This window comes from Nansenia antarctica (genome assembly GCF_963989245.1).
Source record: "Nansenia antarctica genome assembly, chromosome: 10".
NCBI lineage: Eukaryota > Metazoa > Chordata > Actinopteri > Argentiniformes > Microstomatidae > Nansenia > Nansenia antarctica.
The window spans coordinates 24,907,947-24,979,346 of NC_137680.1; the positions used below are offsets into that span (position 1 = coordinate 24,907,947).

The window sequence follows — 71,400 nt, forward strand, 5'->3', positions numbered from 1 at the left end:
TGAAAAGGTGTACCTAATGAAGTGGCCGGTGAGAGTATAATACATTATTATTAATATTTATTGCTTTTTCAAAATCTTTGGATTTGGACAAGTAACTTGAGCTCTCGGACAAGTACAAGATAAGTTCACTTGTACCTGAAAAAGCTTAATGTCAAGCCCTGTAGCTGATAGTTGATGTTGACTGCTCAAGGAGAATACATATTTGAAAGTACAGAATGCCTGAGAGCCTTATATTGCATTATATTACATTATATTTTGATTGGTCATCTGTTGCCTGAATATTATATTGTGTTTTCCTTTACATAAATAATGAAATTTCCACCATAAATTGATGCAGAAAGGGCACAAATTGGTGCATCTAAATCAGGGGTGCCCAATACGTCGATCGCGATCGACCGGTCGATCGCAAAGGTAGTATGGGTAGATCGCATGGCATTGGAAAAAAAAATAAAAAATAAAAAGTTCAATTTTTTTTATAATAGTTCGCCTATCATCCATCCTCACTATGGCTTTTGCCACTTGATTGACGTACAGGTAAGCCAGTCTGCGATCTGATCTTTTCACCTAACACACGGTTCACCACGCATGCACAGTCAACAGCGCCAACTACAAAATACAAAATACCGGCGAGACTAATTAACTAGTTAGCCTTCCCATTTCTACTATTTACTACTAAAGAAAGGGTATACAAATGAGTGGGGAAGCTGGACCAAGTAAGAAACCAATAACGTATAACTTCCATCCAGAATGGGAGGAGGACTTTTACACGATGTGATATTGGAAGTGCGTCTGTCTGATCTGCAGATCTACGATGGCTGTTAGAAGGGAAATGTGGCAAAAGAGCGAAAACGTACAGCTGTAACGATAGCTTCTTATCGCGTCAGTCACGTTCTTGTTAAACACAAGAAGTCATTCAAAGACGGCGAAATTGTGAAAAAAGCGTTTCTCGAGGCTTCAGATTGCCTTTTCGATGACAGATCCACAGTGGCTGATGACACCTTGCAGCCTGCCTACACCTTGCAACCAGCTATTACAGCCCTGACTACTAGAAACTAGCTGCCTCCTCCCAGTGCCAGGTCTCCCACTAAGGTAGAGAAATGCATTTATTTCCTCCTTTCAAACTAGGGAATTACCTGTTTTGTATCTGGTTTACTTTTCTGTTTGTTGGATCAGTAGTTGGCTATGGTACTGCAGACTGGCTGTCAGTGTGTGAGTGAGAGAAAGTGAGTGTGTGTGTGTGTGTGTGTGTGTGTGTGTGTGTCAGGGTTTCCGTTAGAAAAATTTGCCGTCGGACATCGTGTCCGGGAAGAATTCGATTTACCGGACAAACGTGATATATTCCGGTCATCATATTAAAATATAATAAAAAAAAGTTATAATAAAATAATAAGTTATAATAAGTTATAATAAAATATAATAAAAAAAAGTTTTCTTCCAAATCTAATATAGCTGTTTGTCGCGGTGATTACTGTTGTGTAGCGGCCTATATATGCCATTTAATGTCTATTTCTCATCCGATACGATTAGATGCGAGCTATATAATATATAATAATATAACATGATTTGACGCATGCGCGCTATGCCATGCGTCAAATCCAGCGCTGAACGGGTCCAGCGCTGAACGGGCGCCTCACTGGGAACTGAACAGACAGCATCGATCAATGAACGGACTCCACATTACGTTAACTGAAGTTTGTTAAATTGTTTGGGATTAATGTGAGTTTTCTATTTTCTCTTTCCAGTTTTACCCTTTTTAAAAAATCAATAAAACAACGTCATTTCTATAACCAGGTCTCGCTGGTTGGGAAGGCATTTCGTTTAGCTCGGGAGTATGACAATGGGGAGAACATAACTGTTTATTGAGAAACAATTGATAGGCAGTCTGGGATACGTATATAAAGAAATACCACAATGTCTAGATGTATAACATTTTATTGAACAGTAACAGTGCAAGCATGTAGGCTTCTGGCGTGACACGGCTAGCCTAATTTCCGTTCATATGCCTTTTATCAGATAAAATAAAATAGAATAAAACTCTTTGAAAATAAATAGGCTTTAAATTAACTTGCAATGCGTATGTATAGGCTAATTTCCGTTCGATGTTACAGCCTAGGCCTATCGCCTATGCCTTTTCTCAGATAGATAGGGGATAGCCTTAAATAAAATAGCCTAGAGTAAAAACTCTGAAAATAACAATGGCTGCTCATATAATTCAGCTACTTATTAGGCCTACGTCGCTTTTTGGCAGCATTGAAGCGTGCAGCTGCGGACTTGAAATCAAAGCTGCAAAGTGTCTCTCCGCAACTTGCAATGCGCATTAGCCGTGTGACCTTGCCCTCCCCAAGGCGACTTCGGTCCGCAGTTTTAATTCGGTTCTGCAGAGAGAATCCTCTCTCTGCAGGCACACTGGAGACGGGAATCAAGCAGGCTATCTTGGCCAGTGTGGCCCACTCTGGGTAAATTTCGCTGAAGTCTCGGATGAGGACGTCGCAGGCTGTTGAGAAACGCAAGCCCCCATAACCACGAAGCGCTGTCATGACACCGATGGCATCTCGTTGCACGTTTGTGGCATCGATGACCGGGGCTGTGGCTGGTGCTGAGTCATCATCGCTGGTCATTTCTTGGCCAAAATGACCAATGATGGTCTGGATGGCCGGTTTAGCATATTCTTCAAGCGCTGAGGGGACGGAATGAGTGATAATGAATCAGTGATGGCCTATTTTTTTTTTATGACAAAATGACATCAACAGCCAGATTAACTGAAAAGTAGGAAGGTTTAAATGTTATCCTGTTGTTTTCATCATTGTTGTTATTATAGCCTAATAATTATTATTGTTATTATGATGATGATAATTATTATTAGCCTATGATGGGCGGCGGCCATAGTCTACATTTCGCAATTTAGACAAGCATTTTAGGTTATTCAAAAAGGATAGGCCTAAGAATTATACTATGCATTTTGCAACCAACTTAATTAAACAGGCTAGCTTCTACTTACCATCCTGCGTCTGTGGGTATTGGGAGGGGTTCAGAAGGATGTCGAAGCTGTTCAGTACATCTAGGGAATCTTCGGGGAATCGCTCGTGTAGTGCATCTACTAGATGCTGGATGTAGCGTGCTCGGGCATTTTTAAACGCCTGAACGGACCGGTCACCTACATGTGTCACATTAAATAATTGCTAAGCTTACTTTGTTTTGCCATCTTTCCATTAATTTAATCGCTCGCTATGGTGCACTTTGAGCTGCAACGTTTGCGTATTACTATGGTGGACGGGTTGGCAGGGTTGCCAGATAGGCATGGGTTACCGCCGAATGGGCTACTGTGTTTAAGCGGTAATAGACTGGTTAAGCTGTAATCCCATCTGGCATCAATCCCATGTGGCACCTGTGCGCTGTTTCGCATAGGCCGGCCTACACATTAGGAGTCATCATCATGCCGGTGTCAAATCATATCATAATAAAAGAAATACATAGCCTATATATTCGTCTTTTTCAAAATAGAAGGAATCAGAATGTGAACTTTAGCGAATTGTATTCAAAGGGAATTATTTTCACCGGACACTATGTCCGACGACTTTTCAATTTGTCGGACTTCAACAACTTTTACCGGACTAAGACCGGGAATTACCGGTTAACGGAAACCCAGGTGTGTGTGTGTGTGTGTGTGTGTGTGTGTGTAAGAGAGTGAGAGAGAGAGGGGGAGAGAGAGGGAGGGTTTGTGCTATGGCTCCCTATGCAGACTGGCAAATGTGTGTGTGTGTGTGTGTGTGTGTGTGTGTGTGTGTGTGTGTGTGTGTGTGTGTGTGTGTGTGTGAGAATGTGTGTGAGCGAGAATAGCAAAGAGGGAGGGTTTGTGATGGTCTTCTCCTGTGGCTGTGTGACAGAGAGAGGGAAAGTGTATTGTGAGTTTACTATGCAGGCTGGGAACTGTGTGTGTGTGTGTGTGTGTGTGTGTGTGTGTGTGTGTGTGTGTGTGTGTGTTTGTAGTACGTGCATGTACGTTTGCGATGTTGAAACTAGACTGGTAGATCTTGGCAGACTGGCTACTTGAAAAGTAGATCTTGGTTCCAAAAAGTGTGAGCACCCCTGATCTAAATTCACCAGAATGCAAGAAATTAAGTGTTTGATGTTTAAGGACCCCCAGACAGCCCTGCTTCATGGGTCCCCCTGATGTCAAACGCCTCTGGTACCACCTCCGCCTTATTTTGAGCCAGGAAAAACCCTGTATATATTTTAAACAATTCTAACAATTCTAAAGGAATCATATGCATTAACAGTATTACCTATTTATCTATTACCATTTACATTTCCCTGGGTTCCACTATTTTTGTTCTTATTATTACGGTACTATTATTTTACTCTTTTAATACTATATTATTAAATTCATATTTAATTTGTATTAGTTTATTACTTTTATCAGTTAACTTATAATTTGACCATTAGATACTAGTTTGGAAGCAGGGCTTTTATATTGAAATCAGGACTCTTAAATAAACAAATGAACTCTGCTAGTTAGAGCAACCCAAAACATCTATTCCAATGGAATAGTACACTTAATCTAAATAACTTATCCTACTCCCTATACTTCATATCAGTCTGCCAAAATCTATTTACAATGTCAATGTCAAATCCACAGTCAATGCAGGCGAATGATGCCCCTGTCCATGTGTCTGATGCTTGTCTTTAACTTACGGTTGGTTTTAGACTGGTAGCCAGTGTAGAGATCTCAGGATTGGTGTAATGTGTTCAAACTTCTTTGTATTTGTTAGGACCCTAGAAGCGGCAATTTGTATGAGCTGCAATTTACAAACAGCCCCTTTAGATAGGCCTGTTAGTAGACCATTACAATAATGAAGTCTATACTCGAAACAAATGTATGGATGAGCTTTTCAAGGTCTTGTTTGGATTCATTGTTGTTATATTTTTCAGGTGATAGTAGGCTGATTTAGTTATTGAGTTTATGTGGCTGTTGAAGTTTAGTTTAAAGTCTAGAATTACACCAAGACTTCTGACCAGTTTTTTTGGTTTGAGAGAGAGAATCAAGTTTTGCACTGACTTTCGATCTTTTGTCAGGTGCACCAAATACAATTATCTCTCTTTTGTCTTTGTTTAGTTGGAGGAGGTTTTGTGTCATCCAGGCATTTATTTGTTCAATGTAGTTACAGAGATTGTCGATGGAACTATAGTCGTACGGTGAGAGGGCTATGTAGATTTGAGTGTCATCCGCATCATTTTTTTCTTTTTTATGATGTGTCCCAATGGAAGCATGACAAGATTGAATAGGAGGGGGCCAAGGATTGATCCTTGTGGAACCCCGCATGTCATTTTAATGTTGCCGGACACAACGTTGCCAACGGAGACATGGGGTGTATAACTAAGATTTCCATTTCAAAGCGTTTCTCCAGCCAGCGGAGTTCGCATTTCTCCAGTGTCTGTGCGTACGCATGGGTCTGAGTGTGTGTGGACCGCACACGTTTTTTTTTTATTAATCCCAAAATTGGGGTCAAAGTTGTGTAGGCACGGTTTTGGGCGAAGAGACAAAGAGAAAGAGGGAGAAAGAGAGAGAGCTAGCAGGGGCGTGACAGTGCTGTCAATACCATAGTGTGTGTTTATGTGTGTGTGTGTGTGTGTGTGTGTGTGTGCAGGGCTGGACTGGGACAAAAATTAGGCCCTGCCATGTGGCTCAGACCGGCCCAACACAATCGGTCTGACACCGCCGATCAACATGCTGGCAGTCTGTTGAATATACCATTTGTAAAAAAAAAACTATAGAGCGGAGTAAGTGACATGGACAGCAAGTATACCAATGCAAGTGTGAACCAGTGTACTCACTCACTGTTGACGTACTCCACGGTGATGAGACATGGCTGCTGTATCTGTAGTAGGCCTAGCCCCCACAGTCGATCCAGAGAACATATCTGTCAGTTTCTGACATTGTGAGGCATCCTCTGCTACAGGGGCGGATTTAGGATTGTAGGAGATCCGGGGCTTTTTTCCGGGGAAAAATTTGCCTTCAACCTTCAACTTACCACCACCTTAAAGCGGACAAAAGGCACTGGAGAACACATATACATTCACACCCTTTAATGAAGCAAACTAATTGTGGTGGTTCTGGGCACAGAGGGAGGTCAGCACATGTAGCTCCCCCTGCAGGCCAGAACACGCCATTGGATAGCAGCTGACCTGTATTACAAAATAGACAGTAAACACACACACACACACACACACACACACACACACACACACACACACACACACACACACACGTCAGTCACCATCATTTATATTTGTATAGAATTACATAATTGATGGGCTGAGGCTAGTTATGTTATAGTATGTATATCAGGGCAGACTCTGTGCTCACCACTTATATTGTATTTAGAGTCTTGTCCTGTGTTATATGACGATATATTACATGTATTGTTGGCCTGTGTATAGTACTGTGAAATCAAATTCCCCCTGGGACATTAAACAAACTTAGTTAGTTAGCGTTACATCTTAGGATAGATTTGAGTCATGTTCTGTATACATACATACTACCATAAGGGCATACTTAATGTGGTTACTCCATGTTTACTAGCTGTAACATTAACATTACATCATTCTTTTTCACTTGTTACTCAGTCAACCAGAGTGCAGATATCAAAGACTATCAGCCTGTTATTCACTTTATTTGTATAAGTATTATCCTTTGTTTGATTTCTTACCATGTACCGTAACAGTACCTTGCTATGTTTCATTTTCATTATAACATAACGTTATGTTATGATAGCCAGCTAGCATTAGCAAACCGGAAAAGTAGTGTCAGTGAGTCAGTCACCTTTCTAATAAGATTCACAAACCTGAAACATCATCTATGTCATCACTGCTGGTGATGTCATTGTTGTCAGCTGCTGATACTGCTGCTGCAACAGTTCTTGGCGCTTGTTTTGTTGAAAAAAACTTTCGGATATCCATCCTTACAATTTTGCAAGTCAGGCACTGATTGAGATCACTTCTTCTTCAGGAAAGGGCAGGCTACGCAGTACGCAGGCTAATGTCGCGCAGCTGCTGCCTCTCTGTTGGACTCCGGTACTGCACGTTACTCACGAGATTTTTTTATTTTTTTTAAAGTAAAACATTCGGGGCTTTTCAGAAAACATCCGGGGCTTGAGCCCAAGTAGCCACCCCTTAGCCCCGCCCCTGCTCTGCTAGCTTCTTACTTTTTTTCTCCCTAATTTTCTGGGCACCCCCTTTCACTATCTTATCTACGAACATGACACTGCACTTGGGTTGTCGGCCGAGGGATCAGAGTGGGGGAGGGGGCCGATGGACAGCAGGGCCTAAGCATGTGATTGGGCCAGCCCATGTGTTAGTATAAACGGGGGCCACCGCTTGATTCAGCGCTAGTTGATGCCGCGCTATTTTGGGCCTCGCTAGTTTGGGATCGGCCGCGCTATTTTTTTAATTAATTTTTTTTGGGGGGGGGGTCAGGCGGCCCGACCGGCCCAAAACTAGCGCGGCCCATCTGCCAGCGGGCAGAAAGATTGTATGGCCAGTCCAGCGGTGTGTGTGTGTGTGTTGTCGTCTTACACCTTCTTACACACACTTCACAGTTCACATTCTCTAAAAACGTTTATTCAACTGCTTCTTTTTCGGTCTCTCTAAGTACCAATCAAGCAACATCTAGTACCAGGAATCCATGATGCGCCTCATGGACATGAACCTCATGTTGTTGTTGCCCATGTGTCCATGTGCAAAAAAATGGAAAACAAGATTATTATTTTTTTTTGAGAAGGGTTTTGCTCATGAATGAATGAATGGTCTTTATTGTCATTGATATAGTACAGGTACCAAACAACGACATTTGGGAGGGGGGGCTCCCCTAGTGCTAGGAAAAAAAACTAAAAACAAGAAGGGAAAAGAGCTGGTTTACATAAATAAAGGCTATGTACACTATCCACTATACTATACTATACAAATAAAACACTGTGCTGTACTCTATGCTATGCTATACCTATTTTAACATTTCCTATCTCTGAACCTTATGTACCCGAGGGTTGTCATATTGCACATAGTGTTATTGCACATTCATTTAAAGTGTCGCAGTTTGCAGGTTTGAAATGTTCACAGTTGTGTTTCAGTATTGCACTTGATTTCAATCTAGTAGCTGCCATCAAATGTCTAGATTGTCCAGGGCCTAGAACCTAGGTCTTTGCTGTGTTCAGGGCCTGAATGGCCCTGGGGTAGAAGCTGAGCTTCAGTCTGTTTGTCCTTGCGAACATGGTCCTGAACCGCCTGTCCGAGGGCAGCCGAGCAAAGTATACGTTCCCAGGGTGGGATGGGTCTCTGGAGATCTTGGAGGCCTTCCTGAGGCAGCGTGTGTTGTACAGCTCTTCCAGAGAGGGCAGGGGGGCGCCGGTGATCTTCTGGGCCGATCTCACGACTATCTGTAGCGTGATCTTCTGGGCCGATCTCACGACTCTCTGTAGCGCATTCCTCTCTGCGGCTGTGCAGCTGGAGAACCACACGCAGATGCAGTAGGTGAGGATGCTCTCTACTGCGCAGCGGTAGAAGGTCACAAGGATCTCCTGTCCGATGTGGTTTTTCCTGAGGACTCTCAGGAAGTAGAGCCGCTGTTGTGCCTTCTTGTTGATGGCTGCTGTGTTGGTCTTCCAGGACAGGTCATCCTGTATGTGCACCCCCAGGAATCGGAGGGTTGAGACTTGAGACTCTCTCCACGCTCCCTCCATCGACGAGCAGGGGCTGGACCTGGACCTCATGTGTGCGAAATTACTGCGATACATTCCCCCTTTCACCAGCCGGCGTGACATGTGTGTGTGTGTGTGTGTCTGTTTGTTACCCCTATTATAGAGATGATTACATTTTTAAAACAGTAAATTGCTGTGACCAAACTATTTCTAGTTTGTGTGTGTGTGTGTGTGTGTCTGTGTGTGTGTATGTGTGTGTGTCTGTGTGTTGTTGTATGTGTTATCATCGTACACTTTGTAAAAAAGCAACAACACAGAACTTCAAATATATACATTTTCTAAAAACTTTATTCAACTTCTCTTAGATTACCAATCAAGCAACATCTAGTACCAGGAATCCATAATGCGCCTCATGGACATGAACCTCATGTTGTTGTTGCCGTGGCACATCTCCCTGAAGTTCCTGTACTCGCCGGGCCTCATGTACCACTGCCTGCCCATATAGTTGGCCTGGTCGTACATGAGCCAGTGGCCGTCCATCACGTTGCAGGACATGCAGTTGTTCATGCGGTAGCGGTCCTGGATGTTGTCACAGTCGTCCATCATCTCGTGCATCTGACCTCCGAAGCTCTCCCTCTCGTAGATCCTCATCTTGTAGTTGCCCCTGTGCTGTAATGGGATCAGGAAAACATGGGTTTAATGGGAGGATCAACAGATAGATAGATATTATGGATATGATATGATAGATAGATAGATAGATGGTTAGATAGATAGTCGTGTGGACCTACCATGGGGATGTTGCGACAGGACTGCATGTTCCAGTTGAACATGCTCTGGTAGTCGGAGTACTCTCCCCTCCTGAAGAACCACTGGTTGCCCATGTAGTTGTTGCGCTCATAGGCCATCCAGCAGCCGTTGTGCACCCTGCAGGACTGGCAGCGGCTCATGTAGGAGGACATGTCGGCGCAGTCGCTCATACAGTCGTAGGAGCGGCCTCCGAAGTTCCTGTCCTCGTAGAAGGTGATCTTGCCCATCATGTTCATGTTGGAGGAAGTCATGTTGTTAGCGGTGGTTAGCTGCTAATGCTAGCTGCTGTTGCTGGTCCTAGAGGTGGTGGTGAGTGACTGACTTGCTACCTATTGGGAAGCCCTCCATTTTATACCTGTGGGTCCTGGGGCCTCTGCCATTGTTTGGAGAGAGAGAAAGAGGCCCTGAGTCAGCGACATGCCATAGAACACTATAGAGGAGGGCCCCCCACCCCCCAAAGAATACGACCCACCTGGCTGCCCAAGGAAGGCTGTGTATGATCTGCCAACAGATGCACTTCTTCTTACACTGCCACAAATATGCACTTATGCTAATTATACACAATTTTACACAATTACAATTACCTAATTATACCCAACTACAAATACCTAATAATACTCAACTAAAACTACCTCATTATAGCAAACTATAACTACAACTATCTGATTATACTGAACTACAATACATATGAAACACAGACAAAGAGAACATTAAATATCTATCTGTTATTGTCCCAGCTTGCCAGCTAGATATGTGGTGGCTGGTCCCAACTTTAGGGTCAGCCAACGAAAAAACTCACCATATGGAATGTTGTTCCTGTTATCTGTAAACTGCTGTGCCTGTCATGACTTCATGTGCTATTATTTTGTACTCATCATCTTTTATGATCTGTTTAGTCACATCACATGTTTGAGTTCTCATGAGATCATGTCTTATCCTGGCAGTAAAGAGAGAGAGAGAGAGAGAGAGAGAGAGAGAGAGAGAGAGGAGTAGGAGACAAAGTAAAAGGGGGAGAAAGGAGAGAGAGAAAGAGCAAGCAGAGGAGTGACAATGCTGTCAATACCAATGTGTGTGTGTGTGTGTGTGTGTGTGTGTGTGTGTGTGTGTGTGTGTGTGTGTGTGTGTGCGTGTGTGTGTGTGTGTGCGTGTGTGTGTGTGTGTGTTGTGGGAGTTTGGAAAACGTTTGGCCATAACCAGTATCCAAATATATCAATATACAATAAATGGTAAATGGACTTATATAGCGCCTTTATCCAAAGCACTTTACAACGGCCTCTCATTCACCCATTCACACACACATTCACACACCAATGGCGGCAGGCTACCATGCAAGGCGCCGGCCCGCTCACTGGGAGCAATTTAGGGTTAAGTGTCTTGCCCAAGGACATTTCGACATGTGGCTAGCCGGGGCTCGATCTGCCGACCTTGCGATCATTAGATGGCGGCTCTACCTCCTGCGCCACAGCCACCCTACTACTATATACATCAACTTGCATATCGGACTATATGGACGTTGTATTAACGTAACCAACACAATCAGTTTGATATTAACATTGCAAATACTCAATGTATAATCACTGAGGTACAGTGTTGTCATGTGGAACTTATGGTAAACCTTTGATAAAGCCTTCATGAGAGATATGGATACTGATGGCAATTTGAATGAATGGTCTTTATTGTCATTGATATAGTACAGGTACCAAACAACGAAATTCGGGAGGGGGGGCTCCCCTGGTGCTAGGAAAGAAAACAACTAAAAAACAAGAAGGGAAAGGAGCTGGTTTACATAAATAAAGGCTATGTACACTATCCACTATACTATACTATACAAATAAAACACTGTGCTGTACTCTATGCTATGCTATACCTATTCTAATATGTCCTATTCTCTGCAACCTTATGTACCCTAGGGTTGTCATATTGCACATAGTGTTATTGCACATTCCTTTAAAGTGTCGCAGTTTGCAGGCTTGAAATGTACACATTTGTGCCTCAGCACTACATCTGATTTCAATCCAGCAGCTGCCATCAATCCGTCCAGACTGTCCAGGGCCCAGAACCTAGGTCTTTGCTGTGTTCAGGGCCTGAATGGCCCTGGGGTAGAAGCTGAGCTTCAGTCTGTTTGTCCTTGCGAACATGGTCCTGAACTGCCTGTTCGAGGGCAGCCGAGCAAAATGTTCGTACCCAGGGTGGGATGGGTCTCTGGAGATCTTGGAGGCCTTCCTGAGGCAGCGTGTTGTACAGCTCTTCCAGAGAGGGGAGGGGGGCGCCGGTGATCTTCTGGGCCGTTCTCACGACTCTCTGTAGCGCATTCCTCTCTGTGGCTGTGCAGCTGGAGAACCAGTTGCAGATGCACTAGGTGAGGATGCTCTCCACTGCGCAGCGGTAGAAGGCCACCAGCATCTCCTGTCCGATGTGGTCTTTCCTGAGGACTCTCAGGAAGAAGAGCCGCTGTTGTGCCTTCTTGATGATGGCTGCTGTGTTGTTCTTCCAGGACAGGTCATCCTGTATGTGCACCCCCAGGAATCGGAGGGTTGAGACTCTCTCCACGCTCCCTCCGTCGATGAGCAGGGGCTGGACCTCAGATTTTTTCCTCCTGAAGTCCACGATGATTTCCTGGGTCTTTGACTGGTTCAGCAGCAGGTTGTTAACCTTGCACAGCTTGCTCAGCTGCTATACCTCATCCCTGTACGCCGCCTCGTCCCCCCCCGAGATGCAGCCCACCACGGTGGTGTCGTCTGCAAACTTTACGATGGAGTTGCTGGGGTGGACGGGGGTGAAGTCGTAGGTGTAGAGTTTGTAGAGGATGGGGCTTAGCACGCAGCCCTGGGGGGACCCAGTGCTGAGTCTGAGGGCTGTGGAGGTGTGGGAGCCCACCCGCACCCTCTGGGGGCGGTCGGACAGGAAGTCATTGATCCATGCACATATAGAGTGTGATAGTCCCAGGTCTAGTAGTTTGGTCACTAGCCTGTCTGGAAGGATGGTGTTGAAGGCAGAGCTGAAGTCCACAAAGAGCAGTCTCGCGTAGCTGTGTCCCCTCTCCAGGTGGGATAGAGTGGAGTGGAGAGTCGTCGCAATGGCGTCCTCTGTGGACCTGTGGGCTCTGTAGGCGAACTGGTATGGATCCAGGTTGGGCGGGAGGCGTGTGACTATGTGGGCCCGGACTAGTTTCTCGAAGCACTTCATGATGATTGGTGTGAGTGCCACCGGGCTGTAGTCGTTTAGGCAGCTCACCGTGCTTTTCTTCGGGACTGGGATGATAGTTGAGGTTTTCAGGCAGGGTGGGATGGTGGCCTGGGACAGGGACTGGTTGAAGATGTTGGTGAAAACCCCGGCCAGCTGGTCGGCGCAGTCCCTCAGCACCCGTCCCAGGACGCCATCCGGCCCTGAGGCTTTCCTGGGGTCCACCGCCTTCAGCACGCGTCTCACTTCATGCTCTGTGAGGGTGAGGCTGCTGAGAGCTGGAGAGAGTGGTGTTTGTGTTGTGGTTACCTCCGTTCGCCCCTCGTCGAACCGGGCGTAGAAGGAGTTCAGCTTTTCCGCCAGCAGGGGGTCGTCCTCCGCGGCTGTGAGCCTGTTGGCTCTGAAGTTTGTCATGTGCTGAACCCCCTGCCACACCCGCCTGGAGTCGTTGCTCAGGAAGCATTCCTCAATCTTCTCTCTGTGGTCTGCCTTGGCCTCCCGGATGCCGCGCTTTAGGTTAGCCCTGGTGGTGCTGTACAGCAGTGTGCCCTTCCCTGCGAAGGCGTTGTCCCTCTCCTTGATCAGTTTTTGGACCTTCCCAGTCATCCATGGCTTCGTGTTGGGGTAGACCCGGACCCGTTTGTCCACGGTGGCTGAGTTGGTGCAGTTCACTATGTGGTTCAGAACCGACGACGTGAACTGTTCCAGGTCCTCATGCTCATATTCCTGCCATGAGGTGTCATTCAGGCAGATCTGCAGTGGAGCGGACCCTGCTGGCCAGGTTCTGACAGTCTTAGTGGTGATGGGAGCACTTTTCCTCATGGGAGTGTAGGCTGGGATCAGGAGGATTGACACATGGTCAGACATGCCTAGATGAGCTAGCGGTCTAGCCTTGTAAGCAAGCTTGATGTTGGTGTATACCTTATCCAGTGTTTTTTCTCCTCTTGTTGCACATTTAACATGCTGATAGAAATTCGGTAGTACTACCTTCAGGTCAGCATGATTGAAATCTCTCGCGATGATGTGTACGGCTTGAGGGTCCGCGCTCAGTCCACTACTGATGACGTCATATAGCCGCGCCAATGCTAAGCTACCAACCACGTTAGGCGGAATGTAAACACATGTAATGTACACTGCCTTGAATTCCCTCGGGAGGTATGTGGGTCGGCATTTAACAGTCAAGTATTCCAGGTCTGGGGAGCAGTGGCTACTTACAGTTTTTGTGTTTAAGCACCAGCTGTCCTTCGTAGATATAATGAGGCCTCCGCGCTTCTTCTCACTAAGCAGCGTCCTGTCCGCCCGGTGTAAAGTCCTTCCTTCCAAACCGACCGCGGAGTCCAAGATGGTGTCATTTAGCCAGGTCTCCGTGAGAATAATCACACAGCTATCTCCCACGGTGTTGTTAGTAGCGACCTGCAGTCTCAATTCGTCCATCTTGTTAGCCAGAGACCTGACGTTGGATAGGAAAATACTCGGCAAAGCAGGTTTATCCGGGCTACTCTTTAGCCTAGCTAGCAGGCCTCCCCTTCGTCCTCGGCGTTGCTTACGGTCACGATGCCGACGTTTGCGCTTGAGGGCTGGGACCGCGAACCATTGTTCTCCCGGCGACCTAGCGATTTCGAATGGGATCCTTTGTTGTTTCAAGAATTCCGTTGTTACAGTCCTCTCATTTTGCGCACCAACTTCTAGTAAGTCTAGTCTGCTGTAGGTACTATTTACACAACCGTTCCCTATAAGTACTAAAATAAAAATGTACATACAAATGTACTTAAAAACACTAAAAAGCACCAGCGTTGGAGCCACTCCGAGCCGCGCGTCTGATCGCGCCGCCATCTTGGAATTGGTACATATTATGTGACACAGTCTGGTCATATTATGTGACACAGTCTGGTCAATTGGTCTGCAAGTCGGCAGACTTTTATTTAGAAAAATGTAAATACATTTCAGCGTTGTTGAAAATCAATGACACACTCGCTAGTCAACTAACACAGCTTGTTTTGTTTGCCTGCTAACAATGTAAAGTACTGTTATAGAGTTAACTAGGTAGCAGTGGGGATTACTCGCCGAATCCATTGCATAGCAAGCTTGTGGTGTGATTTTCAAAAACGTTGAAAAGTATTTACGTGTTTCAAAATAAAATTCTGTGTCACATATATGGGAAGGTTACAAGTTCAGAAGCACAGCAGCTGACCCTTACAGAGGAGTGAGTAAGGCCTTTAGGATCTCATGAGATAAACACACTCTGACTAGCACATGCAGGCGCCCTGCGAGCCACGTGACAATGCTGTACTCAGCACAGTAACTCCACCATGAAGGGACAAGAAGTAACTCAGCATGTACGCCTATCACTGGTGGTCTCTGAGATTAATGAACTGTCTATGTGATCAAACACTCATTCCCAGACTAAAATGTCACGCTGTGCTGGGCGAACACAGGAGGATCATTCAACGTCACAAGGCCTGGTTCTGGGAGTAATCAGTTCCATATCCCCATCCCACCCACTCCTGCAGCCTCCTTCTGTTCTGCCACCACTATGGCTAAGAAACAGAACTGTTGGGTAAAGATGTTGTTTATGAATCCGCTGCCCTATATCCCATGTCCCTACACTGTTCCATGCTTTAATAAGTTTGTATACGTTTATATATTACTGTCGGGAGAAACTGAGTAGGTTCCAGGTTCAGGGTGAAAAGAACAACCTCTTTCTTTGCTGATCTCTCCTGTCGAGCCTGCTGCTGAAGAACATCGTATCCACCTCCTTTTTCTGGTTTTCTGCTCGAAATGACATGCCCACAGTGAATATAGAATATCTCCACAATCACAAGGGCCTTCATAATGATATTGTTATCAAATGAAAGCTAACACCTGTGGGGTGGCTGTAGAAGTGTCAGAATCAAAATCTATGTTACTGTGTCAGAGCAAATAGAGCTAGAACATTATAAAACATCTCAAATTCAGTCTCCGCCTAAAAAAACAACAGCTTTTACAGTGAATATCACCTTGGAAACCTGATGAATAAGCCCAAATCATCTAGGAATCAGTACTCCAGGGTCTTAATAGTACTTGTGCCAAAGTCGATGCTAGTAATGTGAGCAAATGCAACTTTGTACCTGTTTTAGTACAGGTATGTTTAGGCGGACACCTATATGTTTAGGCCATTTGGAGATATGTTGGCGCCATCTTTGACCTTTGACCTTTCTCATGTATCAGATTTCTTTATTATTTTTTGGGGGGGGGGGGGATTTTTTGGGGTTGGCCGACCAATGGTATGGAAATTCGGCGTTGAAACCGGACATGACACATTCTCCAGTTGGAGAAAACTGGATGTGACTTAGGCCGTGTTTACCGTCTCTGGAAGAAAATGGTGGCATCGTATAGCATGCAAAGTTGTGAAAAAAATGTGATATCGATGAAGAGAATTGATCGAGGTAAACTCTTTATATCACTTCGGATGCCCATGGGGGTCCGTTGGCTCCTATGAGGTTAAGAAAGGATGCGGAAAGGTTTGCGTAGAGCTGGTGTAAAAAGCTTGCGTATATGTAGACAAGCAAGAATGTTTACGCACACCAACATTCAGATTTATAACACAGTGCACACGCAAGTGCCACGCCTGTTTCCCTTTATAAATCACAATCAACTATAGATTTTGCGGCAGGTGAACAAGCGTCTTGTCCCACCTGTTTAACGCCCATAGTTGCCTATAAGCGTCAGTGAAACGGCACAAATTAATATTAATCTATACTGACTGCATGACGATTATGACGGATTTTTTTTTAAATAGATGTCACCCAGTGAAATTCTGCGCAGCAGTATGGAACTGCATCTCGAAAACAGCATCATTTCAAACATAATTTGTCCTACTGTTCTTATTATTTATGATAATACTATTCATAACATGCAAGTATTGTTTAATAATTACAGATCCAATCAAATGTGATTCCTGAGTAAACTGTACAACATATTCGAGGGGTGTTTTTGCAAAAACAGATCCTATCTCCGTTTGTATGTATTATCCTAAATCATGTTTTTATGTGTTCACTCCAGCAAACTCTTCATTAGATTAGATTCAACTTTATTGATGACAGAGTCAGAGACAACGGAAAGCAGTTCGGCATCCAACCAGATGCAAATAAGTCATAGTGCAGTATATGTGCAATGCATATTACTATAAAAAGTCAATATATGTGCATGAATGGCAATATGATATGTAGTAGATATATGTACAGTGTGATGTGTACAGGACAAGAGTGAAGATATTAACAAGGGCGATGGATATCAATACAATATGCAGAGTTAGGATATTATGTTCATATATAATATGTGAGAGGTAACATTTTGATTCATTTTACACAATGGTAGCAATTTCAAAGCGTTTCATCTGTTTCATCCTTCTGCCAGCAGAGTCGCAGTTGCCCATTTTTCCAGTTTCTGTGCGTACACATGGTTCCTAGTGTGTGTGGAGGAGCGCACATTTTCTCGCCAAGTAGTTTTTTTATAAATCCCAAAATGTGTGTTAAAGCTGCATACGCACACTTTTTTGCTTACTCAAGCTTTATAAATGAGGCCCCAGATGTGTGTCATAATGATCTAAAAACAGAAATGAAGGCATATAGAGCATCCCCCTATATATATCTGTGGTTTTTGCCATTCTCATTCAGTTGTGATTCGAATCAGCTCATTTGTTGCAATCTGTGAAGGTCAATCAATCAATCAATCAACCGGTATTTCAGCTAAACTCTGTGTTCACTTACCTGCAGCCTTGCTTATTTTAAAATAAGTCTATTGGAAAGCGTGCCTGGATTTACTCAACTTTGAGTGGGACAAGGATTTGTGTGTGTGTGTGTGTGTGTGTGTGTGTGTGTGTGTGTGTGTGTGTGTGTTACATCGTGCACCTTGTAAAAAAACACAACTTCAAAATTCAATATTAAAATGTAAAGTTTTCTTAAAACTTTATTTTATGTATTTTCTTAGTTCTCTCGAAGTACTAATCAAGCAACATCTAGTACCAGGAATCCATGATGCGCCTCATGGACATGAACCTCATACCATCCATGCCCATGTGCATATCCCTGAAGTTCCTGTACTCGCCGGGCCTCATGTACCACTGCCTGCCCCTGTACTGGGCCTGCTCGTACATGAGCCAGTTGCCCTCCATCACGTTGCAGGACATAAAGTTGTTCATGCGGTAGCGGTCCATGATGGAGTCACAGTCGTCCATCATCTCGTGCATCTGACCTCCGAAGCTCTCCCTCTCGTAGATCCTCATCCTGTAGTTGCCCCTGTGCTGTAATGGGATGAGGAAAACATGGGTTTAGTGGGAGGATGGATAGATAGATAGATAGATAGATAGATAGATAGATAGATAGACAGTCAGATAGCTAGTCGTGTGGACCTACCATGGGGATGAAGCGACAGGACATGATGTTCCAGTTGAACATGTTCTGGTAGTCGGAGTACTCTCCCCTCTTGAAGAACCACTGGTTGCCCATGTAGTTGTTGCGCTCATAGACCATCCAGCAGCCGTTGTGCACCCTGCAGGACTGGCTGCGGCTCATGTAGGAGGACATGTCGTTACAGTCGCTCATACAGTCGTAGGAGCGGCCGCCGAAGTTCCTCTCCTCGTAGAAGGTGATCTTGCCCATCATGTGCATATCGGTAGTGGAAGTCATGTTGTTAGCTGCTAATGCTAGCTGCTGTTGCTGGTCCTAGAGGTGGTGGTGATTGACTGACTTGCTATACCTGTTGGTAAGGCCTGCATTTTATACCTGTGTGATCAGGGGCCTCTGCCATTGTTTGGAGAGAGAAAGAGACCCTGAGTCAGCGACAGACCTAGCTACCCAGGGAAAGCTGTGTAACATGACAAATGAAAATAAACTGCCATATCTGCTGGGTGAAGTACAACAATGTGCACACACAGCAGCCAGATGTGTGAGCTGTTGTGAAATTAAAAGGACGTCCAATGGAACACAACCACTGTAAAGACTTTAAATAAGTATCTGCACTATTTGCGCCATGCTGATCTCTACATAATGTTTACACAGTTCTCATTTATTTGTATTCATACTTTTTAATTTTTTTAAACTGCAATGTCCACAATTTTCAATGTTTGTCTTAAGTGATGATCTTTATTTACCTGTATACTATATATATATATATATATATACATACACATATATACATAGTAATACATATATATACACGCATATATACATATATATATATATATATATACACGCACAGCTCTGTTTAATAACTTATATATTCTCGTCATATATTACACATATATTACACTTCTTTTGGTTTGTTTTTTACCTTCACACTTGCTTTGGCATGTAAACATACACTATATGGACAAAAGTATTGGGACACCTGAACATCACACCCATATGTGCTTGTTGAACTTCTCATTCCAAAACCATGAGCATTAATATGGAGTTGGTCCCACCTGTGCTGCTATAACAGTTTCCACTCTTCTGGGAAGACTTTCTACTAGATTTTAGAATATGGCTGCAGGGATTTGCTCCCATTCAGCCACAAGAGCATTAATGAGGTGGGGCACTGATGTTGGGTGAGGAGAACACCCAAAGGTGTTTGATGGGGTTGAGGTCAAAGCTCTGTGTCGAGGCCAGTCAAGACCAAACTCGGCAAACCATGTAATTATGGACCTCACTTTGTGTATGGGGGCATTGTCATGCTGAAACTGGAAAGGGACTTCTCCAAACTGTTGCCACAAAGTTGGAAGCATACAATTCGGTAGAATCTCATTGTATGCTGTAGCATTAAGATCTCCCATCACTGGAAATAAGGGGCCTAGCCCAAACCATGAAAACAGCCCCAGACCATAATTGTGTCCATATGCTTTTGTCCATAGTGTATGTTTCCCATTTCAATAAAGCCCTTTAAATTGTAAATTGTAAATTGTATGCACTTCCAAAAGATCCACTTCCTTCTACACTGTCACACATATGCAGTTATGCTAATTATACACAACTATATTACCTAATTATACAGAACTACAACTACCTAATTATACACAACTAATTATAACTATGCTATGTCCTGTGCCTATGCTGTTCCTCAGTCCAGCGCGCTTCGTCATCCCTCTTCTAAAACCCCTTTCCATCCCTTATGTCATTTTATCAATGAACATTGTATTACTGTTATTTCAACATTTAAGCCTCTTTCACACATACGCAGAGATTGTATGAGCCCCGCGTCAGTCAGCCTTTCCGTAGAAATACATCGCTCCGTTATATACAGTATATAACGTTACATGTTTTAAGGCTGATCTGTGCATGATAGTGCTGCATTATGTTGATCTATTTATATCGATCTATTCTTGCCAATTCCTTATTACCAGTGGAAAGGGGGAAGGCTAAAACACTTTGAATGGAATAGATAGGACTTTCCGTTCAATGGAGCATGATACTTGAGAATCAAGGACCCCAATTGAAATAAGCCAGTGGCTTTCTTGGGTTTTTATCCTGTTAGTTGACCTTGTATGTAATATGTACTTTCATGTACCTACTTCTGCAAATCTTCTAATAAAGTTTTCAATCAATCAATACTCGCGAGTTCATCTCGCTTTCCCCCCGTTGATGTATTAAACAATCTAAGCAATCTAATCAGAGCAGTTGTTATTATGTAATATTATTGATGGATGTGCCATTTTTGATGGAGAGCAGTGAGCGGATGACTGGATGTGAGCATGTATTTGACTAATGCCGATAGATTCGCGTCTAGACAGGATTTTACAGCGTTCCTTCAAACTATCGTAATTCATGAACTATGCCCAATTTAAAAAATTCAAACAGTTTCTGAAAGCAGAGAAGTTGCACTTTTTTTTACGAATATGTAATAAACTTGGATTTCATGCATTTCAAGTGGCATCTTTGTAATCATTACGATGTAGTCATGTCTAAGAGGCAGACCAGGCTTCCCTTTTACTCCCCGAGGCTACGACTATTACCAAGTCTATCGCTGGGTATATTTGCAAGGTGTGTTGTGTTGAACTGGGTATATTTGCAACAGTGTTGCGGAAAATTAAGATTTCTGCCGAATGCTGCTAACACTGGAACCACGTTATGAAACACCAGTAGCAATCACAAGTTCATTCTACAACATGTGCTACATTGTGCTACATCTTGATGGGTCTGACGTCTTGGAGCACCGGTTGCTAGGAAGTTGGTTGCTAGGGAAGGTACACGCGTACCTACTCTCCTCGTCCTGATTGGTCAGCTGTCAGAAAGGCGCTTGACGACACACAGCGCCTTTCTGAAAAGTTAAATAAATTCAACTGGAAAAAGGCGGCGGCAGCTGCGCTTTTCTCACGCTTAACACTAGAACAGCCGTGAGGTGTTAAACAGCACCAGTGAGTACAAAAAAAATTCTACCTTTGCACTCGATCACATTTCAGGACCCTCCTTTCATGACTTTTCCTAGATATGTGCGTTCTACCACCCAGCATTTTTACATTTTCAAAATCGAGTTAGTATAAAGCGTTTTAGCAGTATTTCTGTGTGTGTCTGTGTATTTGTGGCTGCCATCTTTTTCTCCAAGCCTGCAATTCTCTTTTATATCAGCAGAGGTAGCAAGGGGGCACACACTGTGCTCAAATTCAGGCTTCAGTGCTGAATGAGACACAGTGCATAAGACTGATATTTGTGTTTATATATAGGCTACAATAACAATCAAAATAAGATATGTATATGTGCAGACAGTTATGAAAATGATAAACTGTACAGTATGTCTCCCAATCAATGTTCGTTCAGACAATACAACCAAAGGCGTAAAAATACTGATGTTCTCATAATGTAATTATAGATATAGCTAAATTAGACTGTAGACTGCTATGGAGGTATATTGAAACCAATATATAGATTATATATATAGATTATATATACAACCTGATTGGATTAAATAAGATTCTGTTGTGATTGTGTTGACATTGTTGTGATTGCAAAATAAATCTTGGTTATGTAATGTGTAAAGAACATGATGACACGAATGCCTATTATGATGATATGCAAAAGGGACAATCTGTCTATGAATCTTGAACAATCACCGGTTGAATATGCTAATATAGGAACAGTGCCTAAAACCCCACTTCAAAAGGTTGTTATTCAAAGGCAGCATCCAAAGCCTACTAACACATTGCACAGTAAAAGAGAACATGATCAAATGTCAACAATGAATAATCAGTCAACAATGGATAATCTTATCAATCAAGACACCATGTCCAATGTAGAGCAAAAACATGACATCGCTGATATCCTTCTTACTCAGCAGAAACTTGCTTTACTTCCTGTGAGGGAAATGAATACATTTGATGGAGACCCAATGAATTTCCTACCCTTTATGCGTGCTTTTGAACATTGTATTGAGGACAAGACAAGTAGCAATCCAGACAGGCTTTATTTCCTGGAACAGTGCACCACTGGACAGTCACGAGACTTGGTGCGTAGCTGCATGCATATGCAACCAGACAGAGGTTATGCTGAAGCTAAGAAGCTAGTAGTAGTAATAGTAGGCAATTGTTTATCACAGATGAATCCTGACAATTGATGGTTGATGCATGGGGGAGGGTCATCTTATTCTCAATGATCTCTTTATGATCGTTTCCGATCACCACACAAAGGATGCCTCCAACAAGCCCTTCAAACCATCCCCCACCAGAAAAGTTGTACTTACAGGAAAGTAAGGAGAAGAAGGGAGAGAGTATATTGACAATTGATAATAAGATATTGATAATGTATTTCGCTGTCGACCAAAATCGTTTGAAATGACGTGCTTGTGCATTGAATGACACTATGTACAGCGCCGTCAATTTTTAAATAATGCAATAGGCTATATATATGAATGTTCAGTTGTGATATGAAGTAGCCAACAATTCTCATGTCGACCATGATAATAATAGGCTACAACAAGGTTGTACATAGATATACGCAGATTCATATTTGGATAGTTGATTTTGGCACCATTGTATAGTAGCCAATTGCAGAGAGTATACATTATTTTGTTTGTTTACTGCACATTATAAATGAAATGATGTGTATTAATTATTTTGTTTGTTTGAATCCTCACTGTGTTCATGTGTCTGCTGATGTTAGGGCCGGCGTGAAGTTCACGACAAATAAACAGACTTTGTGAAGCTCATAACCATGATAACACAATATTGCAATATTTATTACTATTCTTTTTTAATAATGATAATCAACTTTCATTCATTAGTAAAGCTCCCGCAGTCTCAATCAATCTCCTCTCCATATATAGCATTTAATCTGTTCCATAGTTCGTTCTCAGCTGACTCAAGCTTCATATCAGATTGCTCTAATAATTTCCCCACTTCTCTGCTTATAGGAACTTTATGCATTTTAGAGAAACATGCAGAGCATGTATTTGACAAAGAAACGTGTAGGCTAAGAACTAGTTTCTAAAGTGAGTTACAATCACTTGATGGTTGATACACGGGGGAGGGTAATCTTATTGATCGTTTCCCATTAGCAAACAATAGCTGCCAATTCATGAGCGAGCCAAGCGGGTTTCAAAGCTGCCAAGCGGGTTTCAAAGCTGCCAAGCAGGTTTCAACGCTTACAAGCTTACAGCAGTCGATTGTCTGCTGATGTTACGGGCACGGCCGGCGTGAAGTTCACGACAAATAAACAGACGTTATCACTGTGAAGCTCATAACTATGATAACACAATATTGCAATATTTATTACTATTATTTTTGTATAATAATAATCAACCATCATTCGTTAGTAATGAAAACTCCCGCAGTTCCGATCAATCTCCTCTCCACTTTACACATTACATAACCAAGATCTCTTTTGACATCACAACAATGTCAACACAATCACAACAGAATCTTATTTTATCCAACCAGGTTTTATATTTTGATTATGACATCATGTCTTTCAACATTGTCACACTTTTCATTACACACATTAGCGGCATCAAAAATGATGGGCTGGGCGTGCTTATTCTGGCAGATTGTGAAATAGTAAAACCAATAACATTCTGAATGATTTATCATTCTGTACTCTTTCTCTCCTTTCTTTCATGTATTTTCTTTTCTTTTTCTCAATTAGTAGTCTCCTAATCTCGCTACAGTTTGAGCGAGACTGTAACTGTCATTGTTTGAATGAATGAATGAATGGTCTTTATTTGTCATTGATATAGTACAGGTACCAAACAACGAAATTTGGGAGATGGGGCTCCCCTGGTGCTAGGAAACTAGGTGCTAGGAACTGGTGCTATAACTGTGTTCATGTTATAATGTTTAGTGAACGAACAATTGTTAGGTGTTTGCCACAAATCGGAATTATCTTGCCGTGAAATGTGTACATCAAATAACATGATGTCGGCGATCTACTAGAACTGCGGGACGACTGCAATGTAGGCTACCATATATATCTGCCATATCATACCGTTTTATATTGGCAATAGCACGTTGTGGGTGCAATTGTGCAAGAATAACACTATTTACAGCGCTGTCATTTATTGCTATATTTATTACTGTTATATATAAATGTGAACATTACAGATACCTGGTCAACACAGCTTGGGATTCCAAGGAAATTACTTGGAACTATGTGTGAAAGGGACAACATTGCAATATATATTACAGTTATTTTTTAATAATGATAATCAACTTTCATTCGTTAGTAATGAAAACTCCCGCAGTCTCGATCAATCTCCTAGATCAATCTCCTCTCCACTTACGTTACATACATGCATACATTATTATATATGCTCTGTCTGTCCCCACTTCTCTGGAACTGCATTTTTTTCTCTTCTTGGGTGACATCGCCATCCAGCGGTTTTTGTAGGTCAGTACACACTCCCCCATTGTGAAGAGTGGTCGTGTGATTCCACACCTCGTCGCGCTTTAGTAGGTAAAAAAACGGCGCGCCCCTAGTGTTAAGGCGGCCGTTTTTTTTTTAAAGCGGCAGTTTTTTCCCTTTTCCCATAGGGTTGTATGTAAAAAGGCGCTGAAGGCCGCGCTTTTTTCTAAAAAAAGACGTCAACTATGAACACCCCCTTATTGTATTGGTCAGTCAGAGACTCGACCCGCCTTTGGGTTTCCATGGCAACAGAGAGTAAAGTATTTTCTTGGTCTCCCCTGAATTAATCAAAGCAACGGCAAACTGTTAGAAAATACTGACCAAAACTAGATAACTCAGAGAACCAAAACGTGATTTGATTGAAGATACCATTACATATAATATAATTAGAAGATTTCCTTGGTGAGTCTTAAAAAGAAAAGTGTAAATACTAGATAACTATGTCGAAATGGATGTTCTGGCAAGTTAGCTACACATCGCGCTAGCTTTAGCCTTTATCTAGCTAGCTAGTTCTCTAGTTCTAGCTAGCTAGCTTTAGCTTTGTGACCGACCCATTTTACTCATGATATAAGTGTAATAGACTTAAGATGATGACGGCTATTGCCAGCGTTGTTATTAACACATTAGGTGACATGTGAGACATGAAAAACGAACTCCTGGTTCAATGTGTGGGGTTTTCATCCGGTTTATTTAGGCATGTGAAAAGATAAGTGTGAATTGTGAATTAGAAATGATTTCCGTAATATTATTATTGTTATTATTATTATTATTATTATTATTATTATTATTATTGTTATTATTTCCAGTATTTCCTTCTGTAACTATAGAATTTACTTATGGAGACTGAATTTATTCAATGTGTCTTATTGAATGGGAGATTGATAAGCCTTGTGGTTCTGTGTTGCAAGGCTGTTTTTTTGTGTGTTGTTGGAGTGAGTGCTGGGTCCTGGTCCTGGACTGGTCTGTTGGTCAGCTGGGTCCTGTGGAGTGCTCCAGCTGGGTCCTGGACTGGTCTGTTGGTCAGCTGGGTCCTGTGGAGTGCTCCAGCGGCGTGCAGACTGGTGAGCCGCCACCAGATCAACCTGAAGTGAAAGACAAGGATATAATTAAAGGGTGCTTTCTCCAGCGTGGTAGGACAAGAACTCTCATCTTTTCAATTCTACAAGGACTGGACTTGTTGCTTTACACGGACACTGAGTTCACACATACAGGGACAGAGTTTCCTGTCTAGAATGAGGGTAGAGTGGAGAGTTATTGCACTAAGATGTTGATATTGTTAGGCCTAATTGATGTTGGCACACTGATTGTAATGGAAGGAGTCAGGTAAGTTTCTTTTTGGTTAAGTGCACTGTTCTGTTGGAACAGCTTTTTGTTGGGTTCCACTGATATTAGGTTTCAAAATAAGAGTCCTAGTTTCAAATTAATAACTAACAGTCAAATTATAGGCTAAACAAAGTTAATTGATACAAGTAATGTACTAATACTAATTAAAAGAGAAAAATAATATTAACAATTAGAACAAGAATACTGGAACCAGGGAGATTTAAATTGCAAGACCTAAGTTAATAATACTGTTAGTACATCAGTTTCCTTTCAAATTGTTTAAATATACTATGTATAAAGTGTTGTTGTTTTCCGGTTCTATCTTAATGAGGGAGAATTTTAAAAAAAAGGACAGATAGACAAAACAGAGAAAAAGAAAAAAGTGCATAACTCTCTTACCTTCTAAATATATATCCTGTGTCGGTGTGGTGCATTCTTGCTGTGCAGACCGTCTCTCTCCCAAGTTGAATGTGGAATCTTCTGACCTGGTCCCTATTTACTTAACTACATCTAATCTAGCAAGTGCTACAATACACAACTACAACTACGTAATGATACACAACTACAACTAGGCCTAAAACTACCGAATGATACCCAACTACAACTACAACTACCCACAACTACAACTACAACTACAACTACCCACAACTACAACTAAAACTACAGAATGATGCACAACTACAACTAAAATTATCTAGCCTAATGATACACAACTACAACTACCTAATTATATACAACTATAACTAAAACTACCTAATTAGACACAACTACAACTAAAACTCTGTAATAATACACAACTACAACTACCTAATTATACACAGCTAAAACTACCTAATTATACACAACTAGAACTAAAACTACCTAATGATAGCATTAAACCAGACAACTACCGAGGCATCAGTCTGACATGTATCATTGCGAAGATACTGATATGATACTGAACTGGATACGGTGCGCCATTGACCCTCACCTGAGGGAAAACCAAAATGGTTTTCGAGAGAAGAGGACCACCGTGACCCAGATCTTGGCCTTAAGAAGAATCATCAAGGAGGTGAGAAAGAACAACCTGACTGCGATACTGTGTACAAAAAGGCATTTGACTCGATACACAGAGGCTCAATGATGAGGATACTTAAGGCCTATGTTGTCCCTCCCAATCTACTCCGGGCCATAGAGACCATGTACACGGGTACAAAAGCCAAGGTGGTGACTCCAGACGACAACAATGAGGAGTTTGACATCCTTGCTGGGGTGTTGCAAGGGGACACCCTGGCCCCCTTCCTCTTCATCATAGTCCTAGACTATGCACTCAGGAAGGCCATCAATGGATGGGAGCAAGAACTCGGCCTTACTATAACACCTGGGAGGTCAAGACGACACCTCGCGGATGACATCAGCATGCTCTCTGACCACTTAGAGCCAGCACAGGAGCTCTTGTGAGTGGAGAAAGAGTGTGCCAAGGTTGGTCTTCGGCTGAATGCCAAGAAACCCGAGGTAATCACCTATAAAATCCTCCCGGACCATCCACCTCTAATAACACCAGGAGGTATTGCTCTGAAGGAAGTCAAAGACTTCAAATACTTGGGCTCATGGGTCAACTTGTCCGAGCAAGACCTTAAAGTGAGGAAGCCGCTTGCATTGAGGGCCCTGAATGGCATGGCCAGTGTGTGGCACTCCAACCTCCCACAACAAATCAAACTCGGCTTCTTCTATGCAACGGTAGAGTCCGTTTTCCTATACGGCTGTGAATGCTGGACCCTGAAGCCTACCCTGCAGAAGTCCCTAGATGGGTGCTAGACCAGAATGCTGCGTGCAGTACTTAACATTGACAAGAGCGAGCATATTACCAACAAGAATCTGTATGGGGGGGGTCATCAAGGATAAGCGAAAAAATAGCAGTCAGGAGAATGAGGCTGGCAGGTCACTGCCAGACACCAGGAGCTATCAGCCAACAAACTGTTTCTGTGGGAGCCAACACACGGACATCGATCACAAGGGCGTCCCACACTAACATACGTGGACGTACTCAAGTAAGATGCAGGAGCGGAAAGTACCAGCGATCTAACCAGATGTATGGAAGATCGGGATGACTGGAAGCGCCGATGGAGGGCTCGTCCAAGGACGACCTAGTAGTAGTATACACAACTACAACTAAAACTACTTAATGATACACAACTACAACTACCTAATTATACACAACTACAATTAATATGAATAATAAACAATTAATAAACACAAACACAAAAAAATCATATTAAATGTCTTGCTTATTATTCCAGTTTGTGAGTTAGATATGTGGTGGCTGGTCCCAATTTTAGGGACAGCCATGGGAAAAACTCACCATATGGAATGTTGTTCCTGTTATGTGTAAACTGCTGTGCCTGTCATGAATTCATGTGTTATTATTTTGTATTCATCATCATTTATGATCTGTTTTGTCATGTCACCTATTTGAGTTCTCATGAGATCATGTCACATCAGTAAAGTGTGAGAGAGAGAGAAAGGGAGAGATTGTGAGGAGGAAGAAACAGTCCGAGAGAACGGAGAGAGAGTGAAAAATGAAGAGAGACAGTTAGAACGAATGAGGGGAGGAAGAGACAGAGAGAGAGAAAGTGAGAGGAAGAATGAGAGGAGGAAGAGAGAAAGAGGGAGAAAGTAGAGAGAGAGAGAGTGAGCAGAGACCAAAGTGTGTGTGTGTCTGTGTACGCAATTGACAATTTGTGTGCACGTGCATGCGTTTCTATGTGTGTGCTTGTGTGCTAGCATCATACAACTTGTAAAAAAAAAACACACAAATTCAAAATGATAATTTTCTAAACATTTTATTCAACCGCTTCTCTTAAGGTCTCTCTAAGTACCAATCAAGCAACATCTAGTACCAGGAATCCATGATGCGCCTCATGGACATGAACCTCATACCGTCCATGCCCATGTGCATATCCCTGAAGTTCCTGTACTCGCCGGGCCTCATGTACATCATCCTGCCCCTGTACTGCTCCTGCTCGTACATGAGCCAGTGGCCGTCCATCACGTTGCAGGACATGCAGTTGTTCATGCGGTAACGGTCCATGATGGAGTCACAGTCGTCCATCATCTCGTGCATCTGACCAGCGAAGCTCTCCCTCTCGTAGATCCTCATCCTGTAGTTGCCTCTGTGCTGTAATGGGATCAGGAAAACATGGGTTTAATAGGAGGATCGACAGATAGATAAATAGATAGATTGATAGACACTATGACAGACAGATACTGTAGCTAGTCGTGTGGACCTACCATGGGGATGAAGCGACAGGACATGATGTTCCAGTTGAACATGTTCTGGTAGTCGGAGTACTCTCCCCTCTTGAAGAACCACTGGTTGCCCATGTAGTTGTTGCGCTCATAGACCATCCAGCAGCCGTTGTGCACCCTGCAGGACTGGCTGCGGCTCATGTAGGAGGACATGTCGTTACAGTCGCTCATACAGTCGTAGGAGCGGCCGCCGAAGTTCCTCTCCTCGTAGAAGGTGATCTTGCCCATCATGTGCATATCGGAAGTCATGTTTTAGCGGTGGTTAGCTGCTAATGCTAGCTGCTGTGACTGGTCCTAGAGGTGGTGGTGACTGACTGACTTGCTACCTTTTGGGAAGCCCTCCATTTTATACCTGTGGGACCAGGGGCCTCTGCCATTGTTTGGAGAGAGAGAGAGAGGCCCTGAGTCAGCGACATGCTATAGAATGCTATAGAGAGGGGTCCCCTCCCCCCAGAGAGCACGGCAGACCTGGCTATGCAGGGAAAGCTGTGTATGCTCTGCCAACAGATCCAATTCCACCTACACTGCCACACATGTGACACTGTCCGGTGAAAAGTTCTGCATGTTGGCAATTCTCCAGTTGTGTAAATGACCAAAAAGCTTATTTTTTCTTTTTTTGGAAGGTGTTTTCCGTTTGTTTCATATAACGAAAGTTGTATGAGTGTTGAAGAGTCCACTCAATATAACAAACAACAGTTTTAGGATCACTAAATACTCATAATTTGTGAATTGGATTCATTGTGCCATCCGCCATCCTGTATCAGAATTATTTTTTATTGCCAAGTATATTCGACCATACAGGAAATTGACTTGGTGTGGTTGGTGCATAGAACATAAAGATAAAAAACAACAACATAATAAAACATCAACGAAATAAAATAACAATATATAAGCAAAAATAGTTTAAAAAGACAATGACAATGGGGGAAGTAGAACAATAATTATGTAGGCTGTAAATTAGAGTAATGTAAAACTTATATAGATTACATTGTCAGTGTGTGTGCGTGCGTGTGTGTGGGGGGGGGGGGGTTTGTGTGTGTGTGTGTGTGTGTGTGTGTGTATGTGACGGGGAGGGGGATCCTGGAAGTCCCAGAGTCAGTGAGAGACAGGGCCTTGTTTGTGAGGCCCACTGCCATGGGGAAGAAACTGTTCAGGCGGCGCAAGGTTTTGGTCTTGATCGACCGGAAATTTTTTCCAGGTGGAAGACTTTGGAAGAGGTGGTGACCAGGGTGGGACGGATCAGCGATGTTCTTTCCTGCTCTCTTACTGGTCCTGGAGTGGAACAGGTCCAGGACAGATGGCAGGTTGCAGCCGATGACCTTCTCGGCTAGTCGAACAATCCGCAGTAATCTGCCTCTGTCCTTGGCAGTGGAGGCAGCGAACCAGACGGTGATCGATGAGCTGAGGATGGACTTGATGATAGACGTGTAGAACTCAACCATCACTTTCCGCAGCATATTGAATTTCAGGTGCCGCAGGAAGAACATCCTCTGCTGGGCCTTTTTGACGGTGGAGGTGTGGAGGTGATGTTCTCCTCCCACCTGAGGTCCTGTGAAATGATTGTCCCCAGGAATCTGAATGACTCCACACTGCTTTACTGGGGAGTCACACATGATAAGGGGGGCAGTTGGGGCTGGGGACCTCTTGAACTGCCATCTCTACAGTTTTTTTAGCGTTGAGCTCCAGGTTGTTCTGGCTGGACCAGGAGGCCAGGCTGTCAACTTCCCTTCAGTAGGCGGACTCGTCCCCGTTGGAGATTAATTCAATGAGGTTTGTGTCATCCACAAACTTCAAGAGTTTGACAGAAGGGTGGCTAGAGGTGCAGCTGTTAGTGTAGAGTGAGAATAGTAGAGGAGAGAGCACATAGCCTTGTGGGGCTCCAGTGCTGATGGTCTTGGACCCCGAGGCAGGAAGGAAGTCAGTGATCCACCTACAGGTGGGCTCAGGTACGCTCAGCTGGGACAGCTTGTCCTGGAGAAGAGCTGAGATGATGGTATTGAATGCAGAGCTGAAGTCAACAAACAAGATCCTGACATTAGTCCCAAGGGAAACTAGGTGCTGGAGGATGAAGTGGAGACCCATTTTGACTGAGTCGTCTACGGACCGGTTGGCTGTCTAAGCAAACTGTAGTGGGCCGAGGAGGGAGTCTATGATGGCCTTGAGGTGGGTCAGCACGAGGCGCTCAAAGGTCTTCATGATCACAGAGGTCAGGACGACTGGTCTGTCGTCATTTAGGCCTGTGATCCCCGGCATTTTGTGAATAGGGGATGATTGTGTTAAGCAGGCAGGTACCTTGCATTCAGCCAGTGAGGTGTCAAATATATCTGTGTACACTGGAGAAGACTGATCTGCACAGTGCTTCAATGTAGAGTGGGAGACAGCGTCTGGTCCAGCTGCCTTGTGGGAGTTCAATTTTTTTAACAGTTTGTTGACAACCCTCCCCGTGGATGGAGAGAGGTGTGATGGGGGTGGGGGGGGGGGGGGGGGGGGTTGTATGGTGGGGTAGTGTCTCTGTCCCAGCTGGGAAGAAGAAGAGGTGTGATAACTGTGGAGGGCGGGCTGGGTGTGTGGGTCAGAGTCAGGACTGGTCCGTTGTCTGTCGAATCTACAGTAGAAGTCATTCAGGTCATTTGCAAGTCTAAGATAATTTATAGAGTGGGGGGGGATTTGGTTTTGTAGTCTGTGATCTCCCGAAGGCCTTTACAGACTGACGAGGAGTCATTGGCTGCAAATTGTTGTTGCAGCTTCCTGGAGTGATACATGTGTGATACATGGCTTGTAAACAAACGCACATTTTAGGACGTGTTCAAAAGCAAGGACTGTGTGATCATCTAATTATATGTAGTTATATGTTTTTAGCATGTTCATGTTCTATCAGCATGTTGTGATGTGCTAAACATGCAGATAGATGTTCATAGCGATATTCTTAGCTGCTAGCTAGCTACCAACTTGATGATAGCAAACGTGTGTGTTTTTATTCAGAGATATTTTCTTTTTCGTATTTGGTTTGAGGTGTACCAACATTCAAATAAGCATATCTTCTTCAACTAGTTTCATTTCAATGTATGACACAGCATTTGAAAGCTCACAATCTGCACTTTCATAATCTGTAAAAAACTGAAAAATAACCTTGCCCTACCTGCGGACTTCTTCACCAGACCCTGTCACATTGTGACACATTCTAGTCTTTTGGTCCGCATATCGGCAACCAATATCAAAATATTCTGACTTTTGTTTTGAAACACAGAGCTACGTTTCAACGTTTTTGAGAATCACAACACAAACTCGCTAGTCAAGCTGAAGTACTGCAACGCAATGGACTCGGTGAGTAATCCCCACTGCTACCTAGTTAACTATAACACTACTTTACATTGTTAGCAGGCTCACAAAACAAGCTGTATTAGTTGACTAGCGATGTGTCGTTGATTTTCAACAACGCGGAAATGTTTTCACATTTTTCGAAAGAAAAGTCCGATCAATACATCAGATCCTGATATGAGGACCAAAGCATTACAACGTGTCACATATGCATTTATGCTAATTATACACAACTACATCTACCTAATTATATACAACTACAAGAAATATGGGGAAAAAACAGACATTTTTTTGAAAATCTATTGGGGGGAAAACCTTATTGTTCCATCTCGCCAGCTAGATATGTGGTGGCTGGTCCCAACTTTAGGGACAACCATCGTAAAAACTTGCCACATGGAATGTTGTTCCTGTTATGTACTGTATAGATTGCTGTGCCTGTCATGACTTCATGTGTTGCTATTTTCATCATCATTTATGATCTGTTTTGTCACATCAGCTCTTTGAGTTCTCATGAACTCAATCTGCACTTTCATAATCTGAGACAATGTCTTATCGTGCCAGTAAAGTGAGAGAAAGAGAGAGAGGGAGAAAGAGGGAGAAGAGAGTGAGAACGAATGAGAGGAGGAAAAGATCGAGAGAGACAGAGAGGAGAGATAGAGAGAAATAAAGAATGAGATGAGGAAGAGACAAATTGAAAGAGGGAGAAGGGAGAGAGAGAAAGTGAGCAGAGGCAGTGTTTCCCCTAGGTTTGCTGCCTTGGGGGGGTGGCATGGACCGTGGCATGGACCCCCCCCCCCAGGGGGTAAGACCCTGCGACAAACCAGCGTCATGTCCAGAGGGTGTACTTGTACATTAAGCCGCCTCACGCTATGGAAACAGGAGATTAGGCTCCTGCCCTATGGGCCATTAGGCTCGAGAACCATCGGTTCTCAAGGCTACTTACTTATGTGGTCTTGACTACCTGTCCACTTTCTCACCTGGTTCTTGCTCTCTCTCTCTCTCTCTCTGGTGTTTTGATTGATTGAAAACTTTATTAGAAGATTTGCAGAAGTAGGTACATGAAAGTACATATTACATACACGGTCAACTAACAGGATAAAAACCCAAGAAAGCCACTGGCTTATTTCAATTGGGGTCCTTGATTGGTGTGCCGACACCATCCTGCTCTCTCTCCTTCTCTCCCTCCCTATCCTCCTCTCTCCCTCTTTTGCTGTCAACCAAAAGGCAAACATAACAACCAGAGTATGTATAATCTAATAAGAGGTATACATTGATCCATATCAGTATAACATAATTATAATTTAATATTGGATTGCTGTGGGCAATGCAGTCATTTTGACATTACGGTACTCTCTCACCTGAAAAAAATGTCCAACTATGAAAAGAAACAGACCAGGGACGTGCCGTCCATATAAGCAGGGTAAGCAGTGCTTACCCAACGAAAAAATAAAAAAGGACCGTGAAAATATTAAAATAAAAGTGCATGTAACCGTTTGTTTGTTTTCATTAAAAGAGTAGTATTTTAGGTCCCAGGGCAGCAGGAGTCATTCATTTTGACGTTGCATTTTTAGCGCCACCTGTAGGAGTAAGCACTTCTCTCTCTGCTTTCCCTCGCGTACATTCGAATGCGTGAAAATGTCTTTTTTATTTTTTTCCGATGCCTCAGCCCGCTGTTTAATGTGGCCAGGGTAAGCATGCTTTCAGCCAATCAGTAGTTCGTTCATTCCGATATAAGAGCTACCGATTGGCTATCATTTTCAAGTTCAATTAACATTTCACCTCTCGCCCGGCAGAATAGCTTATGCCAGCTAGCTCAAACGATCTAAATAATAATAATCAATAAGGATAACTTGCTTGATTTTGTGAATATGGACATTACTGTCAGCGACCTAAAGGGATTTCGTAGACTGGACTGGAAAAACACAAACTGGCTAAATGCCGAGAGCTAAGTGCCTGTGTGACAAAGTGTGAAAAGAAAGTGTGTTGTGAGTTTACTATGGAGGATGGAAACGGTGTGTGTCTGTGTTGTGCGTGTGTGCATTTGCGATGTTGAAACTGGACTTGTAGATTTCAGCAGGCTGGCTACTTAGTTCAAAAAAGATTGAACAATGAGCACCCCTGATATAGTCGAAACTGGCAACTGTTTATTTTGTTTTTGGTAATCTGATCACAAAGTGACACTACAGTTTATTAGCGGGTTCTAGGGCATCAAAATTGCATTTCCTTGAAACTGCGTTCACTGATAGCGTGTATGTGTAATTACGTGTATTTCTATATCTTATGCTTACCCAATCTAAAAGCTCACGGCACGTGCCTGAAACAGACATAATATGCTTCAGTCCACTGTCCATGTACTGTAAATATGCCATTATGGTATTACCATAAAGCCCAATTCTAGCAGAATAAGAAAGATTGTATATCTACTTTAAGTAAAATAATAAAGTGCATCCAGTTAGCTCTTTAGCTGGCAAGTGTGCAAGCATACTAGCTCATCTCATCACCTCTGAGCTAGCTAGCTAGCTTGCTAGTTCTTTGACAGTATTTACACCATGAAACTATAGTCAGACACTTTCTAGTCACAATAATAACAACCCATTTTAACCAACTTTCTCTGTCAGAAATCTCAGCAATTATATTTGCTAACGTTTCAACTTGCTTACTTTCATCTGCAGACATCTCACCCTGCAAAAACTCTCTCGCGTCGCGCGCACACACTCGCGCAAAATCTTTTATTATTCTCCAGTGCTGGCACAGCGAAGCGAAGTGTGGAGTTAGGTCTAGTTATATGAGACTACTGGCGGACTAACGTTACCAACGAGCCCATGGGCTTGCCACTCGCCAGATTCGGGGTTGGGTGTGTTTAAAAAAAGCGGATATTTTAGCTGTTTGGTGTCTACGTCCGTAATAATTCCTCTTTCTTGGGGAGGCGGGGGGTTCTGTTGGGGGGGCGGCCCGCCCTCCCAAGACAGTTGTAGGGGAAACACTGAGAGGAGTAATAATCCTGTCAACCAAAGTGTGTGTTTGTGTGTGCGTGTGTGTGTGTGTGTGTGTGTGTGTGTGTGTGTGTGCGTGTGTGTGCAACATACCACAACACACATCTTCAATTCGATTTTTTTTAAAACTTTATTCAACGTCTCTTAGAGCTCTCAAAGAACCAATCAAGCAACATCTAGTACCAGGAATCCATGATGCGCCTCATGGACATGAACCTCATGTTGTTGTTGCCCTGGTGCATATCCCTGAAGTTCCTGTACTCGCCGGGCCTCATGTACCACTGCCTGCCCCTGTAGTTGGCCTGGTCGTACATGAGCCAGTGGCCGTCCATCACGTTGCAGGACATGAAGTTGTTCATGCGGTAACGGTCCATGACGGAGTCACAGTCGTCCATCATCTCGTGCATCTGACCAGCGAAGCTCTCTCTCTCATAGATCCTCATCCTGTAGTTGCCCCTGTGCTGTAATGGGATCAGGAAAAGATGGGTTTAATGGGATGATCGACAGATAGATAGATAGATAGATAGATAGATAGATAGATAGATAGATAGTCGTGTGGACCTACCATGGGGATGAAGCGGCAGGACTGCATGTTCCAGTTGAACATGCTCTGGTAGTCGGAGTACTCGCCCCTCCTGAAGAACCACTGGTTGCCCATGTAGTTGTTGCGCTCATAGACCATCCAGCAGCCGTTGTGCACCCTGCAGGACTGGCTGCGGCTCATGTAGGAGGACATGTCGTTACAGTCGCTCATACAGTCGTAGGAGCGGCCGCCGAAGTTCCTCTCCTCGTAGAAGGTGATCTTACCCATCATGTGCATATCGGAAGTCATTTTGTTAGCGGTGGTTAGCTGCTAATGCTAGCTGCTGTTTTTGGTCCTAGAGGTGGTGGTGAGTGACTTGCTACCTGTTGGGAAGCCCTCCATTTTATACCTGTGGGACCAGGGGCCTCTGCCATTGTTTGGAGAGAGAAAGAGGCCCTGAGTCAGCGACATGCGATAGAAGGCCATAGAGGGGGGTACCCAGGGAAAGCTGTGTATGATCTGCTAACAGATCCACTTCCACCTACACTGTTACACAACTACAACTACAACCACCTAATTATAAACAACTACAACTATCTAATTATACACAACTACAACTACCTAATTGTAAACAACTACAAGAAATATGGGGAGGAAGTCTTATTGTCCAATCATGCCAGTTAGATATGTGGTGGCTGGGCCCAACTTTAGGGACAGCCATCGTAAAAACTCACCACATGGAATGTTGTTCCTGTTATGTGTGAACTGCTGTGCCTGTCATGACTTCCTGCGGTGTTATTTTGTATTCATCTCTCATTTATGATCTGTTTTTTCAAATCAGCTATTTGAGTTCTCATGAGATCATGTCTTATCATACCAGTAAAGTGAGAGAGAGAGAGAGAGAGAGAGAGAGAGAGAGAGAGAGATTTATTTCATGAGATCCTAACAGATCCACTGCACCCTCCATGGTGTGAACAGCTCCTGCTCCATTCAGGGTGGAGGTATAGCATGCCCAGGAGGAGGACAAAAAGAGGCATCACATCCTTTGTCCTACGCAGCATGCAGCTTATCGAACAGCTTTGATTACAGGATATACCAAATGATGCCTTTTTATTGTTATTCATGATATTCATGATGATTTATGATGTAGGGATGTTTAATGATCATGTTTCAAGTTTCGAGTTTTATTGTTACGTCACATTACACGAGTGTAAGAGAGAAATATTCTTAGGCTTCGGTTCCGGACATTGCAGCACAAGACATAAGGCAATAGGCATAATTCAAGATTAAAAAAAACATTGACAGTAGTACAGGACATAAGTGACAAAAAATAATAAGACAGGATATCGTTAGCAGTATCCAGACAATTTGCAGACAATAAGGCAATGGCATAATACAAAATAAAAGTGACAATATTACAGGTAAGACAGGATACACTAATGGTGCTACTAGTAATAATACATACTTCAGTAGTAAAGTGAATGTGAGCTTAAAGGTTTCGAAGTCTGTATATGAATGAATGAATGAATGAATGAATGAATGAATGAATGGTCTTTATTGTCATTGCTATAGAACAGGTACCAAACAACGAAATTTAGGAGGGGGTGGCTCTCCTGGTGTTAGGAAAGAAAAGAAAAAAACTTTTAAAAAAACACAAGAAGGGAAGGAGCTGGTTTACATAAATAAAGGCTATGTACACTATCCACTATACTATACTGTACAGATAGACGACTAGGGTTGTCATATTGCACATAGTGTTATTGCACATTCATTTAAAGTGTCGCAGTTTGCAGGCTTGAAATGTACATATTTGTGCCTCAGCACTACACCTGATTTTTTCAGTCCAGCAGCTGCCATCAATCCGTCCAGACTGTCCAGGGCCCAGAACCTAGGTCTTTGCTGTGTTCAGGGCCTGGATGGCCCTGGGGTAGAAGCTGTTCTTCAGTCTGTTTGTCCTTGCGAACATGGTCCTGTACCGCCTTTTCGAGGGCAGCCGGGTAAAGTGTTCGTACCCAGGGTGGGTTGGGTCCCTGGAGATCTTGGAGGCCTTCCTGAGACAGCGTGTGTTGTACAGCTCTTCCAGAGAGGGGAGGGGGGCGCCGGTGATCTTCTGGGCTGTTCTCACGACTCTCTGTAGCGCATTTCTCTCCGCGGCTGTGCAGCTGGCATTTCTCTCCGCGGCTGTATACTAGGGGTGGGAATCGCAAGGTAACTTACGTATTGATAACCGTACGATATTTTGCCCCCTGTACCGATAGTATCACAGTACATCGATTCTGCGATAATCGATACATTGTAAGACAATTCATCAACGATACATCACGATATCTGTCTTAACTGGTATTTCATAACGTGGTTCCAGTGTTGCAGCATTCGGCAGAAACCTTCGTTTTCCACAACACTACAGGCGAAGGTCCTTGCAAATCAACCCAGATAGACTTGGTAATCGTAATTGTAGTCGTAGCCCTCGGGGAGTTAAAGGGAAGCCTCGTTTTGAAATATAATCGGACTTTGCTGACACACCGTTTGTCGTACAGTATGACAGTGCAGTCCAGTGATGCGCTCGGCTGTCCGCACCATCCTCTGCAGCGTTCTGCGGTTGAGGCCAGTGCAGATGCCATGCGAGGCAGTGATGCACCCAGTCAGGATGCTCTTGGTTGTGCCTCCGTGATAGGCCCGCAGGGTCTTCGACCCCATGCCAAACTAATTCAGCCGACTGAAGTGAAAGAGGCGCTGCTGTGCCTTTTTCACCACCTGTTTGGTATGCACGTCCCAGCTGAGGTCATCAGAGATGCGGACGCTGAGGAACTTAAAACTGCTGACGCTCTCTAAAGCTGACCTCTGTTATATGTTTGATGATGTTTCTATTATGTTTTCTTGACGTGTTCTGATACGTATGTTTATGGTAACATTTTTTATGACGTCTCTTGATGTTTTAAACTCCTTGTGCAAAGCTAATTCTCCATAGAGGATTCATTCATTAATTCATTCATAGAACGACAAAAAGAGAGAGAGAGAGAGAGAGAGAGAGAGAGAGAGAGAGAGAGAGAGAGAGAGAGAGAGAGAGAGAGAGAATGAGAGGAGGAAGAGACAAAGAGAAAAAGGAAAAACAGAGAAAGAGAGAGCAAGGAGAGGAAAAACAGTGCTGTCAATACCAAATTGTTTGCGTGGTTATGTGTCTATGTATGTGTGTGTGTGTGTGTGTGTGTGTGTGTGTGTGTGTGTGTGAACACAAACAGACAAAGAGAAAATTAAATATCGACCTTATTGTTCCAGCTTGCGAGCTAGATATGTGGTGGCTGGTCCCAACTTTAGTAAAAACTCACCACATGGAAGGTTGTTCCTGTTATGTGTAAACTGTTGTGCCTGTCATGACTTCATGTGTTATTCTTTTGTATTCATCATCATATATGATCTGTTTAATCACATCAGCTGTTTGCGATCTCTTAGAATTTAGAATTTGCCATATAGCAGACACTTTTAATCCAAAGTGATTTACATTTACAGATTACAGGGACATTCCCCCTGGAGTAACTGAGGGCTAAGTGCCTTCCTTCAAGGGCACACTAGTGGTGCTGTTTCAGGCGGGATTTGAACTCACAACCTTCCGATCACCAGTCCAACTCAATATCAACTATACAACCACTACCCCTCGTTCCCTCGACATCATGTCTTATCATGCAAGAGAGAGAGAAAGAGAGGAAGAGGAAGAGACAAAGAGATAGAGGGAGAAAGGAGAGAGAGTGACAGTGATGTCAATATCAAAGTCTGTGTGTTTGTGTGCGTGCCTGCGTGTGTTTTATTTTCATCATAAACCGTGTAAAAACAACAACATACAACTTGAAAATTTACATTTACTAAAAACTTTATTCAACTTCTCTTATATCTCTCTAAGTACCAATCAAGCAACATCTAGTACCAGGAATCCATGATGCGCCTCATGGACATGAACCTCATGTTGTTGTTGCCCTGGTACATATCCCTGAAGTTCCTGTACTCGCCGGGCCTCATGTACCACTGCCTGCCCCTGTAGTTGGCCTGGTCGTACATGAGCCAGTGGCCGTCCATCACGTTGCAGGACATGAAGTTGTTCATGCGGTAACGGTCCTGGAAGTTGTCACAGTCGTCCATCATCTCGTGCATCTGACCTCCGAAGCTCTCCCTCTCATACATCCTCATCTTGTAGTTGCCCCTGTGCTGTAATGGGATCAGGAAGACATGGGTTTAATGAGGAGGATCGACAGATAGATAGATAGATATATATATATATAGATAGATAGATAGATAGATAGATAGATAGATAGATAGATAGATAGATAGATAGATAGTTGTGTGGACCTACCATGGGGATGTAGCGGCAGGAACTCATGTTCCAGTTGAACATGCTCTGGTAGTCGGAGTACTCTCCCCTCTTGAAGAACCACTGGTTGCCCATGTAGTTGTTGCGCTCATAGGCCATCCAGCAGCCGTTGTGCACCCTGCAGGACTGGCAGCGGCTCATGTAGGAGGACATGTCGGAACAGTCGCTCATACAGTCGTAGGAGCGGCCTCCGAAGTTCCTGTCCTCGTAGAAGGTGATCTTGCCCATCATGTTCATGTCGGAAGTCATGTTGTTAGCGGTGGTTAGCTGCTAATGCTAGCTGCTGTTGCTGGTCCTAGAAGTGGTGGTGAGTGACTGACTTGCTACCTGTTGGGAAGCCCTTCATTTTATACCGGTAGTGTCAGGGGCCTCTGCCTTTGTTTGGAGACATAGAGGCCCTGAGTCAGCGACATGCCTTAGAAGGCTATAGAGCATGGCAGACCTGGCTACACAAGGAAGGCTGTGTATGCTCTGCCAATGGATCCACAGGAGATTACAAGTCTACAGTCTACAGAATTGTCTGCAGTGTCAAAGGTACATAATAATATACCGTGCCATCTACCCCGCATCGCCATCGAGTTAAGCATTGTCGTCGACAGGCTACCACCTGTCAATCAAAAACTCTACTACCACCCCCCCACCCCCCGTCTACCAAATGCGGGCTGGGTTAAGGCCCCGATGTTTCAAGATCCAAACAACGGCTCTGTGTCAAAGTGTATACTACAGGGTTCCCACGAGTCCTTGAAATCCTTGAAAGAATTTGCGAAAAAGAAATCAAGGTCTTAAAAGTTTTTGAAAATCGACATGGGTCATTCAAAATGCTTGAATTCCCCTCACTCTAAAAAAGAAATATATATATTCAAAACGTGTTTATTCGTTTAGCTCGTCATCTAGTTCTGTCTCAAACTATGACGTGTTGGGTCCTTGAATTTGAGGGAATTGAGTCTTGAAAGTCCTTGAAAGGTGCTTGAAAGGTGCTTGAATTTGATGTTTCAGAAGGTGTGGGAACCCTGATACTAATAAAAAAAAAACTGACAGGAGGATGGGGAGGCTTCAGGAGGGACAGCCAAGGTGCAGATGAAGAGATGAAGGTCTTCAGTCTTGGACGGAAGACAGGGAGTGACTGCAGTCCTGACAGCAGTGGGAAGCTCGTTTCACCCAGCGGAATAGCAGGATGGTGAAAAGCCGTGACCAGTCAATGCGCCTGCTGCAGCCTCCCCATCCTCCTGTCAGTTGTTTTTTTATTATTAGTATCAGGGTTCCCACACCTTCTGAAACATCAAATTCAAGCACCTTTCAAGCACCTTTCAAGACTCAATTCCCTCAAATTCAAGGACCCAACACGGCATAGTTTGAGACAGAACTAGATGACGAGCTAAACGAGTAAACCATTTTTGAACATATATGTATATACTTAGAGGGGAATTCAAGCACTTTGAATGACCCATGTCGATTTTCAAAAACTTTTAAGACCTAGATTTCCGGTGGTGCCAGTCGGCCAGCAGAGGTGGAGAAGTGGAGTAAACTGGCAGGTGTATGGAGGCTAATCATTGCCTGCATTTAGGAAGTGGCAGTTCTCTTTGCTTCCGGGTAGGCGAGCATAAGGGTCTTAAACCTAATGCGAGCTGCTATCGGGAGCCGGTGAAGGGCACAGGGGGAATTTGCAAAAGTTCAACACCGGACGGCCGCTACCATTCTGGATGAGCTGCAGAGGTCATTTGATAAGTAAGTAAGCTAGCTACCTAGCTATGATTGGAAACAAAGTAGTATCCAGTTATGTCATTTATCACTACTACTACTTTGACTGATGTTATGTGGCTTTGTTTGGCTAGTTAACTAGCCAACTTGGTAACATTAGTGTTAGGGTTGCTAGCAGATAATAGCAGATGTTTTCATATAAAATGGCCATGCCAAGGCTTCATTAAGGCTTCATTAAGCCTAAAGAGACAGCATCACTGGTACATCTTTATCTTCAAACCCATACTGGGCAAACTCACCTCATATGTATGTAATCTCATGTCACTCACCAACAGCTGTTGTTATTTCTGCTCCACTGGATGGTTGCTCTACCCGGTACCCAGGATTATTTTGCGCCCTGGTCATTAAATAACCTCCAGAACTTCACTAAAGCCTAATAATCTTGTCTCCCTGGGAGTGTTCAAAGCCCTGATTAAGAAATGTGTGACAGAAGAGTGCAATTGCTACTTATCCCTTGTCTGTTATTTATTATGTTTTACTCTCCAATTGAGTAAATATGTACTAGTACTGGTTTGCTATCTTGGCCAGGTCTCCCTCGAAAAAATAGATTTTAATCTCAAGGGACCTCCTTAAATAAAGGATGAATACAAAAATAAAACAATGACAGGCACAGCAATTTATACATAACAGGAACAACATTCCATGTGGTGAGTTCTTACGATGGCTGTCCCTAAAGTTGGAACCAGCCACCACATATCTAACTGTCAAGTTGGAACAATAAGGTTTACCCCGCATTGATATTTAAGGAATTTGTTTCTGTCTGTTTGTGTTTCATATTTCTTGTAGTTGTGTATTATTAGGTAGTTGTGTATAACTAGCATAAGTGCAGATGTGTGGCAGCGTAGGAGGAAGTGGATTTGTTGGCCTCCCTGGATAGCCAGGTCTGCTGTGCTCTTTGGGGGGACCCCCTCTACAGCATTCTAAGGCATGTCGCTGACTCAGGGCCTCTCTCTCTCTCCAAACAATGGCAGAGGCCCCTGGTCCCACAGGTATAAAATGGAGGGCTTCCCAACAGGTAGCAAGTCAGTCACTCACCACCACCTCTAGGTCCAGCAACAGCAGCTAGCTAACGCTACCAATATGACTACCGACATGAACATGATGGGTAAGATCACCTTCTACGAGGAGAGGAACTTCGGCGGTCGCTCCTACGACTGTATGAGCGACTGTTCCGACATGTCCTCCTACATGAGCCGCAGCCAGTCCTGCAGGGTGCACAACGGCTGCTGGATGGTCTATGAGCGCAACAACTACATGGGCAACCAGTGGTTCTTCAGGAGGGGAGAGTACTCCGACTACCAGAGCATGTTCAACTGGAACATGCAGTCCTGCCGCTACATCCCCATGGTAGGTCCACACGACCATCTATCTATCTATCTATCTATCTATCTATCTATCTATCTATCTATCTATCTATCTATCCTCCCACTAAACCCATGTTTTCCTGATCCCATTACAGCACAGGGGCAACTACAGGATGAGGATCTACGAGAGGGAGAGCTTCGCTGGTCAGATGCACGAGATGATGGACGACTGTGACTCCGTCATGGACCGTTACCGCATGAACAACTTCATGTCCTGCAACGTGATGGACGGCCACTGGCTCATGTACGACCAGGCCAACTACAGGGGCAGGCAGTGGTACATGAGGCCCGGCGAGTACAGGAACTTCAGGGATATGCACCAGGGCAACAACAACATGAGGTTCATGTCCATGAGGCGTATCATGGATTCCTGGTATTAGATTGTTGCTTGATTGGTTCTTTGAGAGATCTAAGAGACGTTGAATAAAGTTTTTAGAAAATGTACATTTTCAAGTTTTATGTTGTTTTTTTACTAGGTTTATGATGATAATAAAACACATGCAGACACGCACACACACACAGACTTCTCCTTTCTCCCTCTTTCTTTGTCTCTTCCTCTCATGCTTTCTCTCTCTCTCTCTCTCTCTCTCTCTCTCTCTCTCTCTCTCTCTCTTTCTCGCATGATAAGACGTGATGTCCAAAGAATGAGGGGTCGTGGTGGTTTAGTGGCTAGTGAGTTGGACTGGTGATTGGAGTTCTGAAACACCACCACTAGAAACACCACCAACAATTTCTAAGTGGTAAGCCTTGGGTCTAAGATAGCTGTGCCCCATACACCTAACGACTCCAGGTATCAGCTCTTACCCTGTCCGAGATTCCACGAGACCGTTTATTTTATGATCATGGCACGGTAGAGTTTTATAAATGACACTGTTGATTTGGTTTACCCAAACACACTACTCTGTGACGTTGATTTTCGATGCATATTATCTTTTTTTCCTCTTTTTTCTATTATCGTCTTCGCTCTTGTGTTCACTTCCTTTCAAGGGCAGCAATGCAGTCATCAACTACCTGCATCATTTTTATGGAGTTGGAGAAACATACATAGTTATCAGGAAAGACATCACTCCGCCCCACCCCCCGCCACCCCACTGTACTGTTATAGTATGATACCCGAGTGGACGGTGGCTATACTTTATAACTACTTCATAACTTGTTACTACTAATAACGGAGTCAAGGCGAAAGAACTCAGAACTCATCCAGGCATTAATAATCCATCTTTGAGCATCATAAACAGCCTCACTCAATAGAACCCAGTGCTCATTCTCTGGAAATAGTTTGTTGAATAAGAACAACAGTTGGGCATAGATACAGCATTTTGAACCATGTCATAATTTATTAGCTATTGATAGTACATTTTCTCTGCTTTGTGATTTCAGATGTACCAATATTTAAATAAGCATATCTTCTTCAACTTGTTTCTGATGAGAATGTATGACACATAATTCGAAAGCTTACAATCTGTCCTTTCAGAAGCAACTACATGTGACTCCGAGCTCAACCTTAACCGACAAGTGAGCTCCTTCGTGAAGTCATGTTTCTACCAACTACGTATCATAGCCAAGATCAAGTCCTTCCTCACCCCCAGTGACCTGAGGAGGGTCGTCCTCATGCTAATTTCATCTAGGCTCGACTACTGCAACTCACTCTATGCTGGACTTCCTGATAAGACCATCTACCGCCTGCAGCTAGTCCAAAATGGCGCTGCCAGGCTGGTGTCAGGCACTAAAATGAGGGACCACATCTACCCTGTCCTCATCTCCCTTCACTGGCTCCCAGTAAAGAAGAGAGTGAAGTTCAAGATCTGCAGCTTTGTCTACAAAGCTCTCAACAGTCTCGCCCCACCCTACATCAAGGACCTCCTGGACCTGTCTTCCACCTCAAGGCCCAGGCTCAGGTCCGACGCCCAACTCAGCCTGAGGGTCCCCCGCACCAACCTCAAGAGGAAGGGTGACCGTGCCTTTGCGGTGATAGCACCGACCCTGTGGAACGCGCTCCCTTCCGCCATCAAGTCTGCCCCCACTCTGGACTCCTTTAGAGCCAAGTTAAAAACCCACCTCTTCGTCAATGATGTTCCCTAAGTCTACTCCCTATTTGTTGTAAATTGTTTCCCTTGAGATGTTCGTTTAAGTAGTCTGTATCTGTTTGCTTTCTGTGTTCCTTGTCCTTGTCCTTGTCTTTATCTGTTCCTTTACCCGGGCTGCGCCCCGGGCCGATGTAAAAGTTGGATGGGGGGCGCATTATAAATAAAATTAACATTAACATTAACATTAACTACAACTACCTAAATATAGACAACTACAAATACTATTTGTACACAACTACACTAACCTGATTACAGACAGAGAGAAAATTAAATAAACACAAACAGACAAATTGAACATTCAATTTCTAGCTTATTGTACCAGTTTGTGAGTTAGATATGTGGTGGCTGGTCCCAACTTTAGGGACAGCCATGGGAAAAACTCACCATATGGAATGTTGTTCCTGTTATGTGTAAACTGCTGTGCCTGTCATGACTTCATGTGTTATTATTTTGTATTCATCATCATTTATGATCTGTTTTGTCATGTCACCTATTTGAATTTTCACAATGTCTTATACCAGTAAAGTATGATAGAAAGAGAGAGAGAGAAAGAGACAAAAGCCCTGTCCGGACGGCATATAAATTACCTGAGGACCTCAGATAAAAATTACCGAATTACCCCAGGTAAAACATATATTACCGAGGTCCTCAGGTAATGTATATGCCGTCCGGACAGGGCTAAAGAGAAAGAGGCAGAATGGAGAGAGAGAACAAACAAAGTGACAGTGAAGTCAATATCAAAGTCTGTGTGTGTGTGTGTGTGTGTGTGTGTTTTCATTGTACACTTTGTAAAAAACAACAACATATAACTTTACATTTAAAATGTTCTAAAAACTTTATTAAAAGTCTGTTAGATCTCTTGAAGAATCAATCAGGCAACATCTAGTACCAGGAATCCATGATGCGCCTCATGGACATGAACCTCATGTTGTTGTTGCCCATGTGCATATCCCTGAAGTTCCTGTACTCGCCGGGCCTCATGTACCACTGCCTGCCCCTGTAGCTGGGCTGCTCGTACATGAGCCAGTGGCCGTCCATCACGTTGCAGGACATGCAGTTGTTCATGCGGTAACGGTCCATGACGGAGTCACAGTCGTCCATCATCTCGTGCATCTGACCAGCGAAGCTCTCCCTCTCGTAGATCCTCATCCTGTAGTTGCCCCTGTGCTGTAATGGGATAAGGAATACATGGGTTTAATGGGATGATAGATAGATAGATAGATAGATAGATAGATAGATAGATAGATAGATAGATAGATAGATACAGTAGATTGTTGTGTGGACCTACCATGGGGATGTAGCGGCAGGACTGCATGTTCCAGTTGAACATGCTCTGGTAGTCGGAGTACTCGCCCCTCTTGAAGAACCACTGGTTGCCCATGTAGTTGTTGCGCTCATAGACCATCCAGCAGCCGTTGTGCACCCTGCAGGACTGGCTGCGGCTCATGTAGGAGGACATGTCGGGACAGTCGTTCATACAATCGTAGGAGCGGCCACCGAAGTTCCTCTCCTCGTAGAAGGTGATCTTGCCCATCATGTGCATGTCGGAAGTCATGTTGCTAGCGGTGGTTAGCTGCTAATGCTAGCTTCTGTTGCTGGTCCTAAAGGTGGTGGTGAGTGATTGACTTGCTACCTGTTGGCAAGCCCTCCATTTTATACCTGTGGTACCAGGGGCCTCTGCCATTGTTTGGAGAGAGAGAGCCCTGAGTCAGCAACATGCTATAGAATGCTATAGATTATTGGTCCCCCCCAGAGTGCATGGCAGACCTGGCTATGCAGGGAAGGCTGTGTATGCTCTGCCAACAGATGCACTTCCTCTTACAATGTCACACATGCAGTTATGCTAATTATAGATAAATATAACTACAACTACCTAATTACACACAACTACAAGAAATATGAAACACAGACAGACAAAATAAATGTTTAAATATCTATTTGGGGGAAAATCTTATTGTCCCATCTTGCCAGCTAGATATGTGGTGGCTGATCCCAACTTTAGGGACAGCCATCGTAAAAACTCGCCACATGAAATGTTGTTCCTGTTATGTGTAAATTGCTATGCCTGTCATGACATCATGTGTTATTATTTTTGTATTCATTATGTTGAAAATATCCATGATACGGACAGCCTTACATCCGACAACGAGTCGAATTAGAAGTCGCTGGGATAGAGATAACTGTGCCCTGAAGCCATTTCCTTAGATCTCAGGCCTCCCAAACCTCTCCTCGCATGGAGCCGTCCACCGGGGGAAGGGGATCTTTCATTTATGAACCAGAGGATGATGAAGCTCTAAGCCTGTCCGTTCCTGAGACTGAGAGCGAGGGGTCAGTAACACTCAGGGACACTGAATCAGAGCACAATTGGTCAGAAGTATCACCAGTGCGGGAAACTAGGTTCCAATAGTATGACCCAGATGAATACGCAGGCGAGCCTAGTGCAGAGGGGAGTCCAGTCGAGGGTTATAGCCAAAAATACAGAAATACTGCCTTATATTTGAGGGGGAGGCAAAAGGCACAGTGGGATAAGGCCAGATATTCAGCCCAGTTCAGTAAACATATCCCCCATCCCCGGACAACGGCTAAACCAACGGCTAACGACCCAGCGACTGAGGCCAAAAATAGATCCCGGTCTCGCTGAAATCTCCCGCCAGGATGGACCCTCCTAGACCCGGTTCAGTTTGACAGGCCTGTGCATGGCATCACCGATGTCACACGTTCCTCAAACTCCACTATACTGATTACATCAGAGGATGAAGAAGAGCAACTAGCCACAGGGTGGACAGACCTGATACCTGGAGTCGACAAATCAAACTCAGCTTCTGCTTTGCAATGTTAGAGTCCATTCTCCTATACGGCTGTGAATGCTGAACCTTGAAGCCTACCCTGCAGAAGTCCCTAGATGGGTGCTACACCTGAATGCTGCGTGCAGTACTTAACATCGACAAGAGCGTGCATATTACCAACAAGTATCTGTATGGGAGGTCACCATGAATAAGCGAAAAAATAGCAGTCAGGAAAATAAGGCTGGCAGGTCACAGCCAGAGACACCAGGAGCTGCCAGCCAGCAAACTGGTTCTGTGGGAGCCAACACACGAGCAACGATCACGAGGGCATCCCACACTAACATACGTGGACGTACTCAAGAAAGATGCAGGAGCGGAAAGTACCAGCGAGCTAGCCAGATGTATGGAAGATCGGGATGACTGGAAGCGCCGATGGAGGGCTCGTCCGAGGACGACCTAGTAGTAGTAGTAGTAGTAGTGCGGTGTATGGGGCACAGGTATTTTAAACCCAAGGCTTACCACTCAGAAATTCTCCCCCGGCCAATACCTGGAGTGATCCCAGCCAATTGGGCTGTAAAACTTAGAGGGTTTCTCACTGAATAATGCTTGGTCTCACACTTGGATTATTGGGGAAGTGAAACCGATTTATAGAAGACAGACAGAGTAGGGACAAAGAGGTTTGTGATTCATTCAATTTCCTTTTTACTATTTACAACAATATTATGACTTTCAAATGACTTAATGATTGTATTTAATTTCTTTAATTTCTTATTTTTTATAAATGTAACTTTTTAAAAAATGTTTATATCATATCCTTGATATCATGATATATTTATATCCATGTACTGATATTTTTACCATTCTTTACTAATTAATTTTAAAAAATCACGTGAGCAATTGACAAGAGGGGTTCAATGATTTGACATGGTATTAGGATGATGATGATTATTAGTGTTTTTATAACCGCTAAACTGAGGCATCTGGGATCTCGATGTTACAGATGTTGTACAGTTCATGAATTTGGAAATGATGTGAGGCCTTGCGGTGTATTGAAGCACAGATATTTCCAAGACAAAACTAGAATCTTAATAGTTAAAAACAGTTAGAAGGTATATGCCTCGGATCTATTCTGGGTGGTCCGAGGCGAGGGACAGATACCTTCGGTTCTATCCTGGTTTATGGTGGGTGGTTTAGTAACAAGGCTTAGAGGCAGGGTACGGTATTAATTAGAAAATTCCCTATGTAACTGAAGTCAATTGTGCCTTCCTTCCCGATAAACTAATTACCTGCAACCACAACAACTCGCACTTGTTAAGGATAGAGCTGTCATTAACTACAGGGGCCTATGTGCCATATCCTGTTGTGTGTTACTTGTGGGGTATGGCAATAGGAGGTAGCAAGTGAGACTGTAGGACATAGGCAGTGAACAGCAGGGTGAATCTATTCCTAAATATCTAAGACAACCAAGCGGGTAAGAGCCGTTGTGTCATAGATTTGACCTTTTATACAGACGGATAGAACCGGATCACTGTACTGTGCTATTGCCGGGAGACAATCATCATTTATCATCTGATTTATCACATCACCTATTTGAGTTCTCATCAGATCATGTCTTGTCATGCCAGTAAAGAGAGAGAGAGAGAATGAGAGAATGAGAGGAGGAAGAGACAAAGAGAAAGAGGGAGAAACGAGAGAGAGAGAGAGAGAGAGAGAGAGAGAGAGAGAGAGAGAGAGAGAGAGAGAGAGGGAGAGCAGAGGAGTTACAGTGCTGTCAAAAACAAGGTGTGCATGTGTGTGGACGTGTTCCTATAGTTACAGTATGTGTCTGTGTGTGTGTCCCATGTGTGTTTGTGTGTGTCTGTGTGCATGCCTGTAAAAAACAAACAACTTCAAAAATTTAAATTTTCTAAAAACTTTATTCAACGTCTCTTAGATCTCTCAAAGAAATAATCAAGCAGCTTCTAGTACCAGGAATCCATGATGCGCCTCATGGACATGAACCTCATGTTGTTGTTGCCCTGGTACATATCCCTGAAGTTCCTGTACTCGCCGGGCCTCATGTACCACTGCCTGCCCCTGTACTGCTCCTGCTCGTACATGAGCCAGTGGCCGTCCATCACGTTGCAGGACATGCAGTTGTTCATGCGGTAGCGGTCCATGATGGAGTCACAGTCGTCCATCATCTCGTGCATCTGACCAGCGAAGCTCTCCCTCTCGTAGATCCTCATCCTGTAGTTGCCCCTGTGCTGTAATGGGACCAGGAAAACATGGGTTTAATTGGAGGAACGACAGATAGATAAATAGATAGATAGATAGTATGACATAGATAGATAGATAGATAGATAGATAGATAGATAGATAGATAGATAGATAGATAGATAGATAGATAGATAGATAGATAGATAGATAGATAGATAGATAGATAGATAGATAGACAGATAGATAAATAGATAGATAGATAGTATGACATAGATAGATAGATAGATAGATAGATAGATAGATAGATAGATAGACAGACAGATAGACAGACAGATAGACAGACTGTCAGATAGCTATTCGTGTGGACCTACCATGGGGATGAAGCGACAGGACATGATGTTCCAGTTGAACATGTTCTGGTAGTCGGAGTACTCTCCCCTCTTGAAGAACCACTGGTTGCCCATGTAGTTGTTGCGCTCATAGACCATCCAGCAGCCGTTGTGCACCCTGCAGGACTGGCTGCGGCTCATGTAGGAGGACATGTCGTTACAGTCGCTCATACAGTCGTAGGAGCGGCCGCCGAAGTTCCTCTCCTCGTAGAAGGTGATCTTGCCCATCATGTGCATATCGGAAGTCATTTTGTTAGCGGTGGTTAGCTGCTAATGCTAGCTGCTGTTGCTGGTCCTAGAGGTGGTGGTGGTGACTGACTTGCTACCTGTTAGGAAGCCCTCCATTTTATACCCTTGGGCCTGGGGCCTCTGCCATTGTTGGGGGGAGAATGAGAGGCCATGAGTCAGCGACATGCTATAGAAGGCTATAGAGGGGGGTCCCCCCCTCTGCTCTGTTACTTCTCAAAGAAGTTTAACAACAGTCAGTCATGCTAGTCTACAATAGAGCAGGAGACTCTGACTCTGTTGCTCACGCTTCAGTTCTTTGAAGTTCACGTAGGATCTGGTGTTACGCCTGTGATCATACGTGACACGTTCTAGTGTTTTGCTCCGCATGTTGGCATCCGATAAATGTGAATACATTTCCGCGTTGTTGAAAATCACATCGCTAGTCAATTAACCCAGCCTATTTTTTTAGTCTTATAACAATGTTAAGTAGTGTTATAGTTAACTAGGTAGCAGTGGGGATAACTCACCGAATCCATTGCGTTGCAGTATTTTGGCTTGACTAGCGAGTTTGTGTTTTGATTCTCAACAACGTTAAAACGTAGTTCCGTGTTTCAAAATAAAAGTCTGAACATTTTGATTGGTTGCCGACATACGGACCAAAACACATTGGTCGCTGATGTTCCACGGTTTTAATTTGGAGACCCGACACAGGAAAGTGACACACTCAACTCTTCCTGTCTCCCCCCCCCTCTGACTCACAGGTGGCAACACGTGTCTCTGCGTGTCTTGCAGACATTTCTGCTTGGATGTCAGCCCACCACCTCAATCTCAACCGTAACAAGACTGAGCTACTCTTCCTCCCTGGAAAAGCCTGCGCTCTCCAAGACTTCTCCATCACAGTAGACAACTCTATGGTGACCTCCTCCAGGACAGACAAGAACCTTGGGGTGATCCTCGACAGCCACTTATCCTGTAATGTGAAAATCACACCAACAGCTGTTCCTTTCATATTCCGAAAATGTAAGTGTTGAAGAGCTAACTCAATATATCAAAAAAACTGTTTAAGGATCACTAAATACTTAATTTGTTAGCAATGTTAACTTGTTTGCGAGTTTACTGGCTGCAACCACGCCCATAACCAACCACCCCCATAAATATGGCCGCATGTGTTTGTGTTTTTTATTTGTTTACAAAATGGAGGCTAACGCTCCTGTCACTTTCTTTCAGCAGCCGGTAGAACCATCGACAGTGGAGAATTTATTAACTTGTTCATCTTGGATTACATACATGCTGGCATTAACTCGGACTCGGAATCTGAAGATGAAGAAGACAGCATTTCACACATCGATCTTGACCTCAGTTCTGACAAGGAGGAGGAGGAGCAGGACAATGTGTGGCTGTGGGCATCGAAAAGGTTTTAAGATCAGTTGATGTTATAACAGTGGACACCGATTATGCAAAAGAAATGAAGAAGATAGAAACTTTAATTGCAAGTGCCAGCAAAGATGGGAAGATAATTCAAAACAACAGGCTGTCTCTTGCAGCCAAAGACTGTCTCCAGAATTGATCTACAACACTAGACTTAACACAGCGTCATTGTCAGCAGACAACAGAGACATGCTTGTTTTGGGAACTATACTGGCATCATTCATGTCGTCTGCCGACACACCATCTGCTTTGTACTTAACTGTACTTGGCTGAGGAAGTCATCGCTTCCTCAGATCTCAAGCACCAAACCCCCGACAGATCTGTGCTGGCAGTGTCAGAGGAATAACTACCAGCTGCCTCGAAGTACCAATCTGCCGGACCAGGTGAAATCAGCCAAACTGAAAAATCTGCAACAGCATCTCGACCTTGTCGCGAAGGAGCGGCCATTCTACCAGGACTTGTATCTGTCAGGATTTGCATCTGTCTCGAGGCCCCTCCAGACCTGCAAGCAGGCGGATCACAATGCACTACGGTTTTGAATAGGTGAACAGATGAGAATAAGTTCATTACACACACTGTTGATTTGGTTTACCAAAACAAACTACTATGTTAGACAGATGTTTATTTCTATAAAAAATAATCTTCGAAACTATTACTTAGAAATAAGAAGCGCCAGACAATATTTTTTCTCTAAGATCATAAACAATAATATCAATAACGCCTGCATCCTTTCAATACTGTTGACAGAATAACAATAAATTAGGGTTATAATAACCCTAACAATAAACAATAAATTAGAAGCCATTAAACAAGGCATTAGCTACTCTGTGTCAAGCATTAAAACCATGTCTCCACTAATAGCCCCAGATAGAGCTAGAGCTGACATAACAATCATGTCACAATTCAACACCATCGATTATAAGACTTGAGATAAATGTCAAGTCACGTCTTAAACCATCCACCTGTGCCCTTGATGTCCTGCCAACAAGCTTTTTAAAAAACATATACAGCTGCATGGCAGAAGAATTAATACAAATAATCAACACTTCCCTTTCATCAGGAGTATTCCCTGAAAACTGCAGTTATCAAGCCTTTACTAAAAAAAGAACAACTACAGACCTATATCAAACGTTTCCTCTGCAGGAAAAATAATTGAAATAACTGCCCACTTAGGAAATATTTGACGCTAAATGATCTCATCGATAACTTTCAATCTGCACTGAAATAGCCCTTATAAAGGTCTACAAATACATAGCACTGAAACAGCCCTTATAAAGGTCCTTAATGACATTTGTGTAAACACCGACAACACTGTCCTAAACTGGTTTGGATCCTACCTAGAGGACAGAAGCTACTATGTCTCCATTGGCCACTTTGTGTCCAACCAAATTAAAATGACGTGGAGTTCTCCAAGGATCAATCCTTGGCCCCCTTCTATTCAATCTCTAAATACTTCCATTAGGACACGTCATAAAAAAGGGTTAGGGTTAGACAAAATTGCCTACCACGACTATGAGGATGACACTCAAATCTACAAAGCCCTCTCACCAAACGACTAGTCCCATCGCCAATCTCTGTAATTGCATTGAACAAATAAACGCCTGGATGACACAAAATTGCCTCCAACTAAACAAGGACAAAATATGATAATTGTATTCGGTGCCCCTGACAAAGTCAGTGCAAAACATGATTCAGCCTTAACTGGACTTGGCCAGGTAGAATTAACTTTTTCAGAAGATGAGAGAATTCTGTTCTGATCAGGCACGAAACATCACACGCCCTCCACCAAACTCCTCTAGATGCATTATGGACTATAACCGTCGTAAAAACTCACCACATGGAATGTTGTTCCTGTTATGTGTAAATTGCTGTGCCTGTCATGACTTCATGTGTTATTTTATATTCATCATCATTTATTGTTTTGTCACATCACCTATTTGAGTTGCTATGAGATAATGTCTTATCGTGCCAGTATAGCGAGCGAGCGTGTGTGTGTGTGTGTGTGTGTGTGTGTGTGTGTGTGTGTGTCTGCATGTGTGCCTGTGTGTGTGTGTGTGTGTGTGTGTTTATTATCATCATACGCCTTGTAAAAAAAAAAACACACAACTTCAGAATTAAACATTTCTACACATTTTATTCAACGTTTCTCTCGATCAAGCAGCTTCTAGTACCAGGAATCCATGATGCGCCTCATGGACATGAACCTCATATCGTTGTTGCCCTGGCACATCTCCCTGAAGTTCCTGTACTCGCCGGGCCTCATGTACCACTGCCTGCCCCTGTAGCTGGGCTGCTCGTACATGAGCCAGTGGCCGTCCATCACGTTGCAGGACATGCAGTTGTTCATGCGGTAACGGTCCTGGATGTTGTCACAGTCGTCCATCATCTCGTGCATCTGACCTCCGAAGCTCTCCCTCTCGTAGATCCTCATCTTGTAGTTGCCCCTGTGCTGTAATGGGATCAGGAAAACATGGGTTTAATGGGACGATAGATAGATAGATAGATAGATAGATAGATAGATAGATAGATAGATAGATAGATAGATAGATAGATAGATAGATAGATAGATAGATAGATAGATAGATAGATAGTCGTGTGGACCTACCATGGGGATGTAACGGCAGGACTGCATGTTCCAGTTGAACATGCTCTGGTAGTCGGAGTACTCTCCCCTCTTGAAGAACCACTGGTTGCCCATGTAGTTGTTGCGCTCATAGGTCATCCAGCAGCCGTTGTGCACCCTGCAGGACTGGCAGCGGCTCATGTAGGAGGACATGTCGGGACAGTCGCTCATACAGTCGTAGGAGCGGCCTCCGAAGTTCCTGTCCTCGTAGAAGGTGATCTTACCCATCATGCCCATGCCGGAAGAGGAAGTCATGTTGTTGCTGGTCCTAGAGGTGGTCGTGAGTGACTGACTTGCTACCTGTTGGCAAGCCCTCTATTTTATACCTGTGGGACCAGGGGCCTCTGCCATTGTTTGGAGAGAGAAAGAGGCCCTGAGTCAGCGACATGCTATAGAATGCTATAGATATGGGTCCCCCCCCAGTGAGCATGGCTGACCTGGCTACCCAGGGAAGGCTGTGTATGCTCTGACAACATGTGCACTGCCTCCTACAATGTCACACATATGCAGTTATGATAATTATAACTACAACTACAACTACCTAATCTACAACTACATACCTAATTATACACAACTACAACTACAAATCCCTAATTATACACAAATACAACTACCTAATAATACACAACTACAACTACCTAATTATACATATGTATGTACTTCCATTCCCCCTAGAAATCCTATCTATGTCTGATCACATCCAGTTTGCAAATCAAACACTGAACACCAGAGAATCCTACAAATATCTGATTGATCCACACCTCACTTGTCAAAACCACACTAACGAAGAAGTTAAATCAGAAATGGTATGTTTATAACAAGATTAGACCATATCGCACCCATATTGTCTCAGACACATATCGACATGCAATCATTCTTTCAACAATATCATACTGTCTCCCAATTTGGTCCCTCACCTCAAAGGAAATCACTGAACCAATAGCAAGACTATATGTGACACGTTCTAGTGTTTTGGTCCGCATGTCAGCAACCAATCAAAATGTTCTGACTTTTATTTTGAAAAACAGAACTACATTTCAACGTTGTTGAGAATCACAACACAAACTCGCTAATCAAGCCAAAATACTGCAACGCTGCATTCGGTGAGTAATCCCCAATCAAAACATCGCCAGATTACGACCCTCCCTCACTGACTCCGTTGCCGAAACCCTCATCCACGCCTTCGTCACCTCCCGTCTGGACTATTGTAATGGAGTCCTGTTCGGGGTTTCCAATAAAGCCCTGGACAGGCTCCAGTATGTGCAGAACTCAGCTGCCAGGGTCCTCACCCACACCAAGCCCTTGCAGCACATCACCCCCACCCTCATTCACCTCCACTGGCTCCCGGTCAAGTCCCGCTTCACATACAAAATCCTCCTCCTCACCTACAAATCCCTCCAACCTGTGGTCAGCAGACATGGGCCTGCTATCCACCGCACCAACCTACGGACCTTTGGGGACAGAGCCTTCAGCGTGGCCGCACCTACCCTCTGGAACTCCCACCCCATAGTGATCCGCAACGCCCCCACCCTGGAATCCTTCAAATTAGCCCTCAAAACACATCTGTTCTCCAAGGCCTTTGGCCCCTAGTCATTGTTTCAGTTTTGCTTTGTTGGTTTTCTGTTTTGTCTGTCCGATCATTCCCTTGTAAAGCGTCCTTGGGCTTTTTGAAAGGCGCTATATACATTTAAGTTATTATTATTATTATTATTATTATTATTATTATTATTATTATTATTATTACTGCTACCTAGTTAAATATAACACTACTTTACATTGTTAGCAGGCTCACAAAACAAGCTGTGTTAGTTGACTAGCGATGTGTCATTGATTTTCAACAACACGGATAGGTATTCACATTTTTTTCCCGGAAGAAAGGTCAGAAGATTATGGATCGGACATCGGAATGCCGACATGTGGACCAAAACACTAGAACGTGTCTGTAATGATGGTTCTTTGATGATTGATTGATGGGTGGTGGCCGAGATAGGTGGAAAACAAAGTAATTAAAGATTCTGGCTCAAAGTAGACAATTAAAGTAAAAGTTTATTTCTAAGATTCACGACGCCGGGTGAGAGAGAACGCACAACAATATGTTTGTAGACAGTGCCTCTTATACCCCGCTAGTTGATGATCAAGCAAGCAGCTGTCTAACAATCACAACCATTGACATGGCTCCATTCAGTCTGCTTGACCCTGAAGGGTACCCCAACCGCCGTTCTAACTCTGCTCCATAAGGAGCTGATTCTCTGTCAGTCCTGAGAATCCTGATGACCCATTGACCCATGGTCTAAATTAGTCTCTAGTTTAGTTTACAAGTTACAAGCATCGAATGAGGTAGAGATGTTGACTGAGTGTTTAACAGTTTAGATGGCACAACTTGATTATGATTAAAGTTTATACAGAGTATTTAAAGTGCAGACCTATCCTTCCTATTATGTATCTCTACTATCTCTATCACAAGAAAATTAAAAATAAAAATATGAGTGGGACTGCCCCAATCATTAAAAAAAAGAAAGATCCTTGGCAACCTTCCCCCTTGGACTCACCACTGCGCTGCACTTTCACACTCCAATGCCCTGACGAACAACCGAGCCATTAAATGTCTCTTCCACATCGTAAACAATAACTCCCCCCCAACACTTACTGCTCTACTTCCAAGACAAAATACAAGACAAGAACGCATCACTAGGTCAATTACACTTGCACTTATCCGAGTTCCAGCTTACAAAAACAATTATGGTCAGAGATCATTTTTTCACACATAGGCAAGGCAAGTTTATTTGTATAGCACATTTTATACAACAGGGGCAATTCAAAGTTATTTTCAGCATTACAAAGATACAACAAGAGGAGAAACAGATTTAAAAAGAAAAGTAAGATGATAGAATAGATAGATATAGATATAGATAAACATTTATAAGATAATGAATAAGGTAATAACAATCAATAAAAAATACTTGGATGGAAGTGTTAGTGTTTAATCATAACTGTTGCAAAACAGGAAGGTTTTTACCTTAGATTTAAATATTTTTAGAGTTTGGGCCTGTTTGATTTCTTCAGGGAGTTTGTTCCAGGAGCATGTGGCAGAGTGACTAAAAGCTGCTGCACCGTGTTTTGTTTTCACTCTTGGAATGATTAGCTGATTAGTCTCAGCTGACCTTAGGGGTCTTGCTGGAATAAAGGGAGGGAGGAGATCTGATATGTATTTTTGTCCAAGAACATTTTGTGATTTGTATACAATTCTACAATTACAAATACAATTCTGAGAGACTGGTAGTCAGTGTAGGGATTTCAGGATTGGTGTAATGTGTTCAAACTTCTTAGTTTTTGTTAGGAACCTAGCAGAGGCGATTTGGATGAGCTGCAATTCACGAACAGCTCCTTTAGATAGGCCTGTTAGTAGACCATTACAATATTCAGGTCTACTCAAAACAAATGCATGGATGAGCTTTTCAAGGTCTTGTTTGGACATCAAACCTCTCATTCTTATTATGTTTTTCAGGTGATAGTAAGCTGATTTAGTTATCTAGTTTATGTGGCTGTTGAAGTTTAGATAAGTCTAGAATAGCACACACAAGACTTCTGATCTGTTTTTTAGTTTGAAGAGAGAGAGAATCAAGTTTTGCACTGACTTTCAATGTTTTGTCAGGTGCACTGAATATTACCTCCAATTATCTAAATGTTGTCCTTGTTTAGCTGGAGGAAGTTTCTTGTCATCCAGGCGTTTATTTGTTCAATGGAATTACAGAGATTGTCGATGGGACTATAGTCGTTCGGTGAGAGGGCTATGTAGATTTGAATGTCGTCTGCATAGTTGTGGTTTGTTATTTTTTATGAAGTGTCCCAATGGAAGGAAGTAGAGATTGAATAGAATGGGGCATGGATTGATCTTTGGGGAGCCCCACATGTCATTTGAATTTTGTTGGACACAAAGTTGTCACTGGAGACATCGTAGCTTCTGTCCTGTAGGTAGGATCTAAACCAGTTCAGGGCAGTCCCCGAAAGTCCTACCCATCTATTAGAATGTTGTGGTCTACAGTTTCATCGACAGTGTCACATACACCGAAATCTGGAATGACATCCCACATTACATTAGACAAACAACCTCTATCGCACATTTCAAACAAGCATGTAAACACCATCTGATGGAAGGATACACCTGCAACCACGGATCCAAATCACATACAGTACCAGTCAAAAGTTTGGACACACTTTCCCATTCAATTGAATAGGGAAGTGTGTCCAAACGTTTAACTGGTACTGGATAACGACCTACTCACTCAGTATCTATCTCACCGTTCCATCTTGCCAGCTAGATATGTGGAGGCTGGTACCAACTTTAGGGACAACCTTCAAATCAAATCAACTAGGCTATTTGAGTTCTCACGAGATCATGTCTTATCGTGCCAGTAAATGAGTGTGAGAGAGGACAAATGAGAGGAGGAAGAGACAGAGAGAGAGAGAGAGAGAAAGAAAGAGAGAGAGAGAGAGAAAGAAGAGGAGAGCGGAGGGAGAGAACAATAGAAAGAGGGAGAAAGCAGAGCAAGAGAGAGTGAGCAGAGGAATGATAGTCCTGTCAAAGTGTGTGTTTGTGTGTGTCCGTGGGTGTGTGCGTGCCTATGTGTGTATGTCTGTGTGTGTGTGTGTCATCGTACACCTTGTAAAAAAAAACGTAAAATTCCAAATTTTCTAAAAAACTTTATTCAACTTCTCTTAGATCTCTCTAAGTACCAATCAAGCAGCTTCTAGTACCAGGAATCCATGATGCGCCTCATGGACATGAACCTCATATCGTTGTTTCCCTGGCACATCTCCCTGAAGTTCCTGTACTCGCCGGGCCTCATGTACCACTGCCTGCCCCTGTAGCTGGGCTGCTCGTACATGAGCCAGTGGCCGTCCATCACGTTGCAGGACATGCAGTTGTTCATGCGGTAGCGGTCCTGGATGTTGTCACAGTCGTCCATCATCTCGTGCATCTGACCTCCGAAGCTCTCCTTCTCGTAGATCCTCATCCTGTAGTTGCCCCTGTGCTGTAATGGGATCAGGAAAACATGGGTTTAATGGGAGGATCGACAGATAGATAGATAGATAGATAGATAGATAGATAGATAGATAAATAGATAGATGGTTGTGTGGACCTACCATGGGGATGTAACGACAGGACTGCATGTTCCAGTTGAACATGCTGTTGTAGTCGGAGTACTCTCCCCTCCTGAAGAACCACTGGTTGCCCATGTAGTTGTTGCGCTCATAGGCCATCCAGCAGCCGTTGTGCACCCTGCAGGACTGGCTGCGGCTCATGTAGGAGGACATGTCGGGGCAGTCGCTCATACAATCGTAGGAGCGGCCTCCGAAGTTCCTCTCCTCGTAGAAGGTGATCTTACCCATCATGCTCATGCCGGAAGAGGAAGTCATGCTAGCTGCTGTTGCTGGTCCTAGAGGTCGTGAGTTACTGACTTGCTACCTGTTGGGAAGCCCTCCATTTTATACCTGTGGGACAAGGGGCCTCTGCCATTGTTTGGAGAGAGAAAGAGGCCCTGAGTCAGCGACATGCTATAGAAGGCTATAGAGGGTGGGCCTCCCCACAGAATATGTTAGAGAGGCTGTTTCTCTTCTAATGGGGGGTGGGCGTGTTTCTCTTCCAATGGGGGGTGGGCGGGGTTGGGGGGACCTGGCTCTCCAGAGAAGAAAGGCCCTGTGTCCACTGGCCACAAAACAAGATGGAAACTCAGCTGCACTACCTGACCCCCTGTCACATGACCATCATAGATTAAACATACAGCAATATAATAGAGAGAGAGAGAGAGAGAGAAAGAGAGAGAGAGGGAGAGAGAGAGAGAGAGAGAGAGAGAGAGAGAGAGAGAGAGAGAGAGAGAGAGCACTGGCTACCCAGGGAAGGCTGTGTATGCTCTGCCAACAGATCCAATTCCCTCCTACACTGTCACATAACACAACTACAACTACCTAATTATACACAACTACAACTACCTAATTATACATGTATGTACTTCCATTCCCACTAGAAATCCTATATCTATGTCTGATCACATCCAGTTTGCAAATCAGGGGGTAGTGGTGGTCTAGTGGATAGTGAGTTGGACTTGGGATCGGAAGGTTGTGAGTTCAAATCCCGCCTGAAGCCACACCACTACTAGTGTGCCCTTGGGTAAGGCACTTAGCCCTCGGTTACTCCAGGGGGAATGTCCCTGTAATTCGTAATTGTAAGTCGCTTTGGATAAAAGCGTCTGCTAAATGGCAAAATTAAAATTAAAATTAAAATCAAACACTGAACACCAGAGAATCCTACAAATATCTGATTGATCCACACCTAATTATACACAACAACAAATACCTAATTATAAACAACTACAACTGCCTAATTATAGGTAGTGTAGGTAACTACACTTGCCATCTGCAGAAGTTCTTGGATGAGAACTTGTTGGATGTGTCAGTGGAGGCCAGGAGACCGGGTACAGAGGACTGGTGGACAGTTGTGTTGAGTGGAATAAATTATGTGTGAGCAGAACCATCTGCTACTCAACACCAGCAAGATAGTAGGGAGATGGTGGTGGCCTTTAGGAGGACTACGGTCCCCCTGTCTCCTGTTTCCACCCAGGGAGAGGACGTGGAGGTTGTCCATTTACATTTACATTTGAGTCGTTTAGCAGACACTTTCATCCAAAGTGACTTACAATAAGTATATTCATCTCATAAGTGAATAAACTATAAAACAGTCATTGTAACTGAAACCTATGATAGGAACAAGTGCTACCGGCTGTCACAGTGCTAAAGGAGGAATTATTATAGTTGTTTTATTCCAACTTGTGTTCATTTGATTTCCCACATCCTCAGAGGCTATTGTCACATACATTACATCATATCTAATAATAATAACTTTTATTTGCATAGCACTTTTCCTGCAAACGTTGCAGCTCAAAGTGCTCCAATTATTATATAATCATAATTTAATTAATTATCCCTAATGTAAACTGGTAATGCATTCCACAATTTGGGTGCATAAAATGAGGATGCAGCCTCACTAAATCTCTTCTTTTGTACATGTGGTACAGATGTAATGGTCGGGATACAGTCGCCATACGTTCACAACAATGTTAGCCAAATCTCCACTATGATAGGTGTGACAGGTTCGGGTGAAGAGTCCCCAAGTAGGGCAAGGTCATTTTTCTGTTTTTTTACAGATTATGAAAGAGCAGATTATAAACTTTCAAATGATGTGTCATACATTGAAATCTGAAAGAACATATGCTTCTTTGAATGTTGGTACAACTCAAACCAAATAGGCCTACCGGAGAAAATCGCTCTGAATCAAAACACACGTGTTTGCTACCATCGCGTTGATAGCTACCTAGCAACTAAAAAGGAACATTGCTATGATCTAACTGCATGTTTAGCACACCACAACATGCTGATAGAACATGCTAAAAACACATAACTACACATAATTTGATGATCACACAGTCCTTGAACACGTTGTCCTTTTGAACACATCCTAAAACGTATGTTTGTTTACAAGCTAACCCAGTAGCCTGAAGCAGGACGGCAGATCCAATTCACAATCATCAGTATCCTGATTTTAGTGATCCTAAAACTGTTCTTTGTTATATATATTTTTTTTTTTTCAGATTTTATCCCTTTTTCACCCAATTTGGTATCCAATTGAACCCAACCTAGCATCCAATTATCCTATTGCGTAGGATCCGCCGCACGACCCCGTGGCCGGCAGCCCCAGAGGAGATCGCCAGGCAGACTAGCTGACTGGCTCCTCGAGCCCAGCACCGTTATTCCGGCACCCCGGGGGCGCTGTTGCGTGACGGATCCTTGTCCGGAAATAGTCCTATACCGCCCTCTGGAGCGGCCGCTCAATATGCCGCTCCCTGTGTGCCTCGGCCATATCCGGGTCTGGCGAGACCGGGATTCGATCCCAGTCCCCGGTGGGCAGCTTGCACTAGTGGCTAGTGCTTAGACCGCTACGCCACCGCGGGGCACCGTTCTTTGTTATATTGAGGCTCTTCAACACTTAAACTTTCTTAATATGAGAAAAACATTAAAAACTTTTTTTTTTTTTAAAGAAGCTTTTTGGTCATTTGCGCGACTTGAGAACTGCCAGCATGCAGACCTTTTCACCAGACCGTGTCTCATATCAATCCACTTGGCCATGTAGCATGTTTCTTTTCATGTCATGCCGGTTGGTATGGTAGCTAGCTAGTTACATTTACTGAGAAGTTTGCCTCATTCTGTTGGAGCCATATTAAGGTTTTTTGAGTTCGATTACGAAAATCTATAAATGAGGTAGTTTGTGTTGAAATGTGTTGAAAATTATGAAATATGTTTGTATGAAATGTTTTGTTAGCTTTTTTTTTATTGTGTCCCATGTATTGTGTATGTACCTTTGGGGATGTGGGGATTGGTCACCTACCTAGTCAGCTGACCTGATTGCTGTGAGTGGCTGAACCTGGTGGGAGGTGTTTATATAGGTGATCGAAGTGTGTGTTTGTTAGGTTATGGTGGAGCTTATAATGTTTCCAACCACACAACGTAAGGCACAGCGTATCGCACCAGGCACAGGACTTATCGCACAAGGTACAGGACAGTGCACTAGGAAAAGTCGACCAGAGTTTAGCTTAATAAATTATTTTTAAAAATGTTTTATAAACTACGACTCTGTGCGTGCTTTCTAAGGAGTCGGAAAACGTTTCCGACTGCGTGTCTGAAAACCTTTCATCATAACCTCAGAGGCTAAATGGAAGAAGGAGACGGGATTTAGCCACTTTACATTCTTTGCACACCCTTAATGTTAGCTGGTTTTAGGTTGACCTGTAAATGCATCTGCATGGGAAAGCTGAACACCTTCTACGCCCGGTTCGACGAGGGGCGAACGGAGGTAACCACAACACAGACACCACTCTCTCCAGCTCTCAGCAGCCTCACCCTCACAGAGCACGAGGTGAGACGCGTACTGAAGGCGGTGGACCCCAGGAAAGCCTCGGGGCCGGATGGCGTCCTGGGACGGGTGCTGAGAGACTGCGCCGACCAGCTGGCCGGGGTCTTCACCAACATCTTTAACCAGTCCCTGTCCCAGGCCACCGTCCCACCCTGCCTGAAAACCTCAACTATCATTCCAGTCCCGAAGAAAAGCACGGTGAACTGCCTAAACGACTACCGCCCGGTGGCACTCACACCAATCATCATGAAGTGCTTCGAGAAACTAGTCCGGGCCCACATACTCACACGCCTCCCGCCCAACCTGGATCCATACCAGTTCGCCTACAGAGCCCACAGGTCCACAGAGGACGCCATAGCGACGACTCTCCACGCCACTCTATCCCACCTGGAGAGGGGAAACAGCTACGCAAGACTGCTCTTCGTGGACTTCAGCTCCGCCTTTAACACCATCCTTCCAGACAGGCTAGTGACCAAACTACTAGACCTGGGTCTATCACACTCTATATGTGCGTGGATCAAGGACTTCCTGACCGACCGCCCCCAGAGGGTGCGGGTGGGCCCCCACACCTCCACAGCCCTCAGCCTCAGCACTGGGTCACCCCAGGGCTGCGTGCTAAGCCCCATCCTCTACAACCTCTACACCCACGACTTCACCCCCATCCACCCCAGCAACTACATCGTAAAGTTTGCAGACGACACCACCGTGGTGGGATGTATCTCGGGGGGGGACGAGGCGGCGTACAGGGATGAGGTAGAGCAATTGAGCAAGCTGTGCAAGGTTAACAACCTGCTGCTAAACAAGTCAAAGACCCAGGAATTCATCGTAGACTTCAGGAGGAAAAAGTCCGAGATCCTGCCCCTGCTCATCGACGGAGAGAGCGTGGAGATAGTCTCAAACCTCCGATTCCTGGGACACAACATGCGGGATGACCTGGCCTGGAAGGACAACACTAAAGGCACCATCAAGAGGGCACAACAGCGGCTATACACCCTGAGATGCCTCAAGAAACAACACAGCAAGCAGGAGATGCTGGTGGCCTTCTACCACGGCGCAGTGGAGAGTATCCTCACCTTCGGCATCTCCAACTGGTACCACAGCTGCACGGCAGTGGAGAGAAGCGATCTACAGAGAGTCGTGAGAACAGCACAGAGGATCACCGGCGCCCCCCTCCCCTCTCTGGAGGAGCTGTACAAAACACGCTGTCTCAGGAGGGCCTCCAAGATCTCCAAGGACCCGACCCACCCTGGGCACGAACACTTTGTCAAGCTGCCCTCGAACAGGAGGTACAGGACCCCGGCCGCTAAGACAAACAGACTGAAGGACAGCTTCTACCACTTCTACCATTTTCAAGCCTGCAAACTGTGACACTTTAAAATAATGTGAAAAAATACTTTCTGTGAAATATGACAACCCTAGTTGACTATCTGTGCAGTATAGTACAGTGGATTGTGTACATAGCCTCTATTGATGTAAACCAGCTCCTTACCTTCTTGTGATTTTTATGCATCTATGCTTTTTCCAAAATGTGTTTCTTTTTCCTTTCCTAAACACCAGGGGAGCCTCCCCTCCTAAATTTCGTTGTTTGGTACCTGTACTGTAGCAATGACAAATAAAGTCTATCTATCTATCTCTCTGCTCTTTGACAAAACGTTTTGAAAAACTTCAACAGTAGAGCCCAACCGTCTTTGGGTCTGATACCAATGTTGTTAACACTAGAACAGCGGTGGTGTCATTTGACCATGTGAGTAAAAAATGTTTAGTACCTTTGCACTCGATTAAATTTCAGGACCGTCCTTTCATTACTTTTCCTAGATATGTGCATTCTAGCGTCTAATGATCGCAAGGTCGGCAGATCTGCGGTTCAAACCCCGGCTGGCCACATGTCGAGGTGTTCTTGGGCAAGACACTGAACCCCAAATTGCTCCCAATGAGTGGGCCGGCGCCTTGCATGGTAGCTTGCCGCCATTGGTGTGTGAAGGTGTGTGAATGAGAGGCCATTGTAAAGCGCATTGGAATCAGGCGCTATATAAGTCAGTCCATTTACCATTTTACCATTTACAACTACAAGAAATATGAACAGACTTTCTTTTTTCTTTTTTTAATATACTGTATATATATTATATCTATATCTATTGGAGGGAAAACTTATTGTTCCATCTTGCCAGCTAGATATGTGGTGGCTGGTCCCAACTGGAGGAACAGCCATCGGAAAAACCCACCACATGGAATTTTGTTCCTGATATAATGTTATACTACTGACAGTGCTGTCAACGCCAAGGTGTGTATGTGTGTGTGTGTGTGTGTGTTATCATTGTACATATTGTAAAAAAACAACACACAACTTCAAAATTCAAATTTTCTAAAAAGTTTATTCAGCCAATTTTCTTAGATCTCTCGAGGAATCAAGCACCATCTAGTACCAGGAATCCATGATGCGCCTCATGGACATGGACCTCATCTCGTTGTTGCCCATGTGCATATCCCTGAAGTTCCTGTACTCGCCGGGCCTCATGTACCACTGCCTGCCCCTGTAGCTGGGCTGCTCGTACATGAGCCAGTGGCCGTCCATCACGTTGCAGGACATGCAGTTGTTCATGCGGTAACGGTCCTGGATGTTGTCACAGTCGTCCATCATCTCGTGCATCTGACCAGCGAAGCTCTCCCTCTCGTAGATCCTCATCCTGTAGTTGCCCCTGTGCTGTAATGGGATCAGGAAAACATGGGTTTAATGGGACGAACGAACGATAGATAGATAGATAGATAGATAGATAGATAGATAGATAGATAGATAGATAGATAGATAGATAGATAGATAGTCGTGTGGACCTACCATGGGGATGTAACGGCAGGACTGCATGTTCCAGTTGAACATGCTCTGGTAGTCGGAGTACTCTCCCCTCTTGAAGAACCACTGGTTGCCCATGTAGTTGTTGCGCTCATAGGCCATCCAGCAGCCGTTGTGCACCCTGCAGGACTGGCTGCGGCTCATGTAGGAGGACATGTCGGGGCAGTCGCTCATACAATCGTAGGAGCGGCCTCCGAAGTTCCTCTCCTCGTAGAAGGTGATCTTACCCATCATGTTCATGCCGGAAGAGGAAGTCATGTTAGCTGCTGTTGCTGGTCCTAGAGGTCGTGAGTGACTGACTTGCTACCTGTTGGGAAGCCCTCCATTTTATACCTGTAGTACCAGGGGCCTCTGGCATTGTTTGTAGAGAGATAGAGGCCCTGAGTCAGCAACATGCTATAGAAGGCTATTGAGGGGGGGGGTCCCCTCCCCTCCCTCTCACCTAAAAATACCTTAGAGAGGCTGTTTCTCTTCGAATGGGGGTGGGGTGGGACCTGGCTCTCCAGAGAAGAAAGGCCCTGTGTCCACTGGCCACAAAACAAGTTGGAAACTCAGCTGCACTACCTGACCTCCTGGTCACATGACCATCATAGATGAAACATACAGCAATACAATAGAGAGAGGGAGAGAGAGAGAGAGAGAGAGAGAGAGAGAGAGAGAGAGAGAGAGAGAGATGGAGATGGGGTAAAGAGAGAGAGAGACAGAGAGAGAGCATTGCAAACCTGGCAACTACAACTACCTAATTATACACAACTACAACTACCTAATTATACACAACTAATTATATACAACTTGTTCAATAGAGTGTGTGGTGGGGGGGGATTGTTCATCAGAGTGACAGCTCTGTGAAAGAAGCTGTTCTGTAGCATGCTGTTACGGGACCTGAGGATCCTGTACCTCCTGAGTCTCTTAGATGGTCGGGGGTCAAACAGACCGTGGTTGGGGTGCGAGGTGTCCTTGATGCTAGCTGCTTGCTGCCCTCCGCCAACACTGGTCTGCCTGGAGGGACTCAATGGTAGGGAGTTTGGTGCACATTCACCACCCGTTGCAGGGCCTTCCGGTCAGACACAGTGCAGTTGCCGTACCACACTGTGATGCAGTTGTTAGGATGTTCTCAATGGTGCAGCGGTAGAAGTCGGTCAGGATCCTGGTAGACAGCTGGGCTTCCTTCAGTCTCCTCAGAGATGTCTTGTACAACAGGGGCCAGAGCCGGCTTTATCTCCTGAGGAGGCTTGTGCAGGACTCTGCTGAACATGTTCTACCAGTCAGTGGTGGCCAGTGCAGTGCTGTACGTGGTGGTATGCTTGGGGGGGCGGAGGGGGATGGGGGGGGGGGGGGGCAGCATCAAGGAGGGTGGCACCAAGAGGCTGAACACGCTTATTGGGACAGCTGGTTCTGTCCTAGGTGGTGCCACCCTGGACACTGTGCAGGAGGTGGCCAATAGGAGGAAGAGGACCGTCATGGACAACCCCTCCCATCCTCTACACGACACTGTGGCAGAGCAGAAAATCTCCTTTAGCAACAGACCACTACAGCAATGTTGCGTTCGATCGGGGTGATCAGAATCGGGCTGGAGGACGTTAAATCTTACCTACTGTATATGAGGTCAACGCCACGCCGCATTGATGCAGTAAACATTATTGTACACTGACAGAAGCAGGTTAAAAGGCTTGTTTAAACAGCTGTTATTGTTATACTCTGTATTCACAACTGGTTTGTAACACCGGACCTTGTCGCGGGCAGATCTGTTCTGGGCCTAACCACCGTAGCGGGTAGGACAGCTGGCGGTGTCTCAGAACACTGCCTGTCTTTTGATCCTAGCTCAAGGCTAGCTAGCTAGCTAGCTCTCTACTCCATTCATCAATTATTCACCAACTCCTACTACCGTTCGTACTACGCCTCCGCTGTCCCAGTCTCTGTAATAAGGGAAAATATAGGATATTCCTGGTACAAATAAACATATGAAGTCTTCATTCAACCATCCTATACGATAAGGGGAAAAAGGGGTGTTGATTTGACCACAAACAGGAAGTTCATTCATCTGTGACACAAAGGACAGAACACTTGTAAAGTGATGGTGATTAGCATCTAAACATATGTAAACATCATAAGTGGTCAGGAATGTAACCAACGACTGTCGTCATTATTACAACCCAGTATACAAACCAGGCTGTCTTGAAACCCCTCGACAGGCGTTTGCCACGCATGTCAGTAGAACTTATGATTCATGGTAATATTAACGTATGATTATATACAGTATATATATTATTAATTAGCATATTATACTTTTTTACGTGTTATGGTTTCCAAATTAATCACATAAGCGTTAACATTGCCAGCCCTACTTATTAAAATGATGTTTTTATTGTTATTTACTACTTCACTACAGAGTGGCCAGCCTGAAGATGTTTTGACGACCCAGTCCACTTTACTGTGCCTCATCTGTGTTCCCCTAGCCGCCACAACTAGCCGTCACAACTAGCCGTCACAAACTTTGTGCACAAGTTTGTTGTTTGAAAGCCTTGAGGGAAAAGGGTTTGTGGTTGAAAGTCTTGAGGGAAAAGGGTTTGTGGTTGTTGTGGCTTTGACAGGGTGCCCCACACAATTAACAAGTACTTACGCCACTTCCTGTCTGTGGAACTACTAATTACTAATTTATTTATTTTTAATTACTAATTACAACTATCTCTTTATACCCAAATACAAGAAATATGATACACGAACAGACAAATACATGTTTAAATATCTATCATCTTGCAAGCTAGGTATGTTGTGGCTCGTCCAAACTTAAGGCAAAGCAAGTTTATTTGTATAGCACATTTCATCCAACACAAGCAATTCAAAGTGCTTTACATATAGCATTAAAAAAAGGAGGATAGTAAGAAATTAAAAAATGTCAAGAATAGATACATATATTTAGAAAGAAAAGAGATAAACATTTAACAATATAATAAGACAATGAATACGAATATATGTAGATAAAAGTGTTATTACTGCAACTGTATTCAAGCGCTGCTCTTCCCGATATGGCCTGTGAGATTGCAGGTACTGGTCTGTGTTTACCCGCTATCCTGGCTGATACAGTGTGTGAGATCGCAGTGTGAAATGACACATTTAGCCTATATGTGCAGCAAATTCATAGTGCTTGGATTATGGATTATTATTATTTGAATTCATTTAAATGCTGTTCTTCAACAGCCACATAAACTCGATAACTAAATCAGCCTACTATCACCTGAAAAACATAACAAGAATGAGAGGTTTCATGTCCAAGCAAGACCTTGAAAAACTCATCCATGCATTTGTTTCGAGTAGACTTGATTATTGTAATGGTCTACTAACAGGCCTATCTAAAGGAGCTGTTCGTAAATTGCAGCTCATCCAAAACGCCGCTGCTAGGGTCCTAACAAAAACAAAGACATTTGAACACATTACACCAATCCTGAGATCCCTGCACTGGCTACCAGTCTCTCAGAGAATTGAATTCAAAATCCTCCTAATTATATACAAATCACAAAATGGTCTTGGACCAAAATACATATCAGATCTCCTCCCACCCTATATTCCCGCAAGGTCCCTAAGGTCAGCTGAGACAAATCAGCTAATAATTCCAAGAGTAAAAACAAAACACGGTGCAGCAGCTTTCAGTCACGCTGCTGCATGCTCCTGGAACAAACTCCCTGAAGAAATCAAACAGGCCCAAACCCTTAAAATATTTAAATCTAAGCTAAAAACCTTCATGTTTTGCACCAGTTATGATTAAACACAAACACTTCTATCAATGTATTTATTCCATTAACTATTGTCTTTTTAAATGTTTTATCTATTTACTTCTTATATTTGCTTTTATTCATTGTAATTTTTATTTTCTTATGCTCCTCTTGCTGTATTTTTAAATAATGCATGTAAAGCACTTTGAATTGCCCCTGTTGTATGAAATGTGCTATACAAATAAACTTGCCTTGCCTTGCCTTCTTTTTTATGATGTGTCGCAGTGGAAGCAAGTAGAGAATGAATAGAAGGGGGCCAAGGATTGATCCTTGGGGAACCCCACATGTCATTTTAATTTGGTTAGACACAAAGTGACAGTGTTGTCAATACGAAATTGTGTGTGTATGTGTGTGTGCCTATTTCTGTGTTTGTCTGCGTGCATGTCTATGTGTGTGTGTGTGTGTGTGTGTGTGTGTGTGTGTGTTATCATTGCACACCTTGTAAAACATTTTTAAAAAGACACAACTTCAAAATTCAAATTTTCTAAAAAGTTTATTCAACCACTTCTCTTTAGGTCTCTCTAAGTAACATCAAGCAACATCTAGTACCAGGAATCCATGATGCGCCTCATGGACATGAACCTCATGTTGTTGTTGCCCATGTGCATATCCCTGAAGTTCCTGTAC

At 43.8% G+C, this 71,400-nt stretch overlaps 11 protein-coding genes across 12 annotated transcripts in view; 1 reads left to right on the forward strand and 10 right to left on the reverse strand.

Annotated features, from left to right (window-relative positions):
• Positions 1-9,074: 9,074 nt before the first annotated feature.
• On the reverse strand, positions 9,075-9,748 carry LOC308166940 (gamma-crystallin M2-like; the record flags this gene model as incomplete). The annotated part of the gene is made up of 2 exons (XM_080541266.1): positions 9,075-9,359; positions 9,479-9,748. The coding sequence occupies 2 exons, from the start codon at positions 9,746-9,748 to the stop codon at positions 9,075-9,077; spliced, it is 555 nt and encodes a 184-aa protein (XP_080397392.1).
• Positions 9,749-17,676: 7,928 nt separating this feature from the next.
• On the reverse strand, positions 17,677-18,322 carry LOC308166953 (gamma-crystallin M2-like; the record flags this gene model as incomplete). The annotated part of the gene is made up of 2 exons (XM_080541280.1): positions 17,677-17,961; positions 18,074-18,322. 2 exons carry the CDS (start codon positions 18,320-18,322, stop codon positions 17,677-17,679), a joined length of 534 nt encoding a protein of 177 aa, XP_080397406.1.
• Positions 18,323-28,718: 10,396 nt separating this feature from the next.
• LOC308166941 (gamma-crystallin M2-like) lies at positions 28,719-36,259 on the reverse strand (the record flags this gene model as incomplete). 2 transcript variants are annotated; one of them, XM_080541268.1, is made up of 2 exons in its annotated part: positions 28,719-29,003; positions 36,011-36,259. In XM_080541268.1, 2 exons carry the CDS (start codon positions 36,257-36,259, stop codon positions 28,719-28,721), a joined length of 534 nt encoding a protein of 177 aa, XP_080397394.1. The 2 variants fall into 2 exon arrangements, with proteins under 2 accessions (XP_080397394.1, XP_080397393.1); XM_080541267.1 differs by lacking the exon at positions 36,011-36,259 and adding an exon at positions 29,117-29,383.
• A 3,621-nt stretch (positions 36,260-39,880) lies between these two features.
• LOC308166951 (gamma-crystallin M2-like) lies at positions 39,881-40,565 on the reverse strand (the record flags this gene model as incomplete). Its single annotated transcript, XM_080541278.1, has 2 exons — positions 39,881-40,165; positions 40,311-40,565. The coding sequence occupies 2 exons, from the start codon at positions 40,563-40,565 to the stop codon at positions 39,881-39,883; spliced, it is 540 nt and encodes a 179-aa protein (XP_080397404.1).
• Positions 40,566-43,175: 2,610 nt separating this feature from the next.
• LOC308166962 (gamma-crystallin M2-like) lies at positions 43,176-43,830 on the forward strand (the record flags this gene model as incomplete). Its single annotated transcript, XM_080541289.1, has 2 exons — positions 43,176-43,433; positions 43,546-43,830. The coding sequence occupies exons 1-2, from the start codon at positions 43,179-43,181 to the stop codon at positions 43,828-43,830; spliced, it is 540 nt and encodes a 179-aa protein (XP_080397415.1). The 5' UTR covers positions 43,176-43,178.
• Positions 43,831-46,419: 2,589 nt separating this feature from the next.
• Positions 46,420-47,092, reverse strand: LOC308166946 (gamma-crystallin M2-like; the record flags this gene model as incomplete). Its single annotated transcript, XM_080541273.1, has 2 exons — positions 46,420-46,704; positions 46,826-47,092. The coding sequence occupies 2 exons, from the start codon at positions 47,090-47,092 to the stop codon at positions 46,420-46,422; spliced, it is 552 nt and encodes a 183-aa protein (XP_080397399.1).
• Positions 47,093-50,284: 3,192 nt separating this feature from the next.
• On the reverse strand, positions 50,285-51,142 carry LOC308166955 (gamma-crystallin M2-like; the record flags this gene model as incomplete). Its single annotated transcript, XM_080541282.1, has 2 exons — positions 50,285-50,569; positions 50,894-51,142. The coding sequence occupies 2 exons, from the start codon at positions 51,140-51,142 to the stop codon at positions 50,285-50,287; spliced, it is 534 nt and encodes a 177-aa protein (XP_080397408.1).
• A 3,589-nt stretch (positions 51,143-54,731) lies between these two features.
• On the reverse strand, positions 54,732-55,445 carry LOC308166939 (gamma-crystallin M2-like; the record flags this gene model as incomplete). Its single annotated transcript, XM_080541265.1, has 2 exons — positions 54,732-55,016; positions 55,173-55,445. The coding sequence occupies 2 exons, from the start codon at positions 55,443-55,445 to the stop codon at positions 54,732-54,734; spliced, it is 558 nt and encodes a 185-aa protein (XP_080397391.1).
• A 4,493-nt stretch (positions 55,446-59,938) lies between these two features.
• On the reverse strand, positions 59,939-60,596 carry LOC308166958 (gamma-crystallin M2-like; the record flags this gene model as incomplete). The annotated part of the gene is made up of 2 exons (XM_080541285.1): positions 60,336-60,596; positions 59,939-60,223 (listed from the first exon to the last, which is right to left on the reverse strand). Exons 1-2 carry the CDS (start codon positions 60,588-60,590, stop codon positions 59,939-59,941), a joined length of 540 nt encoding a protein of 179 aa, XP_080397411.1. The 5' UTR covers positions 60,591-60,596.
• A 5,975-nt stretch (positions 60,597-66,571) lies between these two features.
• Positions 66,572-67,246, reverse strand: LOC308166960 (gamma-crystallin M2-like; the record flags this gene model as incomplete). The annotated part of the gene is made up of 2 exons (XM_080541287.1): positions 66,989-67,246; positions 66,572-66,856 (listed from the first exon to the last, which is right to left on the reverse strand). Exons 1-2 carry the CDS (start codon positions 67,241-67,243, stop codon positions 66,572-66,574), a joined length of 540 nt encoding a protein of 179 aa, XP_080397413.1. The 5' UTR covers positions 67,244-67,246.
• A 4,069-nt stretch (positions 67,247-71,315) lies between these two features.
• The window catches only part of LOC308166945 (gamma-crystallin M2-like), a gene marked incomplete at both ends in the record, with an annotated part of 668 nt that continues 583 nt past the window's right edge, over positions 71,316-71,400 (reverse strand). The window contains one exon of the mRNA XM_080541272.1: positions 71,316-71,400. This exon is cut by the window's right edge and continues 200 nt beyond it. Within this exon, the coding sequence (XP_080397398.1) occupies positions 71,316-71,400 (85 nt within the window).